The sequence below is a fragment of the Glycine soja genome, chromosome 17 (genome assembly GCF_004193775.1).
Source record: "Glycine soja cultivar W05 chromosome 17, ASM419377v2, whole genome shotgun sequence".
NCBI classification, from domain to species: Eukaryota; Viridiplantae; Streptophyta; class Magnoliopsida; order Fabales; family Fabaceae; genus Glycine; species Glycine soja.
This window is the reverse complement of record NC_041018.1, coordinates 9935260-10000000: the sequence shown is the minus strand read 5'-3', so window position 1 is coordinate 10000000 and position 64741 is coordinate 9935260. Positions and strand designations below refer to the sequence as shown.

The 64741-nt window shown below is 33.0% G+C and overlaps 9 protein-coding genes, 1 long non-coding RNA gene and 2 pseudogenes across 14 annotated transcripts in view; 9 read left to right on the top strand and 3 right to left on the bottom strand.

Moving 5' to 3' along the window:
- The window catches only part of LOC114393185 (cytochrome P450 71A1-like), a 4666-nt gene extending 4161 nt beyond the window's left edge, over positions 1-505 (top strand). The window contains exon 2 of the mRNA XM_028354449.1: positions 1-505. This exon is cut by the window's left edge and continues 525 nt beyond it. Within this exon, the coding sequence (XP_028210250.1) occupies positions 1-102 (102 nt within the window). The 3' untranslated portion in view covers positions 103-505.
- A 1237-nt stretch (positions 506-1742) lies between these two features.
- On the top strand, positions 1743-3294 carry LOC114393557 (annotated as a pseudogene).
- An 8514-nt stretch (positions 3295-11808) lies between these two features.
- Positions 11809-14773, top strand: LOC114393249 (quinolinate synthase, chloroplastic-like). The gene is made up of 5 exons (XM_028354523.1): positions 11809-12280; positions 12509-12724; positions 12855-13034; positions 13539-14051; positions 14292-14773. Exons 1-5 carry the CDS (start codon positions 12086-12088, stop codon positions 14523-14525), a joined length of 1338 nt encoding a protein of 445 aa, XP_028210324.1. The 5' UTR covers positions 11809-12085; the 3' UTR covers positions 14526-14773.
- Positions 14774-18040: 3267 nt separating this feature from the next.
- Positions 18041-20724, top strand: LOC114394051 (manganese-dependent ADP-ribose/CDP-alcohol diphosphatase-like). The gene is made up of 2 exons (XM_028355599.1): positions 18041-18422; positions 19327-20724. Exon 2 carries the CDS (start codon positions 19355-19357, stop codon positions 20327-20329), a length of 975 nt encoding a protein of 324 aa, XP_028211400.1. The 5' UTR covers positions 18041-18422; positions 19327-19354; the 3' UTR covers positions 20330-20724.
- Positions 20725-20942: 218 nt separating this feature from the next.
- Positions 20943-22495, bottom strand: LOC114394053 (high-affinity nitrate transporter 3.1-like). The gene is made up of 2 exons (XM_028355600.1): positions 22221-22495; positions 20943-21742 (listed from the first exon to the last, which is right to left on the bottom strand). Exons 1-2 carry the CDS (start codon positions 22351-22353, stop codon positions 21249-21251), a joined length of 627 nt encoding a protein of 208 aa, XP_028211401.1. The 5' UTR covers positions 22354-22495; the 3' UTR covers positions 20943-21248.
- A 5121-nt stretch (positions 22496-27616) lies between these two features.
- Positions 27617-33200, top strand: LOC114393556. Its single transcript, XM_028354914.1, has 9 exons — positions 27617-27984; positions 28576-29165; positions 29251-29450; positions 31099-31179; positions 31297-31383; positions 31535-31667; positions 31762-31833; positions 32591-32740; positions 32923-33200. Exons 1-9 carry the CDS (start codon positions 27617-27619, stop codon positions 33048-33050), a joined length of 1809 nt encoding a protein of 602 aa, XP_028210715.1. The 3' UTR covers positions 33051-33200.
- A 1002-nt stretch (positions 33201-34202) lies between these two features.
- Positions 34203-36208, bottom strand: LOC114392642. Of its 2 annotated transcripts, none has more exons than XM_028353851.1 (2): positions 35198-36208; positions 34203-34679 (listed from the first exon to the last, which is right to left on the bottom strand). In XM_028353851.1, the coding sequence occupies exons 1-2, from the start codon at positions 35942-35944 to the stop codon at positions 34614-34616; spliced, it is 813 nt and encodes a 270-aa protein (XP_028209652.1). In that variant the 5' UTR covers positions 35945-36208; the 3' UTR covers positions 34203-34613. The 2 variants fall into 2 exon arrangements, with proteins under 2 accessions (XP_028209652.1, XP_028209653.1); XM_028353852.1 differs by having other exon boundaries at positions 34203-34673.
- Positions 36209-41695: 5487 nt separating this feature from the next.
- On the top strand, positions 41696-44922 carry LOC114391780 (elongation factor Tu, chloroplastic-like). The gene has a single exon (XM_028352733.1). The coding sequence runs from the start codon at positions 41822-41824 to the stop codon at positions 43262-43264; it is 1443 nt and encodes a 480-aa protein (XP_028208534.1). The 5' UTR covers positions 41696-41821; the 3' UTR covers positions 43265-44922.
- Positions 44923-45967: 1045 nt separating this feature from the next.
- LOC114391781 (protein DEHYDRATION-INDUCED 19 homolog 5-like) lies at positions 45968-51287 on the bottom strand. Of its 4 annotated transcripts, XM_028352737.1 has the most exons (7): positions 50975-51277; positions 49687-50431; positions 49535-49593; positions 48779-48894; positions 48364-48435; positions 48032-48246; positions 45968-46312 (listed from the first exon to the last, which is right to left on the bottom strand). In XM_028352737.1, exons 3-7 carry the CDS (start codon positions 49566-49568, stop codon positions 46207-46209), a joined length of 543 nt encoding a protein of 180 aa, XP_028208538.1. In that variant the 5' UTR covers positions 49569-49593; positions 49687-50431; positions 50975-51277; the 3' UTR covers positions 45968-46206. The 4 variants fall into 4 exon arrangements, with proteins under 4 accessions (XP_028208538.1, XP_028208535.1, XP_028208536.1 ...); XM_028352734.1 differs by having other exon boundaries at positions 49535-50431; positions 50975-51287; XM_028352735.1 differs by lacking the exons at positions 49535-49593; positions 49687-50431 and having other exon boundaries at positions 48779-48921; positions 50975-51280.
- A 3544-nt stretch (positions 51288-54831) lies between these two features.
- LOC114393554 (pentatricopeptide repeat-containing protein At3g48250, chloroplastic-like) lies at positions 54832-56739 on the top strand. Its single transcript, XM_028354909.1, has one exon. The coding sequence runs from the start codon at positions 54832-54834 to the stop codon at positions 56737-56739; it is 1908 nt and encodes a 635-aa protein (XP_028210710.1).
- A 1845-nt stretch (positions 56740-58584) lies between these two features.
- Positions 58585-64267, top strand: LOC114392061. Its single transcript, XR_003662232.1, has 2 exons — positions 58585-58791; positions 63801-64267. It is a non-coding gene; the product is annotated as an uncharacterized LOC114392061 (long non-coding RNA).
- Positions 58790-64012, top strand: LOC114392060 (annotated as a pseudogene).
- Positions 64268-64741: the final 474 nt, after the last annotated feature.

Below are 64741 nucleotides of genomic sequence, written 5' to 3'. Positions count from 1 at the left end.
AAACAAGACATAGATATGAGTGAGGTTTTCGGACTTGTTGTCTCAAAGAAAACACCACTTTATCTTAAACCAGTAACTGTTTCATCTTTATCTGAGTTCTAAAATCTTTACAAGTGATGGTTGATGTCAATTATAGTTGGAAGAATATATCTGTTTTATTGTTTAATGTATTTGAGGGCGAGCCCTGGTGCAGCGGTAAAAGTTGTGCCTTGGTGACTTGTTGGTCATGGGTTCGAATCCGGAAACAGTCTCTTTGCATATGCAAGGGTAATAAATTGATTCAGTTGTTTACTGTTGTTGTGCATTGTTGCAGTTTTATCTTGATCTATGTATTTTTTTATTTAGCTAGTCAGCAGACTTAATTGGCGTGTACTTCATTTGATATTGAGTAGTATAGTAGCTAGAGTTATGGAAAATGTGCTAGATGTGAGCCTTATATTCAGTTGTGTATTTTCCTGGTTTGAAAGGTACTAGTAATGAAGTATGAAAAACATGTTCTGCCATTCATCTCCTCTTAGCTGCAGTTTATTTTTTTCTGATAAATTGACAACAATGATATTAAGAGTCTTAAGAGCTGTGAGTAAAAAAATACGAGACAACTTTTCATCCATTCTCTACCTTTATAATTATCATACCATGGCTACCGATTTCAAATTTTGTGCATTTGGTGACTCTTCATTATAATGCTAGGTCACTTCGGACATTGGAGCCCATGTTCACCAAGAATTTTCTATATGTAGTCAAAGATAAAGTGTTGCTCTATATTTATTCAATAACTTAGAATTATTAATAATTGAAAAATAAATAACTTTTAATATTTTATACTAACTAAAAATATAGATAATTTTCTCACACAGACACACCCAACTTCAAAAAATATTATAGATTTTTTTAATATTAACTAAAAATAATATAGATAACTTTCAAACACAGAATTAGGGAGTCATGGCCCCTCTCAATTCCAAAGAAGATTCGCATATGAGTGGCTTAGAGCCTTTGCATATATGCATTTAATGAAAAGCCTACTTCACATAATTCACACCTTAATAACTAACTAAATGAGTAATTATATGTCAACATCTATATATAACAAACACCAATTTGATGTGAAAAATATTACTCATTCATTTACTTTCACCTAAAAGTAAATCTCTTTTTTTATGATATAATCTATCACATTTATTACTGTCTTTTTTTTCTTTTTTTCTTTTCTTCCTATTCCACCCCAATTCATCTCAAAATGAAATGTAAGAATATCATAACTCATATAATACTCTTATTTTTTCTTTATTTCTCTTTTTATCAAGTCATATTAGGTATCATACGCACAATAATCCATCTTCTTTATTTTTCTCTCTTAAAATGTCAAATAACATACCGATGTTTAAATATCTTTATCCTAACTAATTTATCACCTATCTCGTTGCAATCTCCTCTCTCGTGTTGTGAGCTACGTACAATCCCTTATGTTCCGGGCAACACAAGTAAATAGTTTACTACTGTTGAGATGTTCAAGGCACGTTTGGTAAATAATATTTCTCGTTGATCAGGGAACGTATTGATTTAACTATTATGAATTGATTTAACTTATTGTAAGTTTGAGTTTAAATGTTACATATATAATATAACTGGTTAAATACAGACAAAAAAGATTACTTAAAACAATTCTACTTGTTAGCATTTGTCTCGTATGAATATATAAATGTGCAACGATGGCTGTGCCCGCTGGTACGGTGCATATGGGCATTTTCTTCGAAACAGTACAAGGAAATGGGTCTTGAATCAATTCAACAAGAACCATGTTCGGCATCACACTTGTCGTGTTTAAACTCCCAAGAAGAAGCAACTCCAATTCATCAGCACCGGCAATCTTCATCAGCCACGCACGTTGCCCCCTACGGCGAGGAGACAGAAAAGAAAGGTCTGTTCGTAAGCACCAAGAGTGTCCGATCGTTTCAGTTCATTATAGTTGAAGAAGTGGCTGAAATGATCGGTGTGATTCACGAAGCGTGTGCTACAAGTTATAAGAAGTTGGCCTCTGTGAATCTGAGTGAGTTGTTGATTGCACTCACGAACAAGACACGCCTGATGGTAGTAGAAGCTTTGGAGAACTTGGAAGGAAGTTGTTGTGTCAGTTCACAGTTCTGGATGGGAGATTTCTTCCCTTCGTTGGCTTGGTTTGATGTTCTAACCGGCCAAATTCCAAAGTTTAAGGTCACTCTTAGTTCCTTAGATAGTTTCTTTGATCAGGTGATTGCACAACATAAAGAAAAGATGAATAAAAGGGAATATCATGAACAATCTGATACGAAAGACTTCGTGGATATACTCCTTCAACTTGAAGAAGCTGGTATGCTTGGCTTTGAGCTCTCCCATGATAACCTCAAAGCAATGCTAGTGGTAGGTCTTTCTTCCAATAACGATTTTGCTCCTTAAGTGTCTGTGTTCTCCAACCAAAATTAAAGTTTCACTTTCTGTAATCCATGTAGTCCTTTAATGCAAACTTTTATAAGGGGATCATAAACTTCAATTCTAATTGAAGAACACTACAAACAACAACAAATAGGAGATTTTTTTTTTATTATTCATAAGAATTAAACACAAGTATTAGAGAATTTATAATAATTCACGCAATAAGTTGAATCAACTTAACTAGACGTCTTTAGTACAGGAGACTATCTAAGTTTTCACCTTATTAATTTGTTTTTCTCAAAGGGACAAAAATTGAGGCAAGTAATTTCTAATAATCATCCATAAATGAGATTTAATTTCTGTTTTTCATATTTTCAGGACATGTTTATAGGGGCAAGTGACACAACTTCAACAACTTTGGAATGGACTATGGCAGAGCTCATGAGACATCAAAATACAATGGAAAAGGTCCAGGAAGAGGTGAGAAGAGTGGTCGGGTATAAAGCAGAAGTTGATGAAAATGATGTGAAGCAAATGAATTACTTGAAATGTGTAGTGAAAGAAACTTTGAGGTTACACCCACCTGATCCTCTGTTGCTTCCTCGAGAAAATACCTCTGTTGTGAAACTAAGAGGGTACGAAATTCAAGCCAAGACAAGGCTAATGTTGAACGCTTGGGCAATCCAGAGGGACCCTGAATTTTGTGACGGACCAGATGAGTTCCTTAAAAAAAAGGGTATTAATGAATTAAGAAGAAAAATAAATTTATCCATATTGCTACATAAAGGAACTTACATAAAAGCATACGTCTACCCAATAATTTCACGAAAAACTTTTGCAACTAAATCATTTAGACTCTTAGTACAATCAGGTATGACATAAAGCCACCAGAGTTTTCATGTATAGTAGTTTGTTAAAATATACAATATTTTAGCAAGTAATTCCAGGCTTTCTGCTGTTATTCACCGTCTGACTAGTTAACAACTATCATGATTCATATTGCATGGCTAAAATTCTCAATAAATCAGATTGGAACCTGTTTACATAGGACTACAAAGGAACTCAAAGTGTGAAATGATTTGAAGATGGTTGAATTTAGCAATGAATGATGCTTGATATATATAATATACTAATATTGATATAACCATTTCACATAAATGAAACACGAGGATATTTTGCACCATTATTAGAGCTTTCTTTTTGTGGTTGTTGAAAATATATTTTAGCTTTCATTATAGGTAACTGGCACTGGTCATCATCTTAAAAAAGAAAGCCGAATTCATAAAAGTCGCAATAGAAAGGGAATATAATGAAGGCTAGCATCATATACTTATGTGAGCACTCAGGATTCAATATAATAAAAGCAAAAAGGGTCAACAGACATCGAATCAGCAACCAATAACTACAGGAAATTCAATCGCCATTCGCCACACACACAAAAGTCAGGTTCTTTAATGTATACCCCCAATTTTTACATTAGTCTACGATATGAAAGCATCGTGTGTAAATTTTTTAGAGAAACTTCATTGAAGAAAAGGGACACAATATTAAGATAATTAAGTAAACTATTATGTTAGCTGCGATAATTAGATGATTTGGTTATTAAAAGATTTGTATAGCCGTGCCTGTCGATATCATTGCACATCATATTCTTTTTTATTCTTTTAAATTTCCTTCTATCAAGGAGGAACTGTAGGAAGAGTTTGTGCATGTATAGTCCTGTACTATGTAAATGCCAATCCATAAAATTGTTCTCTTTCAAGCCTTTTAACACAACTTCAAACCAATGTTATTGTCGTAAATCCTAATATAAACTGATTTAAAGATCCTGAAGAATGCATCATACTTAACACAGTAATATATGGAGGTTTCTAAATCTTAACTGTATCACTTTCTTGGTGTGAAAATCAGAGTGGTTCAACAAGTTACTAGAGGAACTCTCCATTTTGTACTTTTCAGCAAAATTCCAAAATCTTCCAAAAATCTAGCACTCTTATTTCCGGCATAACCCGAATATCTCCACTTTTATCTGCTCGTAGATCAATGTTGTCTTGCATTTTGTTGTTTCTACGACATGGTAGTTGTGTATGATCAAGCACTGGTATATTATAACCTTGAAGGATGCAAATTTAAAACTTGTAGTAACACATGGTTCCAAAACTATTTCTTAAGAAGCATTAGTTAAACACACATATGACGATTATTGTGCAGTGAGATTATGCAACGTAACATCTTAGATATCCGTAAAGGTGAAAATTGTCCTAAAACAAAAAGAATTGTCACCTCTGAGTCTGTGACTGAATTTCCTTTGTTGGCAATTCATCTGGTTGAGTATCACGAAGTACGTGGGAATCCAACAGAACTTTGTCCCTGTGTAACAAATATGTAAAACTGTGTGAAAGATACAAACCATTAATAATATAGTCGCAATAGAGTCGAAGACAAAACAAGGTCTTTAAGATACGTGAGGACAATTAATCATATACACTGTTTAGTGTTAAAAAAAATTATTTCGTATAAATATTCTTTTAGAAATTGAATTCCACTAATTCAATGTTTTGTTGATCTTTTTTGTATCATGATCGAATTCAGTGAAGTATGGTCTAATTGTTAGACAATTACCACACTAATCCTATGTTGATAACAAATAAAAGAGTAGGGTAAATAAATACAAAAAGAAAAAGAATAGTTAACAGAAAATTGGAAATTAGTTTGTGTTTTTAATTATTATTTGGAAACATACTGGGTTTGATTAAATTAACAATTATTAGTAACTTGGACCAAATTGACATTTTACACGAATGGTGTTTTTTTTTCTGCACTTCAGGAAGTAATTCTGGTAGTGCAGGAAGTAATTGCCTTACGCGAAATGGCCCCTGGCCCAAACTTCACTTCCGGGGGGAGGGGGGAGTCTAGGATGAGCCCAGTCTTGTTGAAACGAAAAAGAAAGCAGAAGCGAAAACAAAAACAGGTTCAGCCCAGTATACCCTAACACTAGCTTTCTTACAATACTAGAATACTTTAAACAGGTTTTTTCTTAATTAATAGAATTTAAATTTGTTTCTATCAACTTTAACTTTTAAATGGGTCAGGATTTATAAGGTTAGCTCAATTGATTAAGCTGTGAGTTATTATAAATTTTCTGATATTATTTTTTATTTTTATGAATAAAAAAATGGATCAGAAGATGCTTAACCAGTAGTAACAAAAATACACCACAAAGATATGTTATGAAAGGTGAAAAGTATCGGTTCTTGATAATAACTGGCAATTGCAATGTGCATATTCTTTTTAAAGTTGGAAAAACATGCTTATATTTCAATTCGCTATTCCAAAAATATTCGGTGTCTTTTTACAAGAGTTTAATCAAATCAACGTGTAAAACAACCAATTGCAAAACACATTATGAATGACTTTTAAATTAGAGTTAATAAAATTACTATATATGGTAATTATTAATTAGTTGATAATATAAAAAAAGTTTTACATTGTTAATACATTAAATTAGTTTTCTCTTTTCACAAATTACTAAAATTAATTTTTCTTGTGATATTTATTTCAATGTAAATGTATACTACTTAATATTAATATGAGGATACATTTTTATGAAATTTAATAGTTTAAAATTAATTTTATCAATAATAATTTTACTCAACTTTTAATGAATTCAAAATCATATCTGTAGTCCTTTGAGTTTATAATTTTTATTTATACGTTTATATTTTTTTATCAATTACTTTGTATTTTATAAGTATTAAAATTATTAGAAAAGACAATATATATATATATATATATATATATATATATATATATATGAAACACTAAATTTATTTTATTAAAATTATTGCATATTTTTTAAAATTTTTATTTAAACTAAATTACTTCAATTAGTTTTCTTTCATTAAATTTTAATTTATTTGATGTATATTTCACTTTAAAAATAGTTATTTTTTCTAAATTTTTAACTCAGTAAAATTTTAAAAAAAATCATTTTAATAAATTATAAAAAAACATTTTCATATTAAAATAGATATTCATATAATATTTATTTATTACTAATTTTTACTTATTTGTATGTGTATAATTTGAATTCGTCTCTTAACTATGTCGTGATATAAAAAAATAAGTTTTAAAATATGAAAAATGAAACAAGTAAATAAGATCAATAATAAAAATAAAATAAGGTAATAAATTGAAAGAATTTAAAAATATAAAACTTTAAAATATTCCCTGTAACAACTTTCATAAGAGCTTCTGAATACATGCATTTCATGTAACTTTTCATTATTTATCACAATTTCTTGCTAAATAATCGTTTTCGTATATTTCTCAAAAAAATTAATTTGTTTTTAGTCTGATGGTGGTGGGTGCTAGGAAAGAGGTCCACACTCAAATTAGATGCTTCTCCAAGTGGCCATTTTTTAGGAGGCAAGTGAGATGTACAGACGAAAGGTATAGTGGTAGAAAATACAAAGACTCTAGTATTCATGTTAGAAAATGATATTGGCCAAGTAATAGTACCAAAAAGATCTATTTTATACCTACATCAAGTTCAAGCTTGTATTTGTAGTCTTGTATTACTAATTTTTATATAAATATTATATTGTTAATAGAACTTTCAAAGTTGACAATCAATATATTTGTAGGTGAAAGTCGATTTAAATTTATCTATATATTTCTAACTTTTAGTTACAGTTTTAATTCATATATAGAGATAATTTTTCTTCTTGTAGGGCCGCCAGAGTACAATATTATACTTACCTACACAAAAACAAACATGTTCTTTGTGGCATGACGATAGTATGACAAAAGATAGATAAATAAGTTATTTTATCTTATCATAATAACAAATTGATGAAAAATATTTAATGCTCAAACATTTATTTATCTTTTTGAAGATGAAAGGTGATACAATTACTAAATAACATACCTCTAATGACTATCTTTAAAGACTATCTAAGAATGTAGAGGGCTGAAAAACAAGAGAAGAACTTACAAAGCAACATACATTTAATGACTATCTTTGAAGACATTCATTTATCGCTTTACCACACTCATGAATTAACTATTGCAACAAAGCGACCTTACCTCTACTATCATCACCTTACATGACCAAATATCATCGCACTTCTTCATTGTACCACCTAGTAATTTTCACGATGCACACACCATGACACACTCCTTTGGCCATCTTCTATGATATGACTTGTCCAATCTCGAAGCATTGAATCTAAGTGACAAGTGAGAACTATTAGAATAAAGGATGATTAATGACCCCAAATTAATTTTGAATTTAAAAAAGCAATTCATAAAGTTTTCATAAGACTGAGTGCGTTTTTAAATTAGAGACAAAACAAGATCGTCTTACTACGAAAAGAAAAATGTAATTTATCTTTCAAAATTGTCTTTAGATATATTTGCTTAGTCTGGTAAAGCTTGTAAAAATCAAAAGCTCGATCTCATTGTCTCGTAAGTCTTTAAATATAACATAGAAGCTTGGCGAAAAGTTCATACATGAAAATCTCACCTACCTCATTAAAAGATATGTTTGTCTACCAAAAAGAGTACAATAATGTGTTTGTTTATGCAAAAGGAGACATATCTTCTATTGCACATTGAAAATACAACAAAAAAGATAAGCATGATGCTTTATTTTACTAAAGTGATTAGTTTGTAAAAGGTAATTAATGTTGATTAAATGCTTCAACAAACACTTTTTTTCTCTAAAGAAGATGAACAATGATAAAGGGTCACATTTTTCAACGACTGTCATTAAGAGATGCGTATAAATATAGTAAATTAAATACATGTTTAATTCAATTATATTATAACAATTAACTGACTTGGTTTAATGGATAAGTTTGTGTTTGTCCTCCTTGAAGAGCTAAATTCGGGTCCATCTAAGTACATTTCAGAAATATAACGAGAATTATGATTTAATCTCTATTCTTGCTGTTTTTACATGAATTATGTAGGTTTGGGGTAGGGTGAGAAATAATGTGAGTTGAGGGTAGGTGAGAGACCACGTAGTGGAAAAGAGAGAGAACATGAAATATTAATAAAAGAGGAAAAAGAAAAAAATAAAAATAGAAATGACAAAGAGAGAGCTGATGCTTGGAGAATAATTGAAAAAATATTAGTGAAAAATAATAAAATTGAAAGATGCAAGCTGTGATCATTTTGCATTGATTTTTTATTTCTAAAATATTGTGATCAATTTTATGATATTTAATCAAGACTATTAAGATTTTTTAAGAAATTCAATAAAATTTATTGGTATTCAATTAAGATTTTTTATAACTTAAAAGAGTTTTCTAATATTCAAAAGTATATTAATTTCAATGAATTTTTTCTTAGAATAGATTTTAATGGATCTTATAAGACTTTTTATAAGAAAGATACACATTAAATAATTTCATTCCAAAACCTTAAAATTTCATGAGATTTTCTTTTTTTTTTCTTTTTCAAATTGACATGTTTTTCTTTTTTTATTAAAAATAATCATTTGTCTCTTGTTGAAAGCGATAAACATTCATAATTTTTTTACTCTTTTGACCAATGGTCAATATGTCTTGGAATGTGTAATATGAAAGATTTTTTCAATTCTTTGAATTTAGGAGACTTTTAAGTACTTGCTTTTATATATATATATATATATATATATATATATATATATATATATATATATATATATATATATATATATATATATATATATATATGAACATGAATATATATTTATATGAGAAATATATAGTTTTAACAAACGTGAAAAGTTTATTCATATACAAGTGAATAAATATATAAATGAGATTTGAAATAATTATTTGACATGTTTTTTGTGTGGTGAAATTGTTATTGTGAGAATGACTACAAATACTCATATTATTGACAAATATTGTAGTATATAATTTTTATATAATTAACATAATTAATGGTTGAAGTGGATTGAACCCATCGTGCTTATAAATATTATAGGAAAAACTGATTTGTTATATAATAGGTTTATGATTCTTTGTATAAGATGAATTCTATTTAAAGTATTAGGTGAACAAAATTCATGAATCTTTATTAATAACTTTGAATGTTTTTTAAAAATTCATTAAATTTTTTAAAATCTTAAAAGTTTATAATGTCCTTTATAATTTGTAAATTTATTAAAATCTGAACTACAAAATTTTAATCATTTTTAAAAAAAATCCTAAAAGTCATTACATTACAAAGTCTTCTATTCTAAAATCCACAAATTTTTTTTATGTCAAAATAATCTTTTAAAATAGAATACAATTCCCTAAAAGTAGTTCTACTAATAATTACTCCTCAATTAACTTAATTTTCACGTTTTCTTAAGTACATTATCTAAAAAAAAAGTTATTTATGAAAGGGATAACAAAATATGGTCTCAATTTGAAAGAAAAACATTTTCCTTTTCGGTTATCATAAGTCAAATGTATGAACTACTTCTTCTTCTTATTATTTTAGTTATTCCAACCCAACGCAACTCGTTCCAATTACCATTAAAGCCTCTAACAGTACAAAATCAGAAAATCTTAGAGGTGTTTAGTTTGACTGTTTTTTGTTTTCATTTTTATTAAAAATAGAAAATAGTGATAAAAATGTGTTTGGTTGACGAACTAAAAACTAGAAACAACAAAATCTCGTTTTCAGTGTTGAAACTAAGAATCTCATTTTGGATAAGGTAATGACAAATAATGTAATTTTAAACAAATCTAAAAATATATTTTCTTTTAAAAACATATTTTCAATATTTTTATTTTTTAAAAACAAAAAATAAAAAATCAAATCAAACATGTTTTCACAATTCTAATATTTTGAAAATAAAAATACAAATAAAATACACCCGTGTAAGACAAGAGAACATTCAGTGTATTTCATTACTTTTGCATTCTTAAAGTATTATATTTTAACTTTAAGCGGTCACTAAAACAATAAATAGTCTTAAGATATACTAAACATCCATATTAAACAATTTCTCGAATATTAAATTTTTTTTAGATTAGATCCTGAATTTTATTTTAAGAATTAAATTGATAAATCTCTGATACTTTAGAGATTACATAAATAATTTAATTACTTTAAAAATGACTTAAAATAAAGAATTATATTTTGAACACAAAATTAGTAGTTTATTCTTACGTGGTGGTTATTACTAAGAGAGAGAAATATAAAATATTCCCTATATAGAATTGACCCCTCTGATAAGGAAATATTGGCTGCAAGGTTTTGATATTTTGTAAAACCAACAAATATGGTTATAACAAAATATCGTACTAATGCTACTTAAGGACTTATTCTTCTCAACCGCCTTCTCACTTTTGCAGTTATTTTAACCCTTCTTTCGTTCCAATTCAACACCTCACTAGCCATGCCTGTCAACACCACTCCCTCCTTCTTTTCAACCTCACGGAACGCAACAAACCCCTTCTTCCTCCAACCACTTGCGAAAAGTAGTAGTAGTATTAGTGAGTGCACGCCTCTTTCTGTTACCACTTGCGAGAATTTGATCCCCCTCAAACGAGGGAGGACATTGTCTTTTTGTTTTTATGTGTTTTTCATGATTGTTAGATGGTAGCTTTACGTTGTAGTTGGATGCATGGTCTTGATCTGTTAAAGACAAAATTGCTAGCAACATAAATGACAAAACAAAACAAAAAATGAAGTTAAAGACACGAGTTTTAATCGTTGTTAATCGGTAAATCAAATAAAGGGATTTTTTTTTTGGCCGTCTTCCTTCTGTCCTTGTCTATCTCAACCTTTCTTTCCATTCTTTCTCTCAAAATTGCTTTTACTGTGCATCCAATACAGTAAATAGAACAAAAAGTTGTATTGTGACTCGGATGGTTGACTATGCCTTTCTACTTGTTATGTATTCAATATTGATATTAAAGTATTAATTAATCCTATTGAAAAACACCATCATTTTAGTAACACCATCATCTTAGTACATGTTTGGATTAAAGTGGTGAGAGCTCAGAAGTAGCAACAATTTTTTCCTTCTCATTTGATGCATTGTAACGCACAATTTTGTATTGGAATTTGCAGACATACTTTTCTAACTTTAAACCAAACATACCCTTAACTCTTTAAGCTGTTTGTAAGACACACTTTTGTGCATACAAATTCTGTATTTACTGAAAGCCCCACTGTACCTAAATCTGCCTGCGCACATTTCCTTGGTGGTGGTGCTTTGGTTTGATGAGATCTTTTTCTAAAGTTTGCACACAATGTGCATGACATACCAATCAAAGTCCAAGGATGGTGAAGAAATAGGTACTGTTAAGCTGTACATACTAACTCATTAATCAGTCCACACAATTTGGGTTTTTAGTAATTTTTTGGGAATTCTTTTATTTTTCCCTCCTTGTCTTCATTAATGAACTTAGTTTTAAAAAATTATTTCTGCATGTTTACTTTATCTCTTCAGCTAGTTTTTCTCTGAAAATAAATGTTTACTTCACATTCACGTCATAATAGATGGTTATGCCCACCACAAATGCCTTAAATTTATGGAATCATGACCTGACAGCATTAAACTCCTAATTTTGTTCTAGCTTTCGTGCAGGCGAAATATCTGTTCCCTAATGAGTTAAAAGTTAATGAACTAGTCAATGTGCTGAAGGAGAAGAAAATTGGTGTTGTTCCACACTTTTACATGGATCCCGAGGTCCAAGGCATTTTAACTGCTGCTCAAAAGCAGTGGCCACATATCCATATATCTGATTCACTGGTCATGGCAGATTCAGCAGTCAAAATGGCAAAAGCTGGATGCCAATTCATAACAGTTCTAGGTGTCGATTTTATGTCAGAAAATGTGTGTGCCATCCTTGATCAAGCTGGTTTTAGTGAGGTATGCCTTTCTCTATTTTGAAGATAGCCATCAGCAGGCAAAATATGTGATGATAAGTTAAGTCTGTCTTGAAGATGGACTCTATTAAGTTTCCAATTTATAAATATTGGTGAATGGCTCGTATGAAGCAGGTCAAACGTGTTGCAGTAAAATATACTATTACAATTTGGTATTTGTGCTGCATGTTAGTCCTTAGTCCTTAATTTTTCTTCTGATAATTATTTGCAGGTTGGCGTGTATAGGATGTCAAATAAGCAAATTGGCTGTTCTCTGGCTGATGCTGCAGCTACTCCTACTTACATGGAATATCTTGCGGCTGCTTCTAAGTCTACTTCTTTGCATGTCATATACATTAACACTAAGTTAGAGACAAAGGCATATGCTCATGAGCTTGTGCCTACAATAACCTGTACTTCATCAAATGTTGTCCAGACTATCCTACAGGTTGGTCAGATACAAACTTTTTTTGTTCCTCTCTGACTTTTTAATGGCCATATGAATGCATCACATGATGACCATCACCAAGCCCATTTAGCCCTTTATTTAAATAATATATTGGCCCATATTTATGCAGGCATTTGCTCAAGTTCCAGATTTGAGCATATTTTATGGACCTGATTCTTACATGGGTGCAAATATCAAAGATTTGTTCCAACAAATGACAAAAATGACTGATGAAGAGATTACTGCAATACATCCTAAGCACAGTCAAGACTCTATTAGGTCATTACTGCCTCGACTTCACTATTTTCAGGTAAGATCTTTAGCATGTTTTGAAAAGATAGGAAAGAATCTACTTCGTTTGGAATTAGATGTGCATCATCTATATGTTGTGTTTATCCTTTTGGGATGCTGGCTTTTAGTGAAATAATTTTGTTCTACATTTTTTTTCCACATGGCTATGATAGTATTTAGTATGATATTTCATTCTTATTGTATGTTTTCTTCTCTCATCATTTCTTTCACATAAGTTGGTATATGCTTTGTTAAATAATTTTTTCTCCTGTGTTGTTGGGTTTATGCAATGTGTGACTTGGAGAGAAAGTTGTAAATGCCTGCACTTATACTTTTGTGGTCTTCCTGTGTTTTGTAATTTTTTAGAAAAAGTTTGAATTTTCCTTGTATAAAATATGGCTTGTATTAGTTTATCATCTCCCGATTTATGTGTTTTATGACTTTTATCTAAGTAGGCTAGTACTAGCAATCTATGGTTCTATATTTTATTTCATGATTATATGTTTTTGCAACTTGTTGCCAGGATGGAACATGCATTGTTCACCATCTATTTGGCCATGAAGTTGTGGAGAAGATAAAAGAAATGTACTGTGATGCATTCCTTACTGCCCACCTTGAGGTACCTGGAGAGATGTTTTCTTTGGCAATGGAAGCAAAGAGAAGGGGAATGGGTGTAGTAGGCTCCACCCAGAATATTTTGGATTTCATAAAGGATAGGATTCAGGAAGCTTTGGATAGAAATATAGATGACCATCTCCAATTTATTTTAGGAACAGAATCTGGGATGGTGACTTCAATTGTGGCAAGGGTCCGTAGTTTGTTGGAGCCTGCGAAGTCCTCTTCTCAAAGAGCAAAAGTTACTGTTGAAATAGTCTTTCCAGTCTCATCAGACTCAATCTCAACAACAACCTCAAGTTTATCCTCAGGTCTTAATTCTGTCAAAGTGGGTGATATCATACTTCCTGTTGTGCCAGGAATAGCCAGCGGGGAGGGTTGTTCCATTCATGGTGGCTGTGCATCTTGTCCATACATGAAGGTAGAATTTGTCATTTGGTTTGGATATGGTTAGCTCAGTTTATAATCAACTTAAGATCTTGAACTACAGTTGGATTAATAATTATAATTGGTAGGTCATTAAGTACATTAAAGACTTTAATTCTATTATTTTTCTCAGCTAGGTGGGTCAACGGTGACTGCCTTATTATTTTTATCTGGATTATTTTCTTCAATTTTATTCTTGGAAGCTGTCATCTGATTGTTTCTTCAACCTTTTCAGATGAATTCTCTTAGCTCACTCCTGAAAGTTAGCCATCACCTACCCGATGAAGAAAATATCCTTTCAGCATACAAGGCAGAGCGATTTAAGTTGCAAACACCAAATGGCAAATCAGTGGCAGATGTTGGATGTGAACCTATTTTGCACATGAGGAACTTCCAGAGAAGCTCGTTGATCAGATTCTTCTTCGTCCCCAACACAGTTGAAGTTCAGTGTGATAAACTTGAGAAATAATGTGATGTGAAGAAGACAGAAATCTGTGCTGCTGTTTGGTGAGCAATTCCAAGTTGCAACTACAGCAAAAGTTAGGTCCGTGCAAGGCCTTTGCTTATAGCATGGTAATCGTTGATACAACCGGATTTTGTTGTATGATAGTTTCCCTTCGCATAGGGAACTTCTAATTTATTTAGATACGATGACATTATTTATAGTTCGATATCAATATAGAGAAATGAATGAAATAGCATCCGCTCATATTTTTTCCCCTTTCTTTTAATAATTGAAAAATCTATATGTACAGCTCCGGGTCTAGGGCCTTTTGTGTTTGAGGCATGAGAGCAATTTCTCGTATTGTGATGCCAAAAGTTCTCACCTTCTGAATACTGTTTTGTGTTTCGTCTTGCTTTGTTCTGCTTTAAGGGATTCCCTCACAAAACAAGAAAAAGGGACTACTGTGTAAAATACTAATTTAGTACTTCTTTTCGGTGACAATACCAAGATTTTCTCTGTAGTACATCATTAAGCATTTTTATGGTGCTATTTGGTTGGATTTATTGATCAACATTACTCACACATTCTATCTCGTAGATTCATCCGAAGGAATAGTTTAAATTAGAGTTTTTAAAATTGGTTTTGGATAAATTTAATTTTTTTTTAAAATGATTTGTGAGATTTTTTTTACTCATCTATCCTAACTCTTCACCAATAGTGGGCAGTGGCTTGTAACTTGTGAGAACTTATTTACAAATAATTTTATGAATTATTAACGCTCCGCCATCTCTTAATTCTATTCTAGGTTGAATAAGTTTAATATATGGGGTCATTTTTAAAGTTTTGTATAAACTATTTATGTGTTGGGAAAACTATTTATGTTTTGAGATTTTATGAAAAATTGAAGCATTTAGCACATTTTATTAAATATTTTTAGAAATCAATAAAGATTAAACAATTTTATGATTTTAATGTAGAAATATTTTCTTAACAAGTACTTCAAAATTTTTATATGTATTAAAAATACTGTTTCTATTTTATGTACGAGATACATAAATTAATGGATTATGACCTAAAAATAGAAGTTTTTACAATAATAACAAAAATTTATCTCATTAAGTGAAATCAGTCACATGAATTATATAAGTCATTTCACACATTTTAAAATCAAAATTTTAAGAATATCATTTGACATGAAATTTCCTAGAGGACTTCCTCTAAATCTAGTGTCTGTGGTTTTGAAGCGCAGTTCCTAATACGCCCTGCCATTGTCGGAAGGCAGAACAGAAAGAAACCAATGGGAAAGCAAGCTGCCTGCTGCCACGTCTAGGATCTCCGTTTTGACAATTAACGAACGAGGTTCATCGTCTACACTGCGTTATGTTTCATGGGTCTGCATCTCCCTGTTATCACGTGAATCCTCGATAAAAATTAAGGAATTAACATCTATTTAATATTATGGATTGACTTTTTCTGACATGTTTTCTTTGATCTTCAATATAATAAAGAAGAAAAAAAATATTTTTTTTTCTTTCTTAATTTCAAATAATCCACCTGATCTTAAATATAAGAAAGAAAAAAAATATTATTTTTTTCTTTTAAATGTAAGAACATCTACGGTACATATTATTTTTCACTTTAAAGCTAAGATTCTGAAGTATATGATTAATTTAATTTTACGGGTCCTACAATGCTTCTTGAAAATTATTTTATTTATAATATAAATTTGTTAAGTAAGGCCATGTCATTTCTTTCAATGAAAATAAAAAAGGGTTAAGCAACAGTGCTTGAAGTTAAATAACTTATGTAAGCACTCCTATTGGGGTTGCTGAACAAAAATTTCAACTAATTTTATGTTATTAAGTGTTATTATCTCTAGAATATCCTTGACTTATTGAGATTTAAGTTTTAATGACTCTTTCCTGTTCTTTATATCAAGTTCCAATAAAAAATAAGTTAAAAAATTAGTTTTTAATTGAGATTAATGTAATTAGATATAGTTAATTAACTTTTTTAGTTGGTGTGACATACTTTTTCTTTCTTATACTTCCTTTTGTTCTTATATATAAAATTCAATTACTTGATTTATTAAGATTAAAAAAAATTATTAATTTAGTTTATAGCAATAAATTTATCTTAAATTTATAATTTTTCTAAAACTATTCCTGTCATTAATACTTTTATTTCTTCTAATGATTTGTTAATATATTTTCTTTCTTTTTTTAATGAAAGATATTTTTAGGCTAAAAATAATTAATGTAAAAAATATTATAGATTGAATCTAATAAAAAGAAACAAACATCATTTTAAATTTGGTATTATATATAGACACAAAGGAGTATTTGAGATAGGAGGGAGTGCAGAGAAATTTCAATTTACTTTACTTCACTTAATGTTATTTTATCTAAAATGCTCTTTATTTAATTAAGGTGTTGTTCTAATTATTTTTTTCATTCTTGGTAATAAGTTCTAATGAAGAGTAGTTAAAAAAAACAATTTTTAATTTAAACTCATACAATTAAATATGAATAATTAATATTTTAAATTAATATAATTTTTTTTCTTTTCTTATTGGAGACCGGAGGCAGAAGGGAGTACTATATAACAAATTGATTATCTTGTTTTCATTAAAAATAATAATAACTCATGGATGAGCATAAAATGTAATTCAAGGATAATTTAATTGATTTTCTTGATTTTATTATAGAAAAAATTGCATTTCCTAAATCATTATTCCCCGTTTAGTTTTGGAGATGTGTGTGGCGGACAGTTGTAAAAATTAAATTATTTCAACAATCAATTATAATCATAATTAATTTTTATTTTGAATAAATTTACTGAAAAATAGTTTTAAAATAATTAATTTTGTTTGGATGCAACAAAAAAAACCAGGTTTTATTTAGTAAAATAGTATAAAAATAGCTCAAAGGAAAAATAAGCGGTTAAAAACTAATCGTAAACTATAAATTTTCAGCTTCAGAAAACCAACTTGTTTTTTCAATTTGTGTGTGTGTGTGTGTGTGAATTTAAGCTAAAATCCAAATATTCAGCTTTATCTTGGAAACAACTTATTTTCTAAAAAAAAAATAGCTAAAATTTTAGATAATAAGTTATTCTTTTTTTGATGCCGGAATTATAAGTTATTCTAAACATCAATCAATGCGACCGCTTATTTCATGTGGTGAAATTCAAGGTGCCCAACAGTTGTTGATGAAATTTTTTAGTTTGAGGAACATTTGCCGGTGACTTCCTCCAACTGTTTGATTGGTGTTTGGTCCAAGTAAGACAAAAAGATTGATTATTTAAGGATTAAAATGAACAAAAATCCCTTTAAAAGGAAATAAGTAAGCCTTCGTATATAACCCGTTTCATTTACTGTCAGTATTATCTTTTTTCTTTATTTTTTGTATGGTTTATTTATCTTTTTTCTTTAAACAAATAGCAAGAGATAATAATTAAAAAAAAACTTTCAAATAAAGTAAAATCATATCATATGATATTGATTCTCTCTCTTTTTTATTTTGAGCTCATCGCTTAACATAAGAAAAGGGTTTTGGTTTGGGGCCGGGAGAGGAGGACAGGTGAGAGAGAAGAAAGAGGTGGAAGCAGTGGCAGTCCCGTGTTTCTGTTTCTGACAACTGGAACGAAACGACAATTTAGCCCTTAATGTAGCATTGCATGAACATTAAACATTAACGTCGTAATTCCCAAAAACACGAGTCGTTGTTGGGTTGGGTCTTTCTCTCTGCACCCCCCAGACAGACCCAGAGAGTTAGGACTTGCGATCTTCTTTCTTCCTTCTTCTCCCCCCACTTCCAAACCTTAACGCAATCGGATCTCTACATTCTATTCTACTACTTCATTCTTCCATTCAACGACACACATTGTACCGCTGCTTCACTTTTCGCATTTCGATCACAAGTACGTATCTATTGTCTTTATTTTTTAAACCAATTGTTTGTTTGCTTTTGGCAAAACTGACCGCTTTTTATTTAAGGTTTTTTCTCGCTTGCTGCATTTGTTTAGGCTACTATCTGGAACCTCTAATGTAATTAAGATCAAATAAGAACAATTTCTGCATATTTTTGTTTTTAGTTTCTATATACTGATCACTATGCAGATTTTTACAATGGCACCATGATCTGTTTTAGAGGATTCCTCTTTTTTTTCTATGGTCCTGAAACTTGTTACCAGATTATTGACGTTGCATCTGTACTTTATGCCTGAATTTGAAATTGCATTTTCTCTTGTCTCAAACTGTAGACTTGGCCACATGAGGCCATTATATTACGGAAGGAATCACTAAAAATGATTTTTCACACCTCCTTAGATTACATACACCTTGTGAGAGAAGAGAGAGAAGGTGACAGATGTGATAGATAATAGGATGGAAAAGAAAGACAAAGGTATAATAAGGTAGATGTAAACATTGAAGTGTCAAAAAATAGTGTTGGAGAATCATGTTTATTCCCTTGACTCTGAATTTTCTGAATATGGAATAATAGCTAATACAAAGAAAATTTGAAACTCTAGGACAGATGATAGACTAGTTTACTCAGGTTGAGATCATTGAGTTTTGTTATCCCCTGTTTTGATCACACTACAATGTTAGGATTTGCAAATCCTTCCAAAAGTGATAGTCTGATAGGATTTAAAAAAATTTATCTATAGTTCACAATGTGGTTTGTAAATGAATAAAGTTGTTAGATTGATATCATTTCAAACAAGTTTCATTAGTTGTAAATGAAGTGAATTTTGTATGAGATTTTGCATGCACATCAAAAATCCTGTTTTGCTGACATTATATATGTTGTATGACCAATAGGAGCTTGAGGAGATTGGAGACATACACTATGGGTTCTGCTAACGGACTAACTGCTATAAATGGGAAACAACCTCTCTTTTCTTTTGGGTTGATATCCGATGTGCAATATGCTGACATTCCTGATGGTAGGTCATTCCTTGGTGTTCCACGGTACTATAGGCATAGCATTGTAGTGTTACAGAGAGCAGTAAAAGAATGGAATACTAGTAAGAGGCACAAGTTTGTGATAAATTTTGGGGATATTGTTGATGGGTTTTGTCCAAAAGATCAATCTCTTAGCACTGTAAAGAAACTTGTGGATGAATTTGAGATGTTCAACGGACCAGTGTACCATTTGATTGGCAATCACTGCCTATACAATCTGCCTCGAAGTAAGTTACTTCCATTGTTGAAGATCAAGAGTTTTGAAAGCCATGCTTACTATGATTTTTCACCAGTGCCTGAATATAGATTTGTAGTTCTTGATGGCTATGACATAAGTGCGATTGGCTGGCCTCAGGATCATCCAAAAACATTGGAGGCCTTGAAATTCCTCCGGGAGAAGAATCCAAATGAAGACAAGAACAGTCCAACAGGTTTGGTGGGCCTTGAAAGAAGGTTTCTTATGTTTAATGGAGCTATTGGAAAGGAACAAATGGAATGGTTGAATAATGTTCTTCAAGAAGCAACAAAATTGAAACAGAAGGTGGTGGTGTGTTGCCATCTCCCTCTAGATCCTGGTGCATCATCTAAGGAGGCACTGTTATGGAATTATGCTGAAGTAATGAATTTGATACACAAATACACTTGTGTGAAGCTTTGTCTATCTGGACATGATCACAAAGGTGGATACTCCATTGATTCCCATGGAGTTCACCATAGAGTTCTTGAAGCTGCCCTGGAATGTCCTACTGGAACGGATGCATTTGGATATGCTGATGTTTATGATGATAGAGTATCACTTTATGGTACTGACAGAATGCAGAGTACAGACATGTATTTTCATCCTAAAGCAGATTTGTGATGACTAGATGTGTTGATGTTTGTGAGATAGCTATTCATTTATTGATACCAGAGAATACTGTGGTCCTCGTGCAAGTCCAATTCACACTAAATTAACTTTCTAAGCAATGGATGGAAGTTGGAATTACTTAGTTGAGTTAGGTAACTTGCAAGTTAATGAATCAACCACTTTCTACTCGACTTTTTCCCATGCTTCCGGAAGAGACAAAGATGCAACAAACATTAACAATCGCTGGAGGTTTCCTCAGAAATGATTTACATGTGAAGATTTTAATTGCTTTTATATAAATTTTAGGATGCTTTCTCGAGATATACATTGAATGAAAAACTTTGCTGTGGTCAAGTGAATATCCTTTAACTCACTGTAATAGTTATATCATTAGCACTAAGTGCAAATTTGACTGCTTTCTACGCGGCTTCTCAACTTACTTACCTTCATATATAGCAGGTGGCTCGGTTCATTGCAAGCTAGAAAGTAAAAAGTAGTTCCTGGACTAAGAGCATTTGGTCAATAAACAATTTGGAAGGCATAAAGAAGATAATTTATCAGACAATTTAGGATAATCACGTGTCTATGATTCTGATTTTTTAGATGACACATTTAAATTTTTAAATTTAGGAAAAAGGATAAATAACACTTTGTATTATGTAAAGATTAATAAGAAGCATGCATCATGATAAACAAACATGCAGCAAGTAATTTTACACTAATAGTCATGTCCTAATCACATACATAAAATATCTGCTCTTTCCCTCATATTACAGCTTTAGGGGGACATCATGCTTCACAATGTTGACGTGAAATTTAGTTGTACTAAAGATAAGCGACTATTATGGGAGGGAAAAACAGGTGGCTCATGATTTATTAATGACCATGAAATGTAAACCTGGCACGTTTTTCTGGTGTGATTCAATAATCATCACTTTGAGGAAGAAGCCTTTCCCTTTCTCTTTTCAATATAAAAGAAGACAAAGAGGGACACGACGGAGAAAGCACTGAAGCAAATGGAGCAGATGTCAAGGGAGGCGTGGCGCCCGCTGACAGCGTTGATCTCGAACAAGTTGGTGCTCTTCTTGGCGTCGGTGGTCTGGCCGTAAGCCACTTCCTCGTCGTTGGAGTCGAACGCGTAGGCGCGTACAAAGTACGTGGCTTTGGGCACGTCGCGCTCGACCAGCCACTCGAACCTCTGCACGGTCTTGTTGGAAGCGTCGTAGGGTTTGGCCACGATCTTGTGCTGGCAGGTCTTGTCCCTTTTCAGCTCGTCCTCGGTCTTTCTCCACGCGCGGTCCTTTTGGCTAATGGGCGCGTAGCATAGCTTCAGCTTTATGGTTTTGTAGGCAGAGTCTGTCCCCGCGGGTAAGGTCTTGTTCAATGCCCATGTCACTGTGATTTTGTCTAATCCAGCCTCCAGAACTGCATAATTAATTAAATTAATCAATTAATTACTAACACCATATTCATATCGTGTTTAGCATAAAAGGACTTAATTTATCAATTTAATGACCCAATTCATCAAATCATGGACTACATACAACTTTCGCAAATTTTCTTCATGAGCACAGAACAAGGTCTAATCGACTATAATTAAAATTAACTACAATTAATTAAAATTCAGAACTAAACATGATCTGGTCGGAAGAATTTAGTTCAATTGATTGAGTAAAGTGTATGATTGTAAAGCTTTGATATTTGTCTTTGATTTCTACCTACAAAGAAAAACTAAAACGCAGTCTGATTAATTAATTCATCCCTGTGTGTTTTAATTGGCATAACCAATTACAAGGTGGAAAATTGCCTCGCTGATTGGGAGAAAATTAGTGATATATAGTAGAATTTGAATAGTGAAATGGACGGGGGAATCTGAGAAGGGATGTTTTTAGTTTTTACTTACCTTGTTCCTGCTTGGGGGAAGCAGTGACATCAAGGGTTCTTTTCAAGGAAGAGAAGTGAACCTTCCCATAGCAACTTCCAGCTAAACAGAAAATTAGAAGTGATGCTACTACCACAGGCCCTTGTGCTGCCATGTTTTCTTCTCAGTTTTCAACTCCAACAAGCTCTTCTGATAGAAAAGTCAAAGAGGAGGGGTGGGAGTTGAGACTTGAGAGAACAACCAACAGGAATCGGAGTGATTGATATTCTAAGATTCTGAGTGGGGATGCACTGAATGTAAAGCCTTTATATAAAGCCCAATTCCATAAAAATATAGGGAAATAAAAACAAATTGAATTTTGAGAAATGACAAGTATGAAAATGTTGAAAAATTGAGGGAACTAAAAATAAGACATATTTACATTAACGATGATATAAAGAAATTTACATCACACTTTCATACAAAACGTTTCCTTTTTACTTATATTTAACTTTTTTTTTCCAAAAGACAATCAAAAGGCTCAAATTCCAAAACTACAGCATAAAATTAAAAATAATAGCAGAAGCAAGCAAGTGGTAGAGATATATCCCTTAAACAGTTTGAAAGGCCAGCCTGTTGAGAAGCAGCACCGGGTGATGATTGTACATATGGAGACATGGAGTCGGTTTTCAAAATTTAATTTAGTTTTGATCAGTTGACTTTGTTATTTATTTATTTTTCTATTTTCTCCTTCTCCCCAAGTGCTTGGAGTTTATGATGGGCACATGCAAGTACATATAATGCATTAGATAGATTACAGGTTTGTCCCAAGTTCCCAACCTGATTCAGCTCTTTCTTCAATTTTACCAAACAGACATCAACGTCAAAAACAAAAAAAGACATTAACGGTATGCCTAAAATCTTAAAGGAAAGCCCGGTTCAATTTTTTGTTGTATCACACTATCACTGTTTCTTGTTGAGCATTGGTCCGACAACACTTTTTTCCTTTGTGGTTTCTAATTGCTCTTTATATATCACGAAATCAATCGTGATTTTTTTTTACATGCTTCATATCTTATGTTCCCATAACATAAAATATTTACATAAAAATTTAAATTGGATACAAGAATTTCTATATACAGATTTTGAATAAAATTTAACAGTAAAATAAACTTTAAAGTTTGACACTTTTAAAAATCAGACAGTGACAAAGTAAAATTGAAATAAATCACAACAAAAATAAAGTAAATTTAATATTCAATATTATATTATATAACTCTAGAATTGCCTAATAAGAATCTAGAGCTCATCCAAATCCAAATGTGAATATACTATTGATATCCTAATATCCTATTCCTCCCTTCCCAAGAGAATGTAATGTAGATTGAAGTTTATTTCTTTAATTATTTGTTTTGTCCCCTTGTGTCTCAGAAGGGGCAAGCAAACAAGAAGTGTGCAAGAGCTGTACAGTTATGGAAAAGCCAACGCAGTCTAATACCCAAACAAACGGCAAGGGGGCTTTCATTTCCCACACATTATTTTTATGAGAAATTCCATTCTTAGAATTTTTTTCTAATTAAATATAAGGAAGAAAGTAGAAACTATAAGATAAGTCAGTAATGTGCATGGCCCTTTTACTACAGTCAAATTTGAGGAGGTTGACATAAATAAGAAAAGAAAAAGTCCCAATCAGTCTAAGTGCTATTTTGATCCAACTACATGGAGAGAAATTCTTAGGCGCTATGAATGAATGAATGGATAATTATGTATGCGCCCATCTGTGATGAGTTGTCTCTTGCAAAATTCCCACTTGGCTGAATAGAAAATATGTCAAATTGCGAAGCCAAATGCATCAGGGTCAACGGTGTAAGCTAACCTTAATTCTTTAGCTTCCTCTGAACTGGAAAATTCTATTCAACTTTTACTTGCAATGTTTATATTTTAATTAAATTAAAGTATTATTTTTAAAGATTCGACTGACAAGCGTTTTAAAAACATTAATTCTAAAAAATATACTATTTCTAATTGTTTAAGAAAAATCATTTTGTTCAATCAAAAAGAAAAATCATTTTGTTATAGGAATCCTAAATACTTTATTTATTATATTGATTGAGAAAATAAAAATACTTATTGAAAATATAAACAATTCTTTAACATATATATTTTTAAATAAGTAGGAAAAAATATATGTTTGTAATTAATATTCTTTAAATACTTTTTATTCAAATCCTGAAGTAGTTCAAAATAGAAAAAAATGTTAAATTTATGAGGATAAATAGTCAAATTGATCTATATAGAACAAAATGTGATAAATTAGTCATATAGTTAAATTTATGAGATTATTTTATTATTAAGTTATAATATTCAAGAACTAATTTAACAATAAATTATATTTTTCGATGATCAATTTAATATTAAATTATAAAATTTAGGAATTATTTTATTATTAAATTATTTATAGGACTAATTTGTAATGCATTTTGTTCATTCAGGAACAAATTTAATTATTTGTGCAAGTTAATATCTAAAATTATCTATTACAGTTAAAAAATTATTTTTGAGTCATTTCTTGCATGTAGGATAAAAAAAATTGTTTGCGAAAGTTTAAACTATATTCTTTGACATTATGTTTGAATGAAAATTATTCATTTTGTACTTCGTACCGTACTTTCCGTACTCCAAGTCTCCAATCTAATAACAATAACAAATTAAAAACAAAAGCAACCTTTTTCCCATTTTGCCTATATAAAACTGAGGAATCTGCTTCATTCATCTCATAAAAAATGGCAAGAGGAACCCTTTGGGCTTTGGAATAGCAAATAAAGGGGGTCTGGCGGCAGAATTATTGTCGGGGTGTTGCTTCCTGCACCCATTTTTTGGCTTCTGGAGTGGTTAATCCAAAACGTAAAATTACGTTATGAAATCTCTCCCTTTTTGATTTCTGGAATGATCAATCCAAAAAAGAAAAAAATCATAAAAAATACAGAAAACAACTTGAAAGTGCAGAAAGCAATAACCTTATTATTGATGTTGATTATAATTGGGTTTGTGTGAATGCTATCCTTTTTAGTTCAGTGGGTTTTTTTCATGGAGATATTAAAGACCTAAACTCCTATTGGGAGTTACTATTGACCCCATTTCAATTATTTTTGGCACCTATCAACGGACTGATGCCTTTTTTATTCCAAAAATATTTTTTTTCCATAAGACGATTTGGCTGAATAAACTACACAACAGAATCATTGTTCAACCATTTTCACACCCTCAACATATAATAAAATCATGATTCTTGTGTAATGTACAATAGAATATTCATTTCGTTGTATAATTTTTTGTCACCCTAAATATAATAACAAAACCATTTCATTGTTATTTTTTTGGCATTCCCTTAACACAATAGAATGTTATTTTTTCAGAACTACAACCAAATTATGATTCTATTATCGTTTTCTTAATCTCTCCTCCCCCAAGGAAGAGGCAGAAGAGAGCAAAGGGAGTGGAGTGTCAGGAAGGGGGAGAGGAAATTTAAATGTGAATAAAATAGACTTTTTTCCTCTAGGGGTAAGAGTAATTAAAGTAGGAGCCAATAGGAACATCCACCCTTGTTTTGTCTCACAAATTGACATAAAAACCATTGAAAAGCTGGGCTTAGAGTGCTAAGTGGGTTATAACAAAAAGTTTTAGGTCTCTTCTAACATCCTCTGAATCTCACTTTACACCCTCTTTAACTTTAAAATAAACCTTAACTTCCAAAATAGCACCCACTTATTAATCTCATCCTTCCTTCCTTCCTTTGCACCCTTCTTCTTCTTCCTCTTCCGTCATTCAACATTGTTTCAATAGAAAAAAATAACAGTAGAGTTATTTCACCACGCATATAATCCAAAATGAAATTTTTTTCATTTTGAATTACTTGATAACAAATTTATCACAACATGTGTATTCCAGAAAAGACAATCATATATTCACTGATGTGTTACACATTAGAAAACCAGCCGTAAAGTTTGCATTTCTACGAAGGTTTCTGATAATATGATTCGTAATTATTGTGTCGCTTCAAGAATAGATGTTTTGGAATGTTAAAAGTCACAACAAATTTGTAAGACTTTCTGAATTATTTATTCGGAAAGAGACACAATAATATTACAAATCATGTAATCCAGAACCTTTACATAAATGCAAACCTTATAAAATTCTCTATTTGTAACACTTCCAATTTATATCCAGATATTATATGTTCTGAAATACATGTGTTGTGATAGTTTACAACATCAAGACATAACATAATGATTTCTTAAAAAAAAAAACTGTTCTTTTAACTTATGCTAATAATATGGCTTTTTATTTATTTTCCTTTCTTTAAAGAGCTAGCGGATAATTGTGTTATATTTATTGGATATTAGCTGATTAATTTAAAATTATAGAAGACATTTTCTTCATAGCAGCAAAAACATTATCTGTAGTTTTTCCAAAACTGCATGAAAATTAGCCCTCAGATAAACAATATATATTTTATCAAACACTAGCTAGCTAGGAAGATATGGTGCTAACATATGATTTTATCTTATCATTTTTTGCTGATAAGATCGAGGCTAGTCTATTTAATTTTTTATAGATAGTTTTCATGAATAAACGAAGGAAAAAAAATCTTATGTATTGCTCAAATTTTTTTAGGAAAAAAAATAGTAAGGTTAACAAGTAATTAAGCCTGCCAATAGGGGACAAAACTAAGCAACAATGATATCCGTTTACAGATCTCTTGACAATTTCATAATCAAGTAGGATCTCCTCCATATCTTGACAATGTAATGATCAGCCTTCAACTCTCGGGATTTGATGGAGCTAGCTAGTTGGAGTTTCGCTTTGTCCACTGTAAAAGCTACCATGAAGAATTAATATTACTCGAATATCTTAATAACATATTTGAGTCTACTAATAACACTGGTTTTTCCTATAAGTTTTGCTCGTTATTAGATTATTCATGCAAATTCGTGAGTTAACAGTCATCCAATACTAAGAATGTCTCAGCGTTACCATGGCATGGAACTTGACTCAACTAGAGTTCGATAAAAAAGAAGCTGCTGAACTTGAAATGAAGCTGATCGATCTTCATTTTACTCATGACTATATCTTTAGTCCATAGAATAAAATATAAAAGACCATTCTTAATACGAAGACAAACATGCCGAGAACAAGACAGCATCTACGCCGGCCAATTCTTTGCATCCACAGTCAAACTGATGTTTTCTATGTATCTACTATGTTTCTACCAATCTTTAAAATTTAACACCATCACACCCCAACCCTACCAGAAACTAGCCACCTTTTATTCTCCTCAGGGTTAATCCTCAGGTTGCACCAGTTGTGGTGGGTGACTCAGAAAAATGGAGCGAAGGTTGGGCAGAGAAACCAAAGGCTCTCTAAGCCTACAAAAAAAGATGGCAGAGACACGGCTCAGGGAAAAACCTGCGCCGGACCTCACGGACTTCATGAACGACATGTTTTTCGGGGCAGCAGACATGGATCACAAAACCTACGACCTCACAGGTAGCACAGGTGTGGCGGTGGACGACGACGACGACTACGACGAGGAAGGGTTCGACGACAGCACTAGAAGCAACAGTGCAAGGTTGACACAAGAATGGTTACAAGAGGCACGGCGAATCGTGGCTTCCTCTCCTTCACGCTGTGATTCTCCGGCTCGCTCTTTAGGGTCCCCAAGGTTCGGAGCTACACAACCACCCTCACCCCTTCCTTCCTCCTCGGACCGGAGAGACGCCCTCTCTAGAACTAGATCTGCCCGAAGGTAAGGAAAATTAATACAAAACTTAATTATCAAACAGTTAAATAAGCTTTTTGACTGATAAAAAAAAGTCAGTATCAAACATTTTATCTCCATAATCATAAGTTTCATATTGAAGAACCAGTTTTGACCGGATATCTCCTAGTTGAGAGCTAGATGTACTAAATTTCATTCAAAAAATTGTTTTACCTTAATTCACATTTTTCTATACTACATTATCGAAATCTGATCACATGCTTAAAAAATATAGTTGACAATCATATTGAACTTTGTTGCTAATTGAAGAATGAGTTGGTATATGAGATTGTATACAAACTCTTTCCCAAAAATTAACATGTCTCGTCAATATCACGCAAGTTGTTTTGATGGTTGTGTTACGATGATTTGATATATACTATGTAGTGTGCTCACTGCTCACAATCATACTAAACTGTGTTGCTAATTGAAGAATGAGATTGTGTATAAATTCTTTAAAAAAAATCAACGTGTCTCATCAATATGAGGCAAGTTGGTTTGATATATATATATATATAGCTGTTAGTATGTTTTGATATGTAGTATACTATAATAATGATGATAATGTGAATGAAGCAGATACAGAGCAGTGGAAGGGATCAGTGATGAGATACTGTCGAAAACAGCAAAACACACTCGCAACAAATCAGACACTTTCGCTCAGCCTTCATCAGATGGGGATGGATCCCCTGCAACGGCGCTGCACAACTGGTTCGCCAACATTCTCAAACCGACCAATAGCAATAACAATAACACACAACAACCACCTCCTTCTCCTCCTGATTCTCCTAAACCTTCTCTCCCTCCACGTCAGCATCATCCTCGAAAGTCCCGCTTCAAAACCGAGCCCTCTGCTGCACCTCACCCGCAGGGGATCCATCCTCCCAATTCGAGACGAACCTTCAAGACTTCTACGCCGCCGCCGGAGAATCCTCCGTCGGATTCTGCTCCTCTTTCGCCGCCGAGGAACCTCGTGGAATCCGCTCAGCGGAGAACGATATCGTCTTCCACGTGCTCGCAGGAGAGGATCGCGCCAAGGCATGTTCTTGCAAAGGGAGAGGAAGCGAGCCTCAACGGCTTCCTCAAAGAGCAGAGGATTTTGTTGAAGAAAATCTCGAGCGGAGAGTTACATGCAAATGCGCAAATCGTGCTTTCTGGGCCTTCCAACAGTTAGTGAAAATGGTTTTTTTCTTTTTTCTTTTGTGATGTGGGAATGTTGGAGAGTGATTGATTGAGTTTTGTGTGGTGGTGCAGGCACGGCGTCGATGGTGGCTGCCATTTGCCACGCGTGGCTCTTGGGTTATAGGCAGAAGGAGAAGGAGGGTGGAAGCGAGCGCGCAGTGGTGGTGCCTGTGATGAATGTGATGCGAGGCTCCATGTGGAAGCTGAAGCAGGCTGCGTGGCTCTTTCACCATGCTGCTCTTGATGCCAATGCATTGCTTTTCACCGATGAGGTACCTTTTTCAATGTTTAAAATTTATTCAGATTTCACCAGACTTTTAATTTACTAGTTTTCGCATGAAAAGAAAAGAAAAAAAAAAGTCATACGTTACACATATAATTTGCTCCCTTGACTTATAAGTATGTATTTGGATGCAAATGCAAATAATTGATCATCTAATTGATGTTGTAAAATTACTTTTGAAGTCATATATGATTTTATATTTGAATATTTTTGTTATAAAATTAAATTAAAAGTAAAATTTATTATAAAATTTTAAATTTAATATAGAAATTACTCAAAATTGCTTCAATCTATAATCAATTCTAAATTTTTTTAACATAAAATAAAATATATAAAAATATATTTAAAATTAATTTTAAACTCAAAATCAATTTCCAAACCGAAATCAAACACAAACTAATTAAATGAGTTTGGTGAGCAATTAATTTTCTAACGTACTTTTAATTTGATACTTGTAAGTGTAGTGCATTCTTAACCTGTGTAGTGCTACACAAGACCAAATTAAAATTGTGCTATATAAGATATAACAACAAAATAAAAATGAACTACATGTACAACATGATTAAGAATGTACAAGTGAGTTAACTACCATATTCCATTCCAATTTTCAAAGTGCAATAAATGGATTAACAGAATTTGTATGTTTTTTTGCAATTAATTTTATAAAGAATAAAATGCATAATTATATGATTAGAGAAAGATGGATATTGAATAATTGTTTGATTACATATATAAAGAGATTTTTTTTTATAATGTTGACCATGAAATAATTACAGTGTATAAAAGATAATTGTAATGTATAAAAATTTAAGTATTTTATATTATTCTTTTGTCATGACATTATGTATTTTATAAAAACTTGTGATATTTTTTTGTAAGAATATTATAAACTATTTTTTAATCACAAAAGAAATTTTGTTGAATCCGTGAGTTACCAACATATGACGATAGGAAGGAAGCCAATAATGTTTACACGTATAAGATCAATTTAATAAGTTTTCATTTATCGGGACGAAATTGAGAATATACATGTATAGGAACTAAATTATATGTTTAAACTACAATTTATAATAAGGTATGGAATAAGTACAAAAATAAATATTCATTTCCTGGTTTTAAGTTTCGGTCTACAGAAAATTGTAAGTTCTAGTTCCTACACATACATGTCTTCTTAAGTTTTGATCCATCTTGCTTTATCAAAGAAGACTTTCTAATGGTATAAAATTGCTACAAAAACTTTCTAATAGTGATAAATCCCTTAAAGAAAATTGTATAAGGACAAAAACTTACAGTTCTTTCTATAGAGAATAAAACTTAAAAAATGAATTATAGGAACTTCTTTTCACATAGACAAGACTTTGACAATGAGTGATGAATTAATAGATGTTTCATAGTTTTAGATTTTCAGTTTCAGATGCATGTGCAATTTATATGCCTTCACATGAAGTAAATGCAGTGCAGGTCTCCTTTTTTGGCTTATTTGTTATCTGATATATGATTTGATAATTGTTTGGATTAGACAACACTGACATTATCTCTTTGTGATCAATTCTGATGATGTTTGGAGGTATGAATAGTAGGCTCAGGCTTGATGTGTTTTGCTTAGTTTGCTGATCTGACACTGAATTTGTTTGCAGGTGGACATGGAAAGCCTTTTGATGACTGGCCAACTGAGCGTCCTCGTGGTTGGACAAGATGTCTTAAACACTACTGGCGAGGTTGGATTATCAATTATTGATGAATCTGAAAATTAATTTTGAAAACGAGTTTGATCCCAAGGAAATGTGCTCAGATGAATTTTAGAATTAATTGTATGTGTTCTTTTGTTTTTCAAGGTTGGATCCCAATGCACAGTTGTTACTGATAATTACTGTGAGGATGCCTATGATTTACTACAAAACTCTGCGCTAAAGAAACTACTGGTAAATTTATAATGACCTTAGTTTCTAGACAAATTTTTTGTGCCATTAATTTACTTTATTACTCCCCCACATCAGAAGATGCTTCTGAAAATTATTAAAAAACTAGTTTTATGTGACTTTGGTTGCTCATTACTTGCATTTATTTTCGTAGCTTGCTGGTATTCTGTTAGACACACAGAATCTAAAAGCATCTGCAGCAATATCAATGACAAGGGATGCAGAGGCAGTCCAGTTGTTATTGGTTGGCTCAGCCCCAAATTACAGATATGCTTTATTTGATCAATGTGAGTTCATATTTCTACATATTGAAATTGAGTTATTGTGAATTTATTGATTATTGTTAAGTTCAATGAATAATGTTTTCTTTGTTCCTTGAAGTGATGCAAGACCAAAAAACCGCTTCTTTTGTCGAAGCTTTGAACCATAACTACGGGAGGCCTCCGGTTGAAAGTAAGTATCTATTCTGACCTTTTTATACATATTGTTGGGTATTTTCTTGAAATTCCAAAATGCATGAACCATGACCTTGGTCCTCTGGCCGTGACCAAGTTCCTTTGAATCTTTCCCGGTAACCTTGTTAATGAAATTGCAAAATTCAAGGAATCTGTGAAACTTCTTTGTTACTTGAAATCTTCAGTTTAAGTGCAATGGATGCTGTATCTCTTTTCTTTTTGGTGCTAAGACTCTCTTTTGATTGGTATTATCTTAACAATGTTGTTGGATAAAGACAAAGTGGTGATTTTGACAGAACAAAAGAATTAAGAATGTGGCCATTTCTTTTCAAATTTCAATAATGTCCAATCCACTCTCCATACAACATAGTATTCCTTGATGTATACTAGGATTGAAACGGGATTCTTTTTACTAAAGGATTATATGGAATGTTATACAAGGAAGCTGGGGTTGTCCAATTTTTTTTTAAAGTGTTTATGCCAATTTTAAGTAATACTTTTCAATTACTAAAGGATTAATTTGAACATAATATTTTATTACCTTGGATATGGAACCTTAATTATTTAATTTGTAAACAGAACTACAATATTAAATGCATTTTAGAGGCAGTAGAGTAATTACTCTGTTAAGATAATATCAGCATTTTTCTATAGTTTGAACATTATAATATGGTTAATAGGCTTCATGACATCTTGCATTTATGATATCTGGTTGAAATGGTACTGATATTTTACAATAATCTTGGTAATTATAGGTGAACAAAACAGTGAAGGAAATACGAAGCATAAAGTTCGTGAGAGAAAGTCAAGCTCTAAATCTGACCGTGAACCCATCATATCAAATTCAAAGACAAATTCCTTCGACACAAAAAGTTCTAAAGCTAGCAAGGTTTCGCCAAATCCAGGTTGCATTTCATTCTCTTTCCTTATATTCCCATTATGGCTTTTTAGTAATGTTTACATATTTTGAACCCGTGGCTCGTGATTTGATAAATGAAGTCCCGTTAATTAGTTAATAAACAAATATTCTCAGTAATTGACCATGTTACATGTATGAATGTGATGACATTAACTATTATTCTTGCAGTCAAACTTGTTACGCCACCTTTGCTATCTCCTTCTCCAGCACCAGCACCACAACATGCAGAAAAGGAGGTCCCTCGTGGGAAAAACAAGTTTTTCTTGACAAGGTGGCTTGGTTTTGGTTCAAAATGAATATATCTCCTCCATGTATGCCATTGGCAACTTATTTTTTGCAAAACTCGAAACAAAATACAAAAATTAGGAACCCCTCAGAGATTTTCCCCCTTTTTTCCCTTGATGCTTAATCGACACATTCTTCAAGATATAAGTGTCTCGCAAAGAGCATCATTATAGTGAATTTTAACATGTCACATCGGATTAAAAAAAAAATTTACAATTTTCTACTCTAATTATACAATTATCTAAGAACATAAAACAAACCTCATGCATTATCTCAGAAAATATTTTTTTAATCATAAGAACCGATCTTTATACAAAAATTGGTTTTTATAGCCAGAAACCATATTAACCTCCTTCCATATTGATTCTGAACAAAAACTTAAAGAACCTCCCAAGAACTACCATAAATTTATGCTCCTAGTTTAATTAAAACGTTCTTGTCACTTTGCCGGTTAAATTATTACCTATATGATAAGCAATAACATGTTACGTCTGGGCCTACCTGTTATTTTTCTTCGTTAAATCGGCCAAGTCCTCTGACCGCATACTTTTGAATCTTTCAGTGTGACCTAGTTATCGTTGTTTTTGACGTTGACGTGAATTAATAATCTCCTTGGTCAAAGAAATTTCAACTGCTTCCCGAAAAAGACGAACCTTGTAGTTCACTTGCTCTTTTCTTTTGACCCCAAAGAACAAATTTACTCTTTTTTTTTTTATCTTGCAACAAATGCTGCCGTCATTTTAATACAGTACGTTTTTGTTACATGCATCGTTTTGTATATTTTAAAAAAACTTATTACTCTGCACGTAGCACTGAATTAAATGAAAAATAATGGCTTTTCTACAGGCTTCTCTACTAAGTAGTAATATGCCTCTCATATGGGTTATAAGCCCAACGGGGTACAAGAACTAAAATGAATGTAAAAATACTACCCTCGGACCAAAAACAGAACCATATATTTGGCCTTAACAAATGTCTAAGTATTCTAAATTTCTAATTTCTAAGGCTCGTTATTCATTTTCTTCAATGCTTCACCTAACTGACTATTTTGTATTATAATCTGTATAGAGTTTCTGAATCAATAACGAATAGATTAATGGACTTAGCTAAACAATAATGATGAGGATGATACTGATAATCCAACTACTAGAAAGAGAATCATGTGTATTAATATGCGTGAGGTGCACATACATCGATTATTGCACTCTTGTTTCTACATCATCACCAAACACCCATCCTTCCTTTCCGGGGTATATATATCATTTTCCACCACATGCATGAACATAATTTTTATGGGCAAATACAAACATTCAGTTCAGTAATCTTGTGCATATATATATATATATTTTGTGTGATACAAAATTTAGGTAACATGTACCTTTGGTTGGTTTATAGATTTTGGAAGAAACATATACAGCTCGCTTACCAATATTGGATCAAGAAAGAGCATTTTCCAATGTGGGTAAAATGTAGATGCCTCTAGATGGAGGCATTATTGGGCATGTGTGTGATTGTGAATGTGATACAATCTGTCTTGTCCACACTTATGCGCATTTGCACAACCCCAGCTGTAACTAACTCCCAAAGCCACTGTTTGGCCCCACTTGCTTTCTCAATCCAAACCCAATCTCAATCTGCATCTTCACCATTTGATCACTTAGTTAGCCCATCTTTGATTTGTAGTTGAAAGTATTGCAACATACTTTTTAATTTAAATCCAACGGATAAAAGTAAAATGAAGGTAAAAGTAAGAATTTTGATCCAATTGATAAAATTATTTTTGTCGGAAACGTTGTTTTGCAATGAATTTCCAAACTTGCTCTTTGAGACCCAAGTCCATTTTCAACCTTATTTTGCCGGTGTTGATGATGATATACCATTAAGGTTACATTACATGGACATGGTTCCTTCATTCAACTTTCCAAGCATAGAGAAACAAGCAAAATTCTGATGACCCACCAACACTAAACCCCTCCACTGATCCAGAACTCCTTGTCTGATGAACAGTAGATAGAGGAGGTGATGAGGATGATAATGAAGGTGATGAAGATGACATAGAAGTAATAGTAGTAGTACTAGATGACAAAATTGGCTTAAAAATGAACAAAGCATGCTTTAAACCAGGACTAAAAAGCCAATCATGAACATCCCAATATACCTCTACTCTCATTTTGCTGAGATGAATTGATTCGTTGCCTCTAAACTTCCATTGCAAGTGCTTCACATGAATCACCAAGTGCCCATCAATCCTTATCTCCATCTCTGGCTGAACCCCATTTAAAGAATCCACATTATAATTATTATTTCCCTTGTTCTTGCACTCAATCGAAATCTCATGCCACCTACCCTTCTCGTGAAACTTGGCTCTAGTGGAGAACTTCTTCTTGCCAAAAATGTGTTCTTTCTTTGAAACCAAAATGGGGTCAATGAGTGCTGGCCTACACCCCGTCCTTCGGTATGCCTCTTTCTTTAGATCACCGAGAAGAAGAACAACCTCTTCATCACAAACCACTGCCACATAGTACTCCGAGGTTGGTTCTGTTTCTCCGTTAAATTTTGCAGCTTTAAGGTCCCAGAAAATGTCAACGGCTTTGCCATCTACTATGAAGCGCTTGGAACCTTGTTTCCTCCAAAAGTACCATGGCTTCAGCTCGACCTTGCAGGTGTAGTACTGTTCTTCTCCTTCTGGGCCTTCCACTGACACCGAAAGCCCATGAAGCAAGAGGTTTTTGCACCATGTAATGGTGATCAAACGGCAGTGATCAGCAACCTTTGTTCTATACACAGACATGTACACGCTCTGACCAGAACGGGTCACAGCTCCATGATCATGATCGTGGTGGCTATGCTGCTTCTCTGCTGAAGAAGAAAAGCAAGCAGGGATCCCAATTGAGTCTTGCATCATTCTTGATGATAAAGTGATGAACTTCTAAGTGCACGATCTGGTGAAGTTGATATATCAGAAGATGAAAACCAGAGGGAAATAAAATGGAATGGGAGGGGTTTTAATATATGAAAGGAGTGAAAGGATTAATGAACTTAGTCACAAGCTCAATGAATTAATGAATGCTAGATGCTGCCAGAGGTGTTAAATGTGAATGGCAGCATTAATTGGATTTAGAGAGAATATTTCCAAACTGGCATATAGACTGGCTGTGAGTGAGAGTGAGCGAAGAACAACCCTTTTTATATATTCTAAGTTGAGCCTCTCTCTCACACTTACTTGGCACCTCCTTTTTTATTATTATTATTATTATTATTGGGTTAATGTTTACCTTTTTAAGTTCAAAGTTGAGCCTACACAGACTTTTTCGAATCCAAAGTTGTTAAAATTTTACTATATTCAAAAGTGCTTACTTCCAGGCACAGTTAGATGCAGAGGACCCCAGCTAGTATTTTTTTTCATCAGATTTAATTTGGTGTATAGATTTTTACGAACCTGGGAGTCATCTATTCATAACACCACATGACATGGGACTATGATAAGGTCAAAAAATAAACCGGTCAAAAGAACAACTGTAGTTGTGAGGGTTAGCTTTCCAATGTAAGGATCCATTATATTTCTTCCTTGTTTGAAAGGATCTTCACATTATTCTTGCATGTGACGTTTTAATTAAGTTTGCAATTTTCTTGCTATATATATTAATATTAATACCCTCTTAAGCATGAAAATTTTCATTGAAACGAAGATCCTTTCAAACTATGGAGAAAATTAATATTTGTTTTTTAAATCAAACTTACTTGTATTTTATTTAATATCGCATTAAACCATTAATACATTAATACATTAATCTATACACCCTCACTCCTGGTGCAGCGGTAAAGTTGTGCCTTGGTGACTTGTTGGTCATGGGTTCGAATCCGGAAACAGCCTCTTTGCATATGTAAGGGTAAGGTTGCATACAATATCCCTCCTCCATACCTTCGCATAACGAAGAACCTCTGGACAATCGGGTACGAAGTTTTTTTCTATTACAAATTTACAAGGCTTGTGAACTCTGAGTTTTTTTTTTAAGTTTTTATCCAACCTTTTTACTTTTTACATCAAAGAAGAGTGAGAGAGGGAATCTAAGGGCTGCAGGTAGCTGCAGAAAAAGTCTGAGGAATCTACATTGAAGTTGCAGATCTGGTCTTGTAGCTAGACTTCAGCATATTTTTTTGCTTCGTGACAAAGAGGCTTCGGTGGTTTTCTAGTCAGCAACCCTCAAATTTTGCAGAATGAATTTACCTTTGCAAATTTTAAGTTTCTAATGCAGGGGTAATACTAAAAGTGAAAGATGAAATAGCCAATACGAGCTTCATTGTAAATTTGTAATAATTGCATTTTAACTTAGTAATGGTTTTAGGTAATTTAGCATCCTGAACTGTCCACATGCAATTGGATAAGGTCCCAACTGCTTTATATATATATATATATATATATATATATATATATATATATATATATATATATATATATTTTTTTTTTTTTTCCCGAGGGTCCAAAACTTTCCAACTGCTTCAGACCTAACAGCTTACACTCGATACTCGCCCAAAAGGAAAAAAAAAAAAAGGAAAAAGATAGCTAGCTCCCCCCAAAAGAAAAAGATAGCTAGCCACACATAATAAGTAATGAACATCCAATCTTAATTTACATTATTATTGTGCAGCATAAGTTTGGTTAAATAACTTTACTCAAAAGAAAAGCACAAACAAAATTTTACACAGAAAAAAGTTTTCAATAAAAATTATGTATACATTTAGTTTTTCTTCTATCTTATTTTCACTTTTTTCCCTTATTTTTCTCTTTGTTACATGTCACGTTGATATTAATTGAAACCATAAACATTCATTGGTCCTAAATCATACAATAATTTTTCAATAAAAAATTATTGAAAAAAATTAATATTAGACCATATATAAGTTACAAACCATACAAAAATTTTCGAAAATAAGATATATGTTTATCATATCTCAAAAATTTTCTATTTGATTCTGTGCTGTGATGTCAAGATTGAGGGCTAACCATTGAGGGTCAATAATTTGTCATGTGAATGTAAAATGTAAATAGGCTTCTTTCTGTTGCATTTATCAGTAATGTTTTGAGAAATTTGATTTCAAATAATATTTTTTATTAATAAGATATAGATTTAAAAAGGAGAATATATATAAAATAAGATGATTAATATAGTGAAGATAAATGAACATCTTGAGTAAAGTGAAATTAAACTTAAATTTTTTAAGTAAGATTTTAAGTTTAAATTATTGACAAAATTATTAAATACTTCATATAACATAATAGTGGCCAAATATGAAGATAAATAAAAAAATTATATAAAAGTGAAATGACTTATTTTTGTTCTATTCTGTAAAAATTTGAACTTTAAAATGATTGATTGATCTAATAATTTGTTTTAGATGAAGGGAAAATTAAGAAAACAATAGTAACAATTAAATGTGAATCATTGAAAACGTGGTCCCCTAAAGCAAGTTAGTATATAGCTATCAGTAGCCTATGATTAGGCCTTAATTAGAACGGCATATTTGAATTAATATGCTAAAAAAATAGGTTGAATTAGCAATGAAAGAATGATGACCTATCTCAATTAACTAAACCGTTGTGAGATAGACATAATTAAGATTTCCCATGGTCCTGATTTTTCCATCGTTATTAATAATGCTTACCTATATCATTAAGTGTGCTTTACTAGTTTTACCATTCTAACCTTAACCATTGTTATTTTTTACAATCAAATTTAATTCACTGTACGTTATATACTAAATAAGAAATTGTTACATCATTAATTCACTACATATTAACCATGATCTTTTTCACTGGTAAAGTTTTTCCCTCTTTATGAAAGCAGGTTATAAAATGATATTTAAAAACAATGTTTCAATTAATTTTAGAATATTGTAAAAAAAAATTAGAAAAATTGTTAGATTAAACATATGTGTTAATTATCGAGTTGTTTGATCATGACTATCTTGTTCTCAGAAGCTATGCATGCTTTTTTCGTATAGTCTTATATATTTGAAAAAAAAAAAGAGGACAGTTTTGCTTAGTTCAACTAAACTGAGGATATATATTTTGGTGTTTTTTTTTAAATAAATATATATTTTGGTTATCAAAGAAACTTGTCTTCAACTCATGAGTTGCCCAAATTAAAGAATTTTTCCACTCTTTTATCAAAACATAAGGTAGAAGTGTAGAACAAGAGTAGAAACTACATCTGATTACAAAACACTTGAACTAACATATTAGTTAACAAATCAATTAGACCTAACAGAAATTTGAAGTTATTTAGACCTTATTTTAGAAATATGAATCAGTTTCATGTAAGTTTCTATAACTTAAAAGACATATTCCTTGTACTGTAAAACTAAAATGGAATAGGATTGGATGAGTAGAGCAAGACAAAATCGCTCATACGACAGATTGTATAATCAAGTCTCCGTTACTGGGACTCCACCCTCTTAAGTCTTACCCCCTAAAAATGTTATATAAAAATAAAACTAAATTGAAAAAGAAAAGATAATACATATTATTAACTAGGTATATATATGAGGATTAATTGAAGAATATGATAGTGATTTTCTCTTGCAACCTTGCTCCAGCATCCGCAAACATGCCCACAAATTCTGCAACACTGTAAACTGTAAAGCAAGGTTTGCCAGCCGTCAATGGTCCCTTGATGTTATGGGCCACGCCCCATGTCTCGAATTTGTGTGTCCTTAGGGCTCACTTCACAGGCCATTCTTCGACACAAGTGAAAAAAGCACACATGCAACAGTGCAACACCACACACCATGTCTTGAGTTTAGGCGCATGAAGCGTGCTTCCTCTACCAAAAACTTCCATAACACCAGCTAATCGTTCACTTCTCTGTGGGGAGTTTAGTTAAAGATGGCATCATAATAATGAAACGTGCTAGACTATAAAGGGAGTTCGTGTTTATAAGATGCAATTATTTGGGATATATATATGTCTAATGTTCTCCTGCTAAAGATTAATATTCATAAATTTCTCATTCCTTTTCTTCTTCTAAAATGATCTATCATTAAGTTGACTTATATGGGAAAATCTAATTTGTTCCCTTTAATTTGGGACTTTGCATACTTTAATTATTAAACTTTAAAACGTACGATTCATAAATATTTATAAAGTGTGTGCATGTTTTACACTCTTAGTTACTTCACCAATTTTTTTCAAACAATAACAAAATTTATAATATTCTCTTGAAGTTTCAAAACTAAAATACACTAGCAGATAATTGTAGGGAGTAAATTAAACTTTAGAAACTGATTTATGCACTGAGAACTGAGAATGAAAATGTAAAGAATTTTTAGACTGAAATTTAATCAGAAATTATTACATATGTATGCTAAAATTATTGATTTTTACAAAAATCTCTTAAAAATTATACTTATTCTAATTTATTATTGGTTAATAATGTAAAAAATATTATACTATTATAGTACATTGAAATTAAACTTAAATCATTAAAATAAACTCATTAAACTCTTTCATAATTAAAAAGATTATTGTGAATAATTTTAAGCGTGACATTTTCTAATATATTGGACCAAAAAATGCAAAAAATATATATATATATATATATATATATATATATATATATGTTTAATCGTTATTAAAGAAAATTGACTTTTAACAATATGCTAAAAATATTATTGGAAGATAATATAAAATAGTTATGCACTTTGATTTTTAATTAATCTCAGTCATTTTTTTTTCAAAAAAATTTCTTTGAAAATCTATTCATTTGTAATTTGTTTTTAGTTTATTCACAAATTGTATTTGCTAATTCATTTTTCGAATTTTCGAACCCTCAATTTCTTCTTTCGTTTATTGGGAGGTTGCAGACGGTCTTTAATAGCCCAAATGGAACAGTTGGACAGCTTTAGAAGGTCCCAAGGCCCGTAAACAAGGAAACCCAATAAATTTTTTGCTGCAAACCTGGAACACGAGTTAGTAAATATTTTAAGGCATTTATTTCCTCCATTCTCACTGTTGTGTCCAATACGCATTCTAAAAAGTCTAAAATGTAAATTTACATTTTGAAATGCAATGAGAAATACATAATACAATAATGAGAGTGCAGATATAATATCCATATTTTAAATGTGTTGAGAAATAGATAGCTTTTGACCAAAATACTACAAAAAATAGGGTTGTGTTATTCTCCCTCTACTTACCACTAAATTTACACCGTATTTTTTTTTTCTCTAAAAAATAAAGTGTCTTATTTCATTCCTTGTCATTAGCTTACATATATTTTTTGTCACTGTACATTTTTATTTTTTCTTAAATTTTAATCCCTATAAAAAAATTTATTCATTTTTAGTTTCAATAAATTTTCTTTTTTTTTTAATTTTGATCTTTGTAAAATAATTTATTCATTTTTAATGTATGTAAATTTGTATTTTTTTTTAATTTTAGCTCACGTAGGTATAAAACCATGAGAATTATAAATAAAAAATTAAAATGGCAAAGATACAAACTTATAAAAACTAAAAATAAAAAATCCTATAAGAACCAAAATTAAAAAAATATCAATTTACAATTACTAAAATTTTAAAAATAAGCTTACAGAAATAAAATAAACAAATACTGAAAAAAACATATTTAACCCTTTTTTATTCATTAAAATTTGATTCTAGCCAAAAAGCCAACATAGTGTGGAATGTGGAGGTCCTCTTTTGTGACATTCTGAAACCCTTCCCCTATCCTCTTCTCACTCACTCACTCTCATACCCCAAACCAAAAACCTCACTTTCCACCATGGCAATTTCTTCAGCAGCAGCCTCAACCTCAAAACTCTCATACCCTCAACATATCCACCATTCTTCTCCTTCACCCTCCTCCAATTGCCTCTTCCTCAAAACACACACACCCTCCACAACCCACCTCTCCTCTTCCTTCATCCACCCCTCCACAATCCTCCCCCTCCCCCCCGCCGCTGCCACTACCCTCCGCCGCTCCTTCACCGTCCGCGCCGCCCGCGGCAAGTTCGAGCGCAAGAAGCCCCACGTTAACATCGGCACCATCGGCCACGTCGACCACGGCAAGACCACCCTCACCGCCGCCCTCACCATGGCCCTCGCCTCCCTCGGCAACAGCGCCCCCAAAAAATACGACGAGATCGACGCCGCCCCGGAGGAGCGCGCCCGCGGTATCACCATCAACACCGCCACCGTCGAATATGAGACCGAGAACCGCCACTACGCCCACGTCGACTGCCCCGGCCACGCCGACTACGTCAAAAACATGATCACCGGCGCCGCCCAGATGGACGGCGCCATCCTCGTCGTCTCCGGCGCCGACGGGCCTATGCCCCAAACCAAAGAACACATTCTCTTGGCCAAACAAGTCGGCGTCCCCAACATTGTCGTCTTCCTCAACAAACAGGACCAGGTTGATGACGAGGAGCTTCTTCAGTTAGTTGAATTGGAGGTTCGCGAGCTTCTTTCCTCGTACGAGTTCCCCGGCGACGATGTTCCGATTATCTCCGGTTCCGCTTTGCTTGCTTTGGAAGCTTTGATGGCCAACCCTGCCATCAAGCGCGGCGAAAACCAATGGGTTGATAAAATTTACGAGCTTATGGATGCTGTGGATAACTACATTCCCATCCCTCAGCGTCAAACTGAACTTCCCTTTTTGCTGGCCATTGAGGATGTTTTCACCATCACCGGTCGCGGAACTGTCGCCACCGGAAGGGTTGAGAGAGGTACCATTAGGGTTGGAGAGACTGTTGATATTGTTGGTGTTAAGGAAACTAGGAACACCACTGTGACTGGGGTGGAAATGTTTCAAAAGATTTTGGATGAGGCTTTGGCCGGGGACAATGTGGGGTTGTTGCTTAGGGGTATTCAGAAGACTGATATTCAGAGAGGGATGGTTTTGGCTAAGCCTGGAACCATTACCCCTCACACCAAGTTTTCCGCAATTGTATATGTTTTGAAGAAGGAAGAGGGTGGCAGGCACTCTCCGTTCTTTGCCGGGTACCGGCCTCAGTTCTACATGAGGACTACCGATGTTACTGGCAAGGTAACTGCCATTACGAATGACAGAGATGAGGAGTCCCAGATGGTTATGCCGGGCGACCGCGTTAAGATGGTGGTTGAACTTATTGTGCCTGTGGCTTGTGAACAAGGAATGAGGTTTGCTATTAGAGAAGGAGGCAAAACTGTTGGAGCTGGTGTTATCCAATCCATCATTGAGTAATTAGTAAGTTGTTATGAGATTGGTATCCCAACTACTTGACTCTTACACTGTGAGCAGATAGTATCTATCACCGACAATGGGCTTGTGCAATTGAGTTTTGTCATTTTACACAACTTGCTGTTATATCCATTTTGTTATATTTTGTAGGTTTCTAGATCATGTTTAGTCGAGTTGGACAATGAGTTTCCGCTTGTTTAACTTCCATCTTTTTTTATTGTTATGATTCATCTGTTAAGTACTTGAGCAAGATTCCGTAAATTTTTGCATGCCTGAAATTATGAAAATGTCTTACAAAGCTGAACAGTGTTTTCTCTTTAGTACATTCATGCTATGTTTGGGTGGAGGGTGAGTCACTTCCTTTGTTTGGATGTAAGAGGGGAACTCGTTACCCCTTGTTTAGGAGTTGAAGTAAAGAGAATATTAAGTTGTTTTCTCTTATTATCTTATTTAAGTTAAACTAAATACACTCTTTCCCCTATTTAGCCCCCAATGCAATGGGAAAGGTTTTAGTGGGTTTGAGCAGGAATCCCCTGTTTGAATTCTTCCAAAAAGGGGTTTGGCACACTTTTCCCTTCCATTGTTGTCCCCTTACCATTAATCCAGACCCAGCAATGTTTCTTATAATCTACAATAATGCAAGTATTACACTAATGTGGTTACCCCTCTTTTTTTATTAGATATGTTGAAATAATGTAATTGGTGTTGCTCATTATCCTGAGACAGTTGGTGCTCATGCCTGTTCATTTTGTGTGGTAGAAGTCTTACTGAAATTTTATTTTGGATGTATAGGTCTTTATTGAAAATAAGCATGCAATTAGCAAGTTAACTACTTATCTTGGCAGTCTATATGAGATTTAAGCTATGAAAACATGTCTCATGCTCTTCACACTCAGGTTAGAGGCCCTTTATGTTCAGAGTGTAGTAATATGTCCTGAATCCTGATCACATTCATATCATAGAAGACGTTTCCTTGTCATATTTATCTAAGTTTCCTTGGCATATTTATCCAAGATATCCATGACAAAATTGTTAGAGATAAACCCATAAGTGTCTCACTTCTCTTCCACTTATTTATATTTGTGTGTGTTTTAATATGTATTATGTCAATAGGTTCAGTTGACAAGATATCATGCTCCCCCCCCCCCCAACTTATACATGAAAGGGGAAATGAGGACTCATTTTGTTAACAGAATAAGTACTTGTATTCAATGATACGAGGGGATGGGGGAAGTTGTTGAGAAGTAAATTGGAACGGATAGAACTGGGTCTCTTGAATACCTAGGTGAAGGATAGGGAGATAATTGAGGGGAAAAGGTGCAAGCTGTGATGGTGGCTATGGAGGGTAGGGCTCTTGGTTGGTTTAGAAGGTGGGGAATCTTGCTCACAATTCTTTCATGGAAGGGTTTCTAAATAGCAGTAATGAGGCAATTTCAGCCTTCCATGAATAGAAACTCGTGCATTGCTGCTGGGTTTGAAGCTGACTATCACAGTGGAGTATTTCAGGGAGTGATTCAAGTTGTATGCTGACCTGCTGGGGTGCACCGAACTTATTATTTTTTGCATCTTCTGGTGAACTGAAATTCATGTGAATTCTTGATCTGCAGTACAACTTTTGTTCTTTAGCTCATCGTTACTACTGAAGATATTGTTTTTTGCAATAAAGATTAATCACTTTTTTCTCATTTCTCTCCAATTTTATCATATAGTTCCTTCGTCCTTTGTTAGTTAATACCATTTCCCTCTGAAAGTAGTTTCAGAAGTAAAAGGCCACAAGCTGGATTATTAAACGTGTGAATCTCGTATCTTTGATCTTATATATTCCAGCACGCAAACCTTTTTTATTTTGTTGCATGGAATGATTAGAAGATCAACTGCTAGCTAAATTCACTTGTTATATGTGGTCACGTGGTAAGCAACTGGGTGGTAGCTAAAGCTGATTGCAATTACATGCATAATTGACTAGAACTACCTGTGCAACTTCAATCATGGGACTTTTTTTAAACCCCACATTTTCTGGCATGATTTCCAACAACTTGGAGTTGCTGTTTGTCATTTGTGTTTGCACATGGCTTGATTTGCACAAACCTTTCCGTCTCACGGTATTTTTACATTTTCAATGCCGGAAAATTGCAACGTCAAAACATGAATGGAAAAAGTGCCTGCTATTTTAACCAAACCACCTAGAGTACTCGTAATGGTGAAAATTAGAGAAATATAGTAATGCATTGTTTGATTTTTTATTATTGAGCAAAATTTTATATTAACTTCAGTAAATAATCTGTGTTTAATCTCTCCTGGTGGGAATTACATAAATATTAAACTTAATAATATAAAAACAAAAACTATTTAAAAAGAACGTGAAGAGTGTTAATATTTTTTGATAAGTAAAATGATTTTAAAAATGAATAAATCGTTAGTACACTTCGATATTTTCAGTTTTTTCGGTAACATTAACGAAAGTATCCCTATTTTTATTTGCTTTTTCAGTCTTCACCTAAGAAATGAAGGAACAAAAATAACAGATCATACGATTTGTAAAAGTATAACTGTGACTAATGATTTGAACCTGTGGTCATTTCCGAAACTCTCGTAGATATGGTGGATAGAATCAACTTGATGTTAGTAATTTTGATTTAGATTTATCTGTTTAACCTTTTTCCATTTCTTAGAAACGATTAACTAGGAAATAACTTAAAAATGTAGTTAAATATGGTAAAGCAGATTGACGAACTTTTATATAGTGTACCAAAGACAAATTTAATTGAAAGATATAAAATATAGTTAAATACATATAACTATTGCTTAGCCTTAGACTACTACACATCCCCTAAACACATACAGCACAATAAAACTCAGTGCTTGTTGAATCAGCATCAGAGGCTATCTGAAAAGGAGCTGCAACTAATCCATACCCTGTGTGACTTTAAATTCTAGGAACACATTTACTCGAATATGGTTGACAATACCAACTGTTGAACAAAAGCTGCCTTCAGCCTTCTCTCTTGTTGATCCTTCTCATCACCTTTATCAGGTGCATCTGTGCTAGTCCTGCAAAAACAAAATCATTAGCAATATTTCAGCCTTGAATTTAAGGGGAAACTTTTCACAAGCCTTGCTTCTGTCTCTTTTAAAACCAAGATACATGATTGCTATCTACTACAAATCTTACAAGACATAATATGGTAAAATGAAAATATTTCATTTATGAATTTCAATTAATTTGTTTTGCAGTGTTGGTTAGAATTGCACGAATGCATAGGAAAATATATAAATTTTAAGGTTTAAATATTTTTTTACTCCTTATAATTTAACTTCTTTTTTATTTTTCGTTCTTGCAAAATTACTTTTTTGTTTTTAGTCCTTTCAAATTATGTTTGTTTTGTTTTTAAGAAAGAAAAACAAAATAAAGATAATTTGCGAGGACTAAAAAAAATTATAAGGACAAAAGGCAAATAAAAGCTAAATTACAAAGACAAAAAAAAAAAATTTAAGCCAAATTTTAAACAGGTTAAAAAGTTTTAGCCATGAGCAAATGTAAGGATTGGGGTCTAACTCATTTTTTTTTCTTTTTCATGTGTGGCTCTGACACTTCAACCATTAATAAACTGCAATCTATTCTAGAAACATTTAATGTACCAAATATTGGTCTGTATTAAAAGTAAATGATAGTAACCACTCATGATAACATTAATCTTTTCTTGTCACAAATATTTAACTAATCAAAGTGCTACCCTGACTCGGCGACTTCACAAAATTAAACATTGGGGATTTTTTATTTTGACAGAAACAACAAAATTTTCTAAAATTACTCAGTAAACCTCTCTTAAAATGCTAATAATTCTCGTAAGTAGTTTGCTAATGCTGTAATGTGAAGTTATAGGCAAAACTTGAGAGAAATAATCCTTCATAACAGATATAAGCTATTTAAGTGGGTACAATCTACATGTGCTTATTGACATATCTTTTCTTTTTTACTTCATTGACATATCTTATAAATGAATGATTTCATTGGTATTTAAAATCAAGTCCTGCAACTAGTGAGTTATACAGAATCAGTAACAGTGTCAATAACCAGCATTCTATTTCATCTTTAACTGATCAGCGACATTAGCTATCCTCCTAACCAACTAATCAGTTAACATTAGGTTGATACTGTAATAGCATACATTGTCTGTGAGTAGCTTAACTAAGTTCGACTTTAATTACCTATGCATTGGACGTTAATATTGCTGCAAATCATCTCCATTCTGACTAAATACTGGAAAATTTATAAAAAGCTTGAAACAATAAAGATCACTACGTCCTGAGGAAAGTGTAAACTGAACTGCTCTTGGTGATATTTCATTATTATTCGTGACAACTAGCAAGTTTATTTGAGGAAGTCTCGGTACAAGTCTTGGTATTCAACATCAAGTGAGACCATACAAATCAAGGACAAAAACTTTTAATACATAGTTGTGACAGAAAAAAGAAATTAGCTGGAGAATGTTTTAAATCATTTCAGTCATTTCATGGTTATGCCCCACATAATTGTTCAAAGAAATTTGAGCAGATTAATCTCTATGCAAAGCAAAGCTCTTTTACCTTCTAATTTCCAAGCCTCATTAACACGCAAAAAAGAACAGAAGATAGCAAAGACAACAAAGGGAAAAAAAGTAAATCTTCTATACGTCATGCTGCTCATGCACTCCCCACTATAAGTTTTCTCCTGTTATGCTAACTTACCAGTTACCACAATTACAAATATTGAAGGAAAAACTACCATACCTTTTTGCATTAGGAATGTCTATATCCTTATTGTTGGACCTGGAGTTTTCATCTGGATGGAAATTGTTAGACTTTGGAAAAGGCACGTTGCAGATAAATGGTGACAAAAGTGGATCAGTTATTGATTCTTGTTTGTTTCCCCTGGTGGCCAGCTTCTTGCCAAGCATTGCTGAGTTACCAGGCCAGATGCTAGATTTCTCAGGCTTCCACGCCCACTTCACATGAAATATTAATATATTGAATTGAGTTAGATAATAACCAAATGCCCATAAAGCCAAACATGTGCTAGATTACATTTTAGAACACATCAGATTTTAGATAAGTAAGCATACCCTTCGAGAGCTTGAATGTGTAAATTGCATGATTGCATCCTTCCCTATATTTTCTTCACATACGGGACAAACCTGATAAAAGAAAATAGAAGCAGAGATTTCAATCATGACTTACTTACCTAAATAGAAATGTCCCTATTTCATTTTTCCCAGTGATTAAATATAATGGTTGCTGGACCACTGGATCCTTTTCTTCTTGATCCAGATCAGGACAGTGCACCATATGAAGCAGACACATAAATTTTCTGTTCAGATTTATATAACTGCATTTATAATCTATAATAAAGTAATTCGACAGATACTAATTAATCAAGGAAAAAAGAAAATAAGGTTATAAAAAAATTGTAAAGTTAGCACTTCATGGTAAGTGATAACTTCTGCTAAACCTAAATTTTAAGAAACATAAAGACCATACCACATTTTTTAGGGCAGAGCAATGCTCCTCTTCGAAATTGCTGCAGAGCACAGGAACTTCAATTTCAAAATCACAAAATGGACATCGGAAATCACATCGGCCATCATTATCTACATCTGTGTAATGGATCACTGAATTATTATCTGTGGTTTAAAAGAGGTCAGTGAAGATAAAAGATGCATGTCATAGAAGGAGCATCTCAATGTCTCAAAAGAAAAGATAAAAGCAATAGGAAAATGAATGAACTGCACAAAATACACTAACGCAACTGCACAAGCTCAAAAAATACCCAACAATAAGCACAAAACTAGACACCACTTATGCTCCTTAGTAATTTCCTGGCACATGTCAAACTTGGTGCAGCCCTGAGCTAAAAATTTCCATATGATTACATATACCAATCTAAATACCTAATATCAGGTCATTATACATAATCCTATATTGTATGTACTTCACTCATGTACATGACAATGAATAGATCAGGATCTGGAGCAGTTTCCAAAAAAAGCCTGGCTCTATTTCAAAAAGCAGGGGCATCATTATCTCGTGTTCCAACAGTCCAATCAAGCACAAAAACAAATTAAGTTTGACTATTGATGATGGTCCATCATTGATAGGTCAATTGTAAGTATCACCATAATAATATATTTCCTAGCTAGTTGCTAAGGCTATTTGTATGCCTAACCCAGAAAATAAAAATAAAAATAAAGGTCATGTTCTGGTTCTCACTATCCCTCTGCTTAAATACTAACAGACCTGACTCTGAAGCCATACAATTGAATTCCTTCATAGTTGGAGGCCAATCCAAATTGAACCTATGCAGAACATGCAAAAATGAATCAGCTTCAAACAGTCTATTATGTGATTGGCTCTTTATTTCAATGTAAATTTTCATCCTTACGACTTACACTGACTAGCCTCCAATTCATTCAACTTTTTCCATCAACATCATAAGAAAGGACCCTGCTAGGTTGTAGGATTGAAGGAGCTAGACAACTAGTCATTATATAATAGGATCTTGGAGCAAGTAAAGGGTCAACAACATTTTATGGGAAGAGACACACATGGAAGCTCAATAGAAGCTCCGTTACATATTTTTTTAATCTTCTAATTATGTTTTACTTCTGATTAACAGATCGTACAGTTCATACGTGATATGTCTAAAGTAAGAAAAGAAAATTAACACTCTTGACACCAGAGAATGATTTGTATACATTAAAAACATGGATGTCCCTTTCATCGGCCTAGAAATTTACACACTGGAAAAGATTACATGCCACGATATAGCAAAACACTGACTTGACATGCAATTACCATAGTCTGTAAACACTTAGAAGTTAGAAGAGAAGTAAAAAAGATCAACTAGGTAAAAAGAATTAAACTTTCCAAATAAGTTAAAATCAACTTATAAATTTCAACTTTTCCACATGCTCTCTCATCCAACTTCTTCATAAGCACTAGTAAACTCAGCATTCTAGCCATAGAAAAATCTTAACTTTGGGTCTTACTGTTGAAAAGCTTTCATAAGCTAAAAGTTAATGCACACTACGTCTGAGAGCATAATGAATCTCTTCAACTTCAGTCACATAAACAAAGCCTAAATCACTTTTTATAATCGTAGTTGCAGGTGCTTGTGACAAGGAAAGCCTGACACTGGCAGAAACAGAAATCAAATGTAATGAAATTAATATGAGTTCACTTAGTTACCCAAAAATCACAAAAAGACAAATTCAGCTGAGAACTCCAATGCTTTCCCCCAGTTCTACCCACTCAAGAAAAAATCTTAGAACTTCACTTCAAAGGGCAATATGAATAGCAATTGGGGTTCATAAAAAACTGAGAACTCACAAAAAACCATAGCTCAAACAGCACAGGACAATAAAAGGGAATAAAATAAAAGAAAAAGAAAACAGAAAACAGAAAACAGAAAATGGGTACTCAAACTCAAAAAAAACAAAGCCAAAGATATGTCACTCCTGTAAGGTCTCGCTACGATTTACATGAATGAGAACAATCAATCTAGCAGGAGAACCTGTTCAATTCTCATAATGTGCAAAAAAAAATTTGGACCAGCGAAAGTCATACACCATAACCGAGATTATTCTCTAATCCAGGAAAAAAAAAAAAAACCTCAAACAAAACAAGTAAGAATAGAAAGGAAAAGAGGCTCAAATAGGAAGAGAGAAATCAAGGTACCAGAGTGAAGTCTAGCCGCTTGCACAGCAGAGAGGTGCTTGACAGAATGAAAACTAGTCCTGAAGTCGAAGTCCATGATGATGTCAGTCAGCTTCTTCAAACAAACACTGAGAGCACTTTCACTAGAACTGGTGAAAGGAAAATGTGTTCAGGTCTCAACTCAAAGGAGAAAAAAAAGGACTTTGCTTTCCCATCAGTGTTATCACCACCGGCTTTGTGAAGTTGCGAAGTCTTGCTGAGTCATGTTTGGCTTTTGACACTGGATGCTTTTCCGACACACAAAAAGATCAACATGATGGCTTACACTTAGCATTTTTTTAATGCTTTTTTTTTCATTTACTAATAATTTAATAACAACAACATTTTGTAACCACAAGACAACAAAGAAACCAAACGGCAAACCCCAACACACGAGACCCATCTTCATTAAACTTTCCATGAAATGATTATTTTACAAGTTGTACAATAATATTATAGATCCCAGAAAAATAACCAACTGCTTTATCAATGCACGTATTTCAATACAAATTCAAAAGATAAAAATAAAATAAACGTATTGACAAAATGATTTTTACCTCAGCCATAATTTTGCAACATAAACCAAACATTTTGCATTCAGTGTTGCAATATATTCGTCCACTACTTTACAGCTGTCAATTCTGTACACTTGATATTTTTTATTTCTAGCCTACCATGATTTTGTCTCCTTTATTGGCTAATTACTTAGCTACCCAATCCTGTACATTCTCGATTTCTCGGTAATGGAACACCTAAAACTTAGTACTTCTTCTTTCACATAAATAATTGTAATTACTAATGATACACAACAGAAAAAGTCGACTTTAAGGATAATTAAATATTAGTTTAATGTCTCAACTTTAAAATAAGTATCACTTTATGGATCAAATCAATATTTAAATATATTAAAATAATTTAATGTCTAGTTTAAATGTTAAGAAACTAAATTATATGTCAAAATCAGATCTTTGAAGAATCAAGTGTATGTCTCTAAAAGATTAATTTAAATCATTAGACACTTATATATTTATGAGCATGACAGTAAATGTATTCAAACAAATGCACATGTATCATTTTATAATAATTTTTAAAAGATTATAGATAGTTAAAATGAATTTCTAATCATCCTCAAGGTCAAGGCCATTTCAAAGATTTTGAAATGGAAAAAGTTTGAAGAGGAAGAAAGTAATACATTCGTTCTAATAATTTTTTATTAATAATTAAAATTTATTAAAAACTACAAAGTTATAAGCTGAACTAATTAAATAAGATATAAGACCAATAAGTTTCAGCTATAAATAAATTATGGGGTATTTCAAAACATTTTTTAACAAAAAAAGTTGTCATAAAATAATTTCGTATATCTTTTGGTTTATCAACAACATGACTACACTATACTGTAATCTTTTAATATTTACTACATAAAAAAAATTTAAGTTGGGAGAAAGCAAAATTTAATCACAAGTTCTTAAACTTATCAGTAAGTATAACAATTTTAGCTAATGTTATATCAGGTATAACTTCTATCAATTAATTTACTGACTCCAATCTTTGTCCACTTTTAAGGAAATTTTTTCATATTAATCAATATATTATTAAAAAAGATTCTCTTTAAATAATTGCTATCTGGTTAGCTAAGAGTGAACAAATTTACTATATCTAAAGCGAATCACATTTCCAGCCATTAATTTGCCTAAAAAAGAAGAAAACTTCGCTTCCAAGTCATTAGCTTTAGTGTCTAAAAACAAAGGGCAATTCAAATCTACAGATTTGAGCTTCAAGGCTGTATATGTTTCGTTATTTTGACAAAAATAACTGTAAAGTCAAATTTGTGGTGTCTAATCATAATTTTTCAGCTTCCCAAGCAATTTTTTTCCGGCATTTCCGTCCAAAGAGACTTATAAAATTGGATACTTCATCAGCGCAAGTGGTCCTAGTAATTAAATGCTGCATTTAAGATACCATTTTCTAGAGGAATGTATGTTTAAATTAAAAAAAAAAGTACATATTGAAGAATTTGAAATTATTTTATATTTTTTTAATAATAGTCTATTTATTAAGCACAAAAAGATTAAGATACTAAACATATTTAGTTCTTTTATCCAATACTTTATTTATTTAAATGAAAAAAAAAGAATTATAGCATAATATACTTGAAAACAGTATGTACTTAGGGTAGAATTAAATAGGAATTGATAAAGGCGTATGGAGCGGATCAAAGCAAAAGAACCAATGGGAAGTACTAGATGAGATGAGACAAATAAAAGCAGGACAAAGAATATAAGAACTTGGGAATTAAGGAGTTGTTGAAAAAAGCAACTTTGGTATGGAGGACACTAGTCACTAGGTAGTGCCGTGGCAGTGACAATTGATCACATATAGGGGCGATGCATCGCACATTCACAAAAGGCCAAAACACCTAACCTTAAAAACTAAAAAGGTTGTTTGAGCTTTAAAGTAGTCTTTTTCTAAAAATATAATAAAAGGTTGGGAATTGAATTTGTTATGTGTATGTGCAATGGAAAACACGGCAAGGCCTAAATTTGTGATATATTTTTTCGGCCTTTTACACCCACCTTTTCGTGCATGGTGATAACATGTTATGTCAAACCTTTTAAAAGAAACCAACTGGTCCCGGTAGAACTAGATTTTAATATTTTAACCAATGTTTTGAATTCAAATCTTGCAGTTGAAAAAAATAAAAGTGATTGAAAAGAAAAATTTTAATAAAAATGGCCAATTAAATTCTTTAATAAAAAAATTATCATTAACAAAATTAATGAATTTTTCGTATTTATAACATGCTAATAAAAAACTAAAACCTTTTAGAAAATGGAGTTGAAAAGGAAAATGGAGGAAATAAGAAATATTTAAAGAAGAAAATCATGAAATGGGCTGAGTCATCACCATCTTTCAATAACAATGACATGGATCTGTCGCTATGGTGTCGCCAGACTAAAGTCCAGGCATTTTAATATGGCTGTTGCTAATTCCATCTCCCTATTTACTAATACACTCCCCTTTTGATTTTTCTTCCCTAAATTACCCCAGAAAAAATACAAGCTTCATCTACCCAAGATGCTACACATAATTTTTTTTCCTAATACTGACACGAATAACACTTTAAGTTTAGACATAAAACTTTCCTAAACAAAATTAAACATACAAAAGAGTTCTAAGCAATTTTGTCCTAGAATAACTATCAACTTCTCATTATCAAACACTAATATTGTAGAGATTTTTTTCGAATCACCATGAAATTGATCTAGAGTAGCACTTAATTTGTTAACAAATAATTTGACTTGTTTGACCATGTTTAATGGATTCTTACATTCTAATCATTTTTTTCTTCTATTTATTAGACTTGAACTTCAAACATTACTTAAGAAAATCAAACTTAATTTTTTTAGATACATTGGTTACTACCATTGTAAACACTATTCCATTTAATAAAATTTAGTTATTAATGTTGACATCACCAACTTCTAAATATGTATGTTTATGATTTTTTTAATATTATTATTCTTAAATGACTGTAGATATTTATATATAAGAGATACAATGAAACTTATCTTATCCTAACTCTGGCAAAGAGAATTGATGTATTCTGTAGGATAAAGAGACATTCAGTGAGAGTGAGATTGATTTTTAACAATTAAGCATTTTTTTCCTAAAAATTCCAAATAAACATGGTTAGCAAAATCCGGTTATGGAAACCCATGGATGGACTCGGATCCGAAAAAAGCGGCTAGTGTTAAACCCTAGCAATTTGAATTTCCCCAACGCTGTTGGAAATGCAACGCTCCAACGACGTTGTCGGTGTGTCCCTCTGATCTACAATGAATCGTTTAAGGGCAATTGTTGTTAACCTGAGGTTCCTCGAGTCGCCACTCGCCAGCCGAGTCACTGCAACTCGGTCTCTCCTACTCACCCGGAACCAGGTGACTCATTTCTCTCTCTGCACTCCATCTCCCCTTTTGGATAACTCTCACCATTTTCTCCTTCCCAACATTCATCAAAATCTCTACTTTTCTTCGAAACCAAATTCCATTGTTGAACTTGTTTTGACCAGCGATTGGTCCAAGGGTTTAGAGCAAGAGTTAGAAAAATGCTATCCATCCATGACCCATGAAACTGTTGTTTACGTTTTGAAGCGGATGGAAGCAAACCCAGAAAAAGCTTGGTGTTTTTTCAATTGGGTCAGTGCCAAAGAATGGTATAGACCAAGTTCGTCACTGTATGGCTTAATTCTCAGGGTCTTGGCCACTGAGGAGACGATAAAACTATTTTGGATTACTCTACGGACTATGAAGACAAAAGGGTTTTATTTTGATGAAGAGATGTATTTTCCAATATTAGCGGGTTTTAAAAGAAAAAATATGAACAAGGATCGTGTGTCTCTTACCCGCTTCTATAGTCAGGGTATTCAGGAAAATGCAATGCAAATTGTTGTCACCAAGGTGGTTGATATCATTTCAGGGTCTGAATGGGGTGATGAGGTTATGAGTAATCTTGCAAAGCTTGAAATTCGGATGTCGGATAATTTTGTAACAAGGGTTTTGAAAGAGCTTAGAAATTGTCCTTTAAAGGCCTACGAGTTCTTTAATTGGGTTGGGAAGCAATCTGGTTATGAGCATGATACAGTGACTTACAATGCGATTGCAAGAGTTCTCGCGAGTACTGACTCAATTGAGAAGTTTTGGAGTGTGATTGAGGAGATGAAGAGTGTGGGTCATGAATTGGATATTGATACTTACATAAAGATATCAAAGAAGCTTCAAAAGAATAAGATGATGGAGGATGCTGTCAAGCTTTATGAGCTTACGATGGATGGTTCATACAAGCCTTCAGTTAAGGATTGCAGCCTTCTTTTGAAAAGCATCTCTGCAAGTGATGATCCAAACTTGGATTTAGTTTTCAGGGTTTCTAAGAAATATGAGTCAACCTGGCACACTCTCTCCAAGGCAATCTATGATGGAATCCACAGGTCTTTGTCAGGTGCTGGGAAACTTGATGAAGCTGAGAGTATTGTTAATCATATGAGAAATGCTGGCTATGAGCCTGATAACATCACATACAATCAAACAATTTTTGGATTTTGTAAGATGAGGAAGCTTGATGAAGCATGTAAAGTGCTGGAGGAGATGGAATCTTGTGGATTCATCCCTGAAATTAAGACTTGGACCATCTTGATCCAAGGGCATTGTGTTGCAAATGAAGTAGATAGGGCATTACTTTGTTTAAATAGGATGATTGAAAAGGGCTGCAATGCAGATGCTGCCGTTTTAGGTGTTCTAATAGGCAGTTTCCTTGGTCAAAAGAGAATAGATGATGCATACAAGTTGCTTGTAGAGATTGTTAGTAAGCATGGTACATCTCCGAGGCACGGTACATATGCGAAACTGATTGATAACCTACTGGGAATTGGGAAACTTGAGGAGGCACTTGATCTTCATTGTCTGATGAGGAATCACGAATTCACTCCAATCATTGAACCCTTTGTGCAGTATATTTCTAAGTTTGGGTCTATAGAAGATGCTATAAAATTCCTGAAGAGTAAGGGAACTCCCCGGTCCCATTCGGTCTACTTTCGTGTTTTTAAATCTTTACTCGGAAATGGTAGACTCTCTGATGCCAAAGATCTATTGAGCAAGATCCCCTATATAAGTAAACGTAAAAAAATCCTTGAGCTCTTTAGTTCAATGGAGAATTGCACGGTGCACGGCCTCAGTCATATCAGCCAGTAATGCCATCATTTTAGAAGGCTTATCCTTGTTAGCTTCCTTATTTATCTAACAGAGATGGATACGTACATGCTTGCAATTCATAATATGGATTTTTTTAAATGGGATTGTTTTTACTTCCAATATTTGTTCATTTTCTTATATTAAGTTGATATCTTTTTTCTGTAATGGTTTATAATTTTTATAGTTAAATTCAAATGTGTTTTGACTTTTGATAAGGGCCTGAGTTGACTACTCAATTTGGAAAAAGAATGATGTTATCATTTCGTTGTTTTTGTTTTGTTTCGAAGATTTCCTTCGTTGCTAATGCTAACTTGAGCTAGTAAGAGGCAATATTAATAAGGATGTCAAAAGTTAATGGTGCTGTACCTACTTTATGCCTTTTTAATTTCACATCATAGTTGCCTTTAAAAGGAGCAAAAAGAGTTAACAGCTCATGAACGTTCACATTTCTGTTAAGACTGATTAGTCCAAAGTTTGCAGGACACTGATCCTATCTTTAAATTCAAAAACACTCAAGATTTTGCTAAGGTGAATGCTTAAGCATGGAGTGGTTGCCCCGGGTGACTGTAGTGTCATGGAGCAGCTTGTAGTGGCAGCAAATTAAGAATGATTTTAAAGCTGGTTTGAATTTGGAATGGTATATGTTATCATTTTTGGTCCCCTTTAATTCTTTATCCATGATTTTGGTCCCATTTTTTTTGTAATTTTAGTTTTCATATCTTCCAAAATTCACAATTTTAATTCAATCCTCAATTTTGTATGCATTTTATTTCTTTCATTATTGTTCAGTTAAACTTTAGATTTAACATATTCATTTAAGGTATCATTAAAAAATAATTAAATTTATGAAAATGTAAAAATTAAAAAAAATATGCAAAATTGAAAATTGTACTAAAATTGTGAATTCTTTAAAATGTGCGAACTAAAATCATGGAGAAAAATAAAAAGGACTAAAATTCCATATCAAGATTTAAAGGGACAAAAATTATAATTTAGGTTTTTGTTTTTCATTATAGTAGAAGTGAAATGTTGAAATATTGAGTTTTTATAATAATAATTTGTTTAAGGATATTTTTATGCCGTTTTTTTTATTTTTATTATCAAATTGAGTTGTGACTAAATTTAATATTCACATCAAACTTCAAGTATTGAGATCACCTTCAATATCTAATAGTTACTAGAGATTTTAGCCTTTTATCTCTCTTTTTTTTATAGTTATTTTAGCCTTTTATCTATGAGGTGAAAAATATTAGTAATTTTATCAAATTATTTATTGGCTACAATTTTTGTCCAATTTTAATATAAGTAGCCATGAAAATAGGTTGTTGTGCAGATCAATGAGCCTATAGACATAAACATCTTTTTAGGATTATTATTATTATTATTATTATTATTATTAAAGAAACTAATCCACCTGGTCTAACAAATGTTTTAAGTGACTTAATGCTTTACCTTTTTCTTTAAATAAGCTTTAAAAGATGTTTTAGTCCAATTTTTTAATAAATAAGTTTGGTCTATTCGGTCTTAACTCTTAATTTTATGAGCTAGCCATGAGCTCCCTAAATAGTTATATAATTTAATAAACAATTCTATGTCTTTGGATAAATAGACAATTTTTTTTCAAATCATGTCTGCAATTGAGTAATTAATAAACATATTTTATAATGGATCAGAACAAATATTTTATTTCATTAGAAATTTACAAATGATATATAAATTTTTAATTCTCTACTATTTTATTTTAAATATATTATCCATCATAAATTGATGATTTGACTAAAATTTGTAAAGATGAAATAATTATTTTATAATTTAAAAACTTTATTTCATGTAGTGCACCTCAAATTATGGAAGAAGAAAATTAGGACTTCTGCTTTCACTCCAACTGTGTCAATTCCGATTCCACTCTTTACCAATGCTCCAACATTAGCGTTGTTCTTCTGATCTGCAATGAATCGTCTCAAGGCAATTGTTGCGAACATCAACTTCCTCGAGTCGCCACTCGCCAGCCGAGTCACTGCAACTCGGTCTCTTTAACTCACTCGGAATCAGGTGACTCATTTCTCTCTCTGCACTCCATCTCCCCTTTTGGATCAATCTCACCATTTTCGCTTTCCCAACATTCATCAGAAACTCTACTTTTCTTCGAAATCGAATTCCATTGTTGAACTTATTTTGACTAGCGATTGGTCCAAGGGGTTAGAGCGCGAGTCAGAAAAATGCTGCCCATTCATGACCCATGAAACTGTTGTTTACTTTTTCAAGCGGTTAGAAGCAAACGCTGAAAAAGCTTGATCTTTTTTTCAATTGGGTCAGTACCGAAGAATGGTTTAGAGTGAATTCGAAACTGTATAGCTTAATTCTTAGAATCTTGGCCACTGAGGAGACGATAAAACAATTTTGCATTACTCTATGGACTATGAAGAGAAAAAAGTTTTATTATGATGAAGAGATGTATCTTCCAATTTTAGCTGATTTTAGAAGGAAAAGTATGAACATGGATTGTGTGTATCTGTTAGGCTACCTGTAAAGCAAGTGTATGAAGGAAGGACCCATGGCAAGTATAAGCTGAAGCCAGAGCAGCAGCCAGAGCAGCCAGAACCAGAGTTAACTGTAGCTGACTAAGATCAGTTACAGTTTAGTAGTTAGTCTTATAACTGATTTAGGTCAATCAAAGGTAGTTAGTTAGCTAGTCTTTAGCTATAAATAGAGACTAACCGCCTAGAATTACTCATTCGGTAATCATGGTGGTTGGTTAGGGAGGCTAGGATCTAATTCCTAGTGTATCTTTGCACCAAGAGATTAATAAAACGAGAGTTTTGGCCAGTTCTATCACTGCTATCAGAGCAAAATTTCGATCCTGAGATGTGAAGCTGTTCATGGTTTTAACGCGAGGAGGCATGGATGTGCGTGTGGAATTTCTGGAACAAGGCTATGAAGGCATGATCAATACGCATGAGGATGTCGCGAGTTTGAAGCGTTTGTATGAAGATGAACGCATTGAACGAGCGGAGTTGAAGGAACAATTAGTGGAGCTAATTGTGACGGTGTGGAACTTGCCGTGCACCAATCATGGAAGCGGCAATCGCGACCATGTGGAACGCCAGAATCGCGATTATCGCGATCGAGATGCGAAATGGCGGAAACTCGAGATTCCGATTTTTGTCAGAGAAGACGCTTTTGGCTGGACGAATAAGGTGGAACGTTATTTCGAGATTAAAGGCGTGGAGGAAGAGGATAGAATCCATGCAGCAATGGTCGCAATGGAAGGGAAGGCACTAACCTGGCACCAATGGCGGGAATTTTGCGCGAAAAACCCTAATTGGACTGATTTCAAGCAAGCTGTGATTCAGTGATTTCAGCCTTCGATGAACCAAAGCCCATACGAGCTACTACTTAGTCTGAAACACGAAGGAACAGTAGAAGAATATCGCGAAAAGTTCAAATTATATGCAGGTCTGCTGAGAGGAAGAAAACCTGAGTACTTGAAAGGGATATTCCTGAATGGGTTGAAAGATGTGGTGAGGGCAGAGCTGAAGTTGCATCCAGTAAACTCTCTCCCTAAATTGATGGACTATGCGCAACGGATAGATTAGAAAAATTCACTAATAGAAAAAGGTAACTCTGGAGGAAACAAAGGGGGTTCAACTAGAAGTTACAGTTCATCAAGAAACTATAACATGGGATCCAGGAAACAAAGGAATCACGACAAAAACAAGAGAGACGAGCTCAAGCTTAGAGTCAAATAGTTTGAAGTCCACTAGAGCATACAGAGGCAGGCCTTTTAGGAGGCTTTCAGATGCTGAGTTCCAGGAGAGGGCAGAAAAAGGACTTTGTTACTGTTGTGACGGGAAATTTAGCCCTGGTCATATATGTCCCAATAAACAATTCCAAGTCCTTATTTGGGAGAAGGACAAGATGAAGAAGACGAAAAAGAAGAGGAGGCAAGGCATGAGAAATAGCTACAGAGCATTTAGTTGTCCCTATATAGCATGTTAGGATTGACTTCAAAAAAATCCATCAGACTTTGGGAAAAAATTGATGAAAACAGAATCATTGTATTAGTGGATTGTGGTGCCTCTCATAATTTCATTTCTGTTGCAGTAGTGAAAAAACAACAAATACCAGTCACAACCACTAATCCATATACTGTGGAAGTAGGGGATGGACGAAAAATCAGGTGTGAGGGAGTATGCAATAATGTAAAATTACAGATACAAGGAATGCAAATCCAGTAAGACTTATTTGTCTTTGAAATGACTGGAGTGGATGTGGTATTAGGGATGGAATGGTTGGCATCCCTAGGTGAGATAAGGGCAAATTTCAGAGAGTTAACTCTGAAGATACCTACAACTGAGGGGTCTTTCACCCTAAAGGGAGAACCTGCAATGGCCAGATTTGCTATTTCGTTGAGGTCCATTGTCAAGGTACTGTGGAATGAAGGAGAGGGATTCCTATTGTGCTATCAGGACCTACAAGCTGTACAAGAAGCAAACCTAATGCCTACATGGACAGAAGGTATCCTCATTACCGGAAAAATGAAATTGAGAAGCTAGTTGATGACATGCTCAATTCAAGGGTTATTCGGCCCAGTATTAGCCCTTATACAAGCCCTATTATGCTAGTGAAAAAAAAAGATGGAGGATGGAGATCTTGTGTGGATTACAGGGCTCTCAATAAAATATTTGTCCCCGATAAATTCCCTATACCTATTATCGATGAACTGCTAGATGAATTAGGAGGTGCAATAATCTTTACTAAACTTGATCTTAAATCCGGTTATCATCAAATCAGAATGAGGGAAGAAGATATTCCAAAAACTTCATTTAGAACCCATGAGGGTCATTATGAGTTTGTAGTAATGCCTTTTGGTCTTACGAATGCCCTTTCCACGTTCCAAGCCTTAATGAATGAGGTCTTGTGGGCATGCCTAAGGAAGTTTGCCTTGGTATTTTTTGATGATATCCTCATCTATTGCAGAAGTAAAGAGGATCATGGGACTCATGTGAGAGCTGTCCTATCCCTCTTGGCTGAGAATAAGTTGTTGGTCAATAAGAAAAAATGCAGTTTGGGGCAGAGTTAGTTAGAGTATTTGGGGCATATAATTTTTGGGGAAGGTGTAGCTGCAGATCCCCCAAAATTAGAGGTCATGAGAAGCCGGCCTACTCCTAGCGATGTGAAATCCTTAAGGGGATTTCTTGGTCTCACAGGGTATTACAGACGTTCGTTCAGGACTATGGTAGAATTGCAAGGCCCTTGTACAACTTGCTAAAGAAAGATGGCTTCAAATGGAATGAGGAGGCTGAGGAAGCTACCAGAAAATTGAAGATTGAAATGGCAGGAATTCCTATTCTCTTTGTACCCATGGCAAGTAAAAGCTGAAGCCAGAGCAGCTGCCAGAACCAGAGTTAACTGTAGTTGACTAAGATCAATTACAGTTTAGTAGTTAGTCTTATAACTGATTTAGGTCATTACAGTTTAGTAGTTAGTCTTATAACTGATTTAGGTCAATTAAAGGTAGTTAGTTAGCTAGTCTTTGGCTATAAATAGAGACTAACCGCCTAGAATTACTTATTCGGTAATCATGGTGTTTGGTTAGGGAGGCTAGGCTCTAATCCCTAGATGTATCTTTGCACCACGAGATTAATAAAATGAGAGTTTTGGCCAGTACTATCAGTATTTACCCGCTTCTATAATTGGAGCATTCAGCAAAATGCAAGTGTTTGCACCAAGGTGGTTGATATCATTTCAAGGTCTGAATGGGTGATGAGGTTATGGGCGAACTTTCAAAGCTTAAAATTCACCTGTCAGATAATAATTTTGTAATAAGGGTTTTGAAAGAGCTTCGAGAAACTCCTTTAAAGGCTTGCGGTTTCTTTCATTGGGTTGATAACCAATCTGGTGTGAGCATAATACAGTGACTTACAATTCAATTGTAGGAGTTCTCGCGAGAACTAACTCAATTGAGAAGCTTTGGCGTGTTGTTGAGGAGATGAAGAGTGCAGGTCATGAATTGGATATTGAAACTTACATAAAACTATCGAGGATGCTTCTTAAGAATAAGATGCTGGAGGATGTTGTCAAGCTTTATGAGCTTATAATGGATGGTCATTGTTCGTATAAACCATCAGTTGGGGATTGCCTGCTTCTTTTGAAAAGCATCTCTGCTAGTGATATGCCGGATTTGGACTTAGTTTTTAGTTTTCAGGATTTCTACGAAATAGTCAACAGGGCATTCTCTGCAAGGCAATATATGATGGAATCCACAAGTTTTTGACAGGTGCCGGGAAACTTGATGAAGCTGAGAATGTTGTTAATCATATGAGAAATGCTGGCTATGAGCCTGATAACACCTACATACAATCAAGTGGTATTTGGATTTTGTAAGATGAGGAGGCTTGAAGAAGCATGTAAAGTGCTGGAGGAGATGGAATCTTGTGGATGCATCCCTGATATTAAGATTTGGACCATCTTGATCCAAGGGCATTGTGATGCAAATGAAATAGATAGGGCATTACTTTGTTTACATGAGACGATCGAAAAGGGGTGCAAAGCAGATGCTGCTGTTTTGGGTGTTTTGATAGACAGTTTTCTTAGTCAAAAGAGAATAGATGATGGTTACAAGTTGCTTGTAAAGATTGTTAGAAAGCATGGTAAATCTCCGCAAAATACATATCTGAAACTGATTGATAACCTATTGGAAATTGGGAAATTTGAGGAGGCGCTTGACCTTTTGTGTTTGATGATTTCACACACATTTACTCCATTCAGTGAACCCTTTGTGTAGTATATTTCAAAGTTTGGGTCCGTAGTAGATGCTGTAAAATTCCTGAAGGCATGGAGTAAGGGAAGTCCGCAGTCCCGTTTTGCCTACCTTCGTGTTTTTAAATCTTTACTCGGAAAAGGTAGACACCGTGAGTCAAAATATCTGTTGAATCGCTTGGTGCACCGCCTTGATTGTATCAGCCAGTAATGCCATAATTAATAGCAATTTTTTAGAAGGCTTATCCTTTCCAGGTTCTTTGTTCATCTAACATGGATGGATGTGTACATGCTTACAGGAGACTGATACCATTTCTAAATCCAAAAACACTCAAGATTGCTAAGGCGAATGCTTCAGCCATCTTGCTCTCTGGATCAGCCATTTAGTGCTGCTAGCTGCTCATCATTGTATTGTATATTATAACGAGAATGCTTAAGGGCACGATACCTTCTTCGACTACCGGTACACGAAATGCTAAAATAAATTATCCGTGTTGCTGTTTGGTCTGCATCTTTCCATTTATTTTTCTTCTAATAATTTGTTTGTCAAGAGTAGCATTTATTTACTGTTGTAATTAAAAGAGATTCAGTTGCATAGGAGGTCTTGAATTTGGTTTGAAGAGGGCAAATGAAAGCTCATGTTGAGACGAAGGACACTTTGATGAGCTTTGAGCTACAATACACTTGAAGGAACCTAATAGGCTGAAGAAATTATACTCTGGATTGTAGTTAAGTGATGCAAATGAAAACCTTTGTTCGTTTTTAATCTTTTGGGTTAAGTACTTAACTTTTTCAAAATTGGGTTTTTAGTGGGTAAATTTTAGTTTGACTAATCAAGATCTCTTAATTTTCTTTGGATTAAGGTTTTTAATCCCTAAACTTTTGATTGACTAGTTAAGGTTTCTTAACTTTTTTTACTAAGTATTTTAGTTCTTAAACTTTTGAAATTTTTTATTTTTAGTTTTTAAAATCTCATTAAATAAATTAAAATAATGAGTTCAAATTTTTGTTTAGGTTTAGGGACTTAAAACTAAAATTATAAAAGTTCAGAGATCTTAGTCTGTCAAATAAAAGTTTAGAAACTAAAAATCTTAATGGAAAAAAAATTAAAATACCTTGACTAGTTAATAAAAATTCAGAAACTATAAACCTAATTTTGAAAAAATTTAAGGGACTAAAAAATCACTTAATTTCAATTTATTAATTATTAGATATTAGATATAACTGCACGCAAATTTTT

Excerpts from the sequence above, each read along its gene's own strand:
- LOC114394051 (XM_028355599.1), top strand. The coding sequence starts at position 19,355 with ATGGGTTCTGCTAACGGACTAACTGCTATAAATGGGAAACAACCTCTC.
- LOC114394053 (XM_028355600.1), bottom strand. The coding sequence starts at position 22,353 with ATGGCAGCACAAGGGCCTGTGGTAGTAGCATCACTTCTAATTTTCTGT. Across the intron at positions 21,743-22,220 it reads TTCCCCCAAGCAGGAACAAG|TTCTGGAGGCTGGATTAGAC; the intron begins GTAAGTAAAAAC and ends TTAATTATGCAG.
- LOC114393554 (XM_028354909.1), top strand. The coding sequence starts at position 54,832 with ATGAATCGTTTAAGGGCAATTGTTGTTAACCTGAGGTTCCTCGAGTCG.
- LOC114391780 (XM_028352733.1), top strand. The coding sequence starts at position 41,822 with ATGGCAATTTCTTCAGCAGCAGCCTCAACCTCAAAACTCTCATACCCT.
- LOC114391781 (XM_028352734.1), bottom strand. The coding sequence starts at position 49,673 with ATGAAAATTTACATTGAAATAAAGAGCCAATCACATAATAGACTGTTT. Across the intron at positions 48,895-49,534 it reads TTGTATGGCTTCAGAGTCAG|ATGTAGATAATGATGGCCGA; the intron begins GTCTGTTAGTAT and ends TCCATTACACAG. Across the intron at positions 48,436-48,778 it reads GCTCTGCCCTAAAAAATGTG|GTTTGTCCCGTATGTGAAGA; the intron begins GTATGGTCTTTA and ends TTCTTTTATCAG.
- LOC114393249 (XM_028354523.1), top strand. The coding sequence starts at position 12,086 with ATGGATCCCGAGGTCCAAGGCATTTTAACTGCTGCTCAAAAGCAGTGG. Across the intron at positions 12,725-12,854 it reads TTGTCCAGACTATCCTACAG|GCATTTGCTCAAGTTCCAGA; the intron begins GTTGGTCAGATA and ends ATATTTATGCAG. Across the intron at positions 14,052-14,291 it reads CATCTTGTCCATACATGAAG|ATGAATTCTCTTAGCTCACT; the intron begins GTAGAATTTGTC and ends CAACCTTTTCAG.
- LOC114392642 (XM_028353851.1), bottom strand. The coding sequence starts at position 35,944 with ATGATGCAAGACTCAATTGGGATCCCTGCTTGCTTTTCTTCTTCAGCA. Across the intron at positions 34,680-35,197 it reads TCAGCAAAATGAGAGTAGAG|ATGCAGATTGAGATTGGGTT; the intron begins GTATATTGGGAT and ends CAAATGGTGAAG.
- LOC114393556 (XM_028354914.1), top strand. The coding sequence starts at position 27,617 with ATGGCAGAGACACGGCTCAGGGAAAAACCTGCGCCGGACCTCACGGAC. Across the intron at positions 29,451-31,098 it reads CATTGCTTTTCACCGATGAG|GTGGACATGGAAAGCCTTTT; the intron begins GTACCTTTTTCA and ends ATTTGTTTGCAG. Across the intron at positions 31,834-32,590 it reads CGGGAGGCCTCCGGTTGAAA|GTGAACAAAACAGTGAAGGA; the intron begins GTAAGTATCTAT and ends TGGTAATTATAG.